The sequence below is a fragment of the Bufo gargarizans genome, unplaced genomic scaffold (assembly GCF_014858855.1).
Source record: "Bufo gargarizans isolate SCDJY-AF-19 unplaced genomic scaffold, ASM1485885v1 original_scaffold_1637_pilon, whole genome shotgun sequence".
Classification (NCBI taxonomy): Eukaryota; Metazoa; Chordata; class Amphibia; order Anura; family Bufonidae; genus Bufo; species Bufo gargarizans.
The window spans coordinates 131,295-203,383 of record NW_025334448.1 but is presented as its reverse complement, the minus strand read 5'-3'; the positions used below and the strand labels follow the sequence as shown (position 1 = coordinate 203,383).

Here is a 72,089-nt window from a genome sequence, read left to right as displayed (position 1 = left end):
ACAGCTTAAATCTGTCTGTAGAATTGTATTTTATGTTATTATGCGTTCGGTTAAATTGTATGTTATGTGAGGGCACCCAGATAGCTAATATTATTGTATTCATGTGGTCTGAGTGCCATTCACCTAATGATATGCACTCAGACTTGAGCTATCTGGGGATATGTTAAATGTCTGTGTTTGCTGTGGGGGTGTGCCATTGTGTGTTTAAATGGTGATGTCTGTCCTGTTGTCTCCACATGTGTATTGGTAACCTCCCTTTGTCCTGAGAGATAATTGGATTGCCTTCGGTTGTCTCTGGGACAGAGAGGAGGAAACCATGATGCATTGTGGGGATGTGTTGTATCTGTTCTGTGTCGCAGTCTCCCTTCTGGTCCTCTAGGGGGCGTGAACGATTGGTTGCTGTACTTGCATTGTGTGTGTTGTAAGATATTGATTGGTTGGATTTCAAAACCCTGTGGGCAGTACTATGTTTGTTTTTATGAATAAAAGGGGCTGTACCTGAAGTACAGTCAGACCACTGCTGACCCTCAAGACGGAGCCTTGTCTCGTTATTGGGGGGATTCCCTGTATGCTGTTAGAGACTGATTGCCAGGAGTGTAAGCTGACTGTACGCTTTTCCTGTTCGTCTGCCGGCAGCTATTTGCGAGGTTCCAGTTTGGAGTGCTATTTTGTATCCAGTTCGGGAGGTTGGTGTTCTGCAGTAGCTGTGCCTGTCTCTCAGAAAGGGGCATATCGCCTAAACGGATTTTAACCCCTTGTCAGCTTAAACGGTCCGTTACAATTATACTGTGTGAAGGGCACATAAGGGGCATTATACTGTGTGGGGGGCACATAAGGGGTCATTATACTGTGTGAAGGGCACATAAGGGGTCATTATACTGTGTGAGGGGAACATAAGGGGGCATTATACTGTGTAGGGGCACATAAGGGGGCATTATACTGTGTGAGGGGCACATAAGGGGGCATTATACTGTGTGAGGGGCACATAATGGGCATTATACTGTGTGGGGGCACATAAGGGGGGCATTACACTGTGTTGAGGCACATAATGGGGCATTATACTGTGTGGGGGCAGATAAGGTGGCATTATACTGTGTGAGGGGCACATAAGGGGGCATTATAATGTGTGAGGGGCACATAAGTGGGCATTATACTGTTTGGGGGACACATAACGGGGCATTATACTGTGTGAGAGGCACATAAGGGGGCATTATACTGTGTGAGGGGCACATAAGGGGGCATTATACTGTGTAAGGGGCACATAAGGGGGCATTATACTGTGTGAGGGGCACATAAGGGGGCATTATACTGTGTGAGGGGCACATAATGGGGCATTATACTGTGTAGGGGGCACATAACGGGGCATTATACTGTGTAGGGGGCACATAAGGGGGCATTATACTGTGTGAGGGGCACATAAAGGGTCATTATACTGTGTGGGGGCACATAAGGGGGAATTATACTGTGTGGGGGCACATAAGGGGCATTATACTGTGTGGGGGCACATAAGGGGTCATTATACTGTGTGGGGGCACATAAGGGGGAATTATACTGTGTGGGGGCACAAAAGGGGGCATTATAAAGTGTGGGGGCTCATGAGGGGTCATTATACTGTGTGCGGGGCACATAAGGGGGCATTATACTGTGTGAGGGGCACATAAGGGGGCATTATACTGTGTGGGGGGCAGATAAGGTGGCATTATACTGTGTGGGGGGCACATAAGGGGTCATTATACTGTGTGAAGGGCACATAAGGGGGCATTATACTGTGTGGGGGGCACATAAGGGGCATTATACTGTGTGGGGGGCACATAAGGGGGCATTATACTGTGTGGGGGCACATAAGGGGGCATTATACTGTGTGCTGGGCACATAAGGGGGCATTATACTGTGTGGGGCACATAAGGGGCATTATACTGTGTGGGGGCACATAAGGGGGCATTATACTGTGTGGGGGCACATAAGGGGGCATTATACTGTGTGCGGGGCACATAAGGGGCATTATACTGTGTGAGGGGCACATAAGGGGGCATTATACTGTGTGGGGGGCAGATAAGGTGGCATTATACTGTGTGGGGGCACATAAGGGGTCATTATACTGTGTGAAGGGCACATAAGGGGGCATTATACTGTGTGGGGCACATAAGGGGTCATTATACTGTGTGGGGGCACATAAGGGGTCATTATACTGTGTGCGGGGCACATAAGGGGGCATTATACTGTGCGGGGCACATAAGGGGTCATTATACTGTGTGGGGGCACATAAGGGGTCATTATACTGTGTGCGGGGCACATAAGGGGGCATTATACTGTGTGGGGGCACATAAGGGGCATTATACTGTGTGACGGGCACATAAGGGGGCATTATACTGTGTGCGGGGCACATAAGGGGCATTATACTGTGTGGGGGCACATAAGGGGCATTATACTGTGTGGGGGCACATAAGGGGGCATTATACTGTGTGGGGGCACATAAGGGGGCATTATACTGTGTGCGGGGCACATAAGGGGGCATTATACTGTGTGAGGGGCACATAAGGGGTCATTATACTGTGTGGGGGCAGATAAGGTGGCATTATACTGTGTGGGGGCACATAAGGGGTCATTATACTGTGTGAAGGGCACATAATGGGGCATTATACTGTGTGAGGGGCACATAAGGGGGCATTATACTGTGTAGGGGGCACATAGGGCATTATACTGTGTGGGGGCACATAAGGGGGCATTATACTGTGTGCGGGGCACATAAGGGGGCATTATACTGTGAGGGGGCACATAAGGGGGCATTCTACTGTGTAAGGGCACATAAGGGGGCATTATACTGTGCAAGGGCACATATGGGGCATTATACTGTGTGCGGGGCACATAAGGGGGCATTATACTGTGTGAGGGCACATATAAGGGCATTATACTGTGTAAGGGCACATAAGGGGGCATTATACTGTGTGCGGGGCACATAAGGGGGCATTATACTGTGTAAGGGGCACATAAGGGGGCATTATACTGTGTAAGGGGCACATAAGGGTGCATTATACTGTGTGAGGGGCACATAAGGGGGCATTATACTGTGTGAGGGGCACATAATGGGGCATTATACTGTGTAGGGGGCACATAAGGGGGCATTATACTGTGTAGGGGGCACATACGGGGGCATTATACTGTTTGGGGCACATAAGGGGTCATTATACTGTGTGCGGGGCACATAAGGGGGCATTATACTGTGTGGGGGCACATAAGGGAGCATTATACTGTGTGGGGGCACATAAGGGGGCATTATACTGTGTGAGGGCACATAAGGGGGCATTATACTGTGTGAGGGCACATAAGGGGGCATTATACTGTGTGAGGGGCACATAAGGGGGCATTATAATGTGTGAGGGGCACATAAGGGGGCATTATACTGTTTGGGGGACACATAACGGGGCATTATAATGTGTGAGGGGCACATAAGGGGGCATTATACTGTTTGGGGGACACATAAGGGGGCATTATACTGTGTGGGGGCACATAATTGTAACGGACCGTTTAAGCTGACAAGGGGTTAAAATCCGTTTAGGCGATATGCCCCTTTCTGAGAGACAGGCACAGCTACTGCAGAACACCAACCTCCCGAACTGGATACAAAATAGCACTCCAAACTGGAACCTCGCAAATAGCTGCCGGCAGACGAACAGGAAAAGCGTACAGTCAGCTTACACTCCTGGCAATCAGTCTCTAACAGCATACAGGGAATCCCCCAATAACGAGACAAGGCTCCGTCTTGAGGGTCAGCAGTGGTCTGACTGTACTTCAGGTACAGCCCCTTTTATTCATAAAAACAAACATAGTACTGCCCACAGGGTTTTGAAATCCAACCAATCAATATCTTACAACACACACAATGCAAGTACAGCAACCAATCGTTCACGCCCCCTAGAGGACCAGAAGGGAGACTGCGACACAGAACAGATACAACACATCCCCACAATGCATCATGGTTTCCTCCTCTCTGTCCCAGAGACAACCGAAGGCAATCCAATTATCTCTCAGGACAAAGGGAGGTTACCAATACACACGTGGAGACAACAGAACAGGAATCACCACCCAAACACACAATGGCACACCCCCACAGCAAACACAGACATGTAACATATCCCCAGATAGCTCAAGTCTGAGTGCATATCATTAGGTGAATGGCACTCAGACCACATGAATACAATAATATTAGCTATCTGGGTGCCCTCACATAACATACAATTTAACCGAACGCATAATAACATAAAATACAATTCTACAGACAGATTTAAGCTGTGCGGCCGGTCTGTTTTCTCCTTTAAAGTTACTATGGGCCATAATCCTGAGGCAAGAGGCTGGCAACCAGCCCCCTCCAAAACCCAGTGGCGAGGTTGGTTTCGCCACACATCCCCCCCCCCCCCAGGGAAGACTAACCAGATACCTGACCTCACGCCGGTCGGTACCTGAGTTAGTCTGGCAGCCCACCCACAACCCAATATTGGACCTGTTGAATCTTAGGGCCTGGCTCTGTTCTGTATGTCCCCAGCTGTTGAGTGGGCATCTGCGACTCCTTGCTTTGTGGTTCTCCAGCTTGGAGCTGTAGGTACTTGGTGGGCAGAGGCCGACTGCGCTCTGCCCAGATGCCAGCTCTTCCGCTGGGGATGCCTGTGTGAAGTCAGTCTCTGGACAAGAGGATAGGGGAGGGCAGAGGCCAACTGCGCTCTGCCCTGATGCCAGCTCTTCTGCTGGCATGAGGGGGGTACAAGCCAGTTCTGTAACAAGGGGGTCCGTGGAGCAGAGGCTAGCGGCTCTCTGCCCTGATGCCAGCTCTTCCGCTGGGAAGGGATCAGTGGTTATTGCAGGCTCATCCACTGCCCCCAGAACTCGGTTGGGAAGTAGCTGGGAAGGGGAGGGCTCGCTTACCTCCTCCTCCTGGTATCCCTGCGGAGATGGCTGGAGATCTGGTTGTTGGAGGGGGAAACCGACTGTCTCCTCTTTGGCTAAACAGTCGTAAAGTCCCATTATGTGCCCCTCACCTACTGTGTCCTTCTCCCACACAAAGTAGATTGTAAGCCCTCGCGGGCAGGGCGCCCTGTCCTTCTGTACCAGTCTGTAACTCATCTTGTTTATGATTAGTGCAATTGTCTTTATTATGTATGTGCACCGCTTATCATCTGTACAGCGCTATGGAATGTATGGCGCTTTAATAATAAATAATTATAATTATACTGTGTAGGGCACATAAGGGGGTATTTTCCTGTGTAGGGGGCATTAGACTCTGTGAGATGGGGGGGCACATAAAGGGGCATCATACCGTGTGGACGCACATACGGCGCATTATACTCTGTGGAGGCATTATACTGTTTGAGGAAACATAAAGGGGAATTATAGTGTGTGAAGGCACATAAGGGGGCATTATACTGTGTGTGGAGGTCCCTGTAGAGATGTCTGTATAATCTGTATGTAGTGAGCTCCCTCTAGTGGTGGCTGTATACTCTGTATGTAGTGAGCTCCCTCTAGTGGTGACTGTATAATCTGTATGTAGTGAGCTCCCTCTAGTGGTGGCTGTATAATCAGGTGATTTTCCTATTTCATGACGTAAAGTCATGATTTTATTAAAGACACGGAGGCGAGTATTGCTATTCTCCTTCTTTACTCTGACCAATAGCAGCAAAGATAAAAAATAAATATTGAACATTTGAACAGCCCCTCCCCATAGTCCCAGTATAACAGGCCACTCCGCCTGCAAATCCTCCTCTTTCTTTGTAACTCAAGTCCGAACATCCAACAGAACCGGAAAAAACCAAGAGTCCCAGAACATCATGGAACAACAACCGCCTTCCATCCGGAAGCGAAACGGGAAGAGCCGGAAACAGCGCCGAAGGATGCACCTCGTCCTGTCCACATCAACCTAACGGCCGGAACCAAACTGCCGACGACGTAGACCAACAGACACCGCACACCGGACCGGTCTCAACCTGAAAAGGTGAAAAACAGAAAATGACAGTAACAAAATTGGGACATGGCATCCAAAATCAACTGGTTGCGAACAAACCTACTCAGGAAAAACTCATAGAGTTAAGATCAACATGCGCATGACAACAAATCAATAATATCTGCCGAATAAACATCATTCAGAATAATAAACATACAGATAGGGAGGGAACTCAGGGTGGGCAATACTCGCCTCCGTGTCTTTAATAAAATCATGACTTTACGTCATGAAATAGGAAAATCACCTGATTTTATTACAAGACCCGGAGGCTCATATTGCAAGTTCAAAGTTAAGACAAATTCTCAATGATTGATGAGAAAACGTGAGGACCTGGCCGAAAGTAAAATTCTCTGAACGTAGATACTCTGGACCAGTCCGCCAATTTCAAAATGTCCTCCAACCTGGCGCCAGACACCGCCAAAGAGGTAGCGGATGCCCCCCTAGCGGAATGCGCCGAAAAAATGGAAGTGTCCACGCCCGCCAATTCCATGATCCACTTCATCCACCTAGCCAGCGTGGGAGTGGTCACCGGGGCAAAAGGACGAATGGTAGAGAGGAAAAGATGAGAAAATTCCCGTGATCGATGAATGGAAGTGCGAGCTTCATACTCCTTGAGGCATTCCACCGGACAGAGAGAAGGCGAGGCCGGGAAAGCCGGATAAGCGACAGAGCGTATGTGAGACTTGGTTCTCCTAGAGATGTCAAAGGAAACCCCCTCCGGAGTATACGAGCGGGCATCATAATCCAAAGGCCGGACGTCGGACACCCGCTTGCAGGAAATTAGACAGAAAAGAGTGACCAGCTTCGCCGACAGTTGCCTTAAGGACAGGTCTGAATTCAGAGGCCAAGAAGATAGAAACGAAAGGACACAAGACACGTCCCAAGTAGCCGAAAATCTAGGTCTAGGAGGCCGAGACATCCGAGAGCCACGCAATAGACGGCATACCAAAGGATGTTGCCCCGCAGGAGTACCGTCAAACCCCTGGTGGGACGCAGAAATGGCCGACCTGAAAAGGCTGATCGTGCGATAGGCCTTGCCCTGGTCGAAAAGAGAAGATAGGAAGTGCAAGATCTCCGTCACAGGTGCCGAAACGGGATCCAAGTCCCTAGCCACGCACCAGCGATCCCAAGATCCCCAGGCAGATCTGTAAGATCTTCTGGTTCCTGGGGCCCAAGCGTTCTCCAACAGGACTCTAGCTGTTCCCGAAACTCCCGGGACCTCCCAGGGTCCCCTGAAATTCGACACGCCAACAGGCGCAGAGATCCGTCCAGGAGGAGAGGATGTAGCTGGTGATTCGGACCTCGGAGGAGAGTCTGAGATGTCGGGAGCAGGTACGGGGTCTCTATCATCATCTCCAGAAGGTGAGGAAACCACGACTGGGAAGTCCAAAACGGGACCAGCAGAACCAGATCCGCTGAATGACGGCGTACGTGAATCAGGGCCCTGGGGATCAGCTGGAAGGGGGGGAATGCGTAAAGCAGACCCCGCGACCAATCCTGTAGGAATGCGTCCACAGCTTCGGCCTCCGGGTCCGGGCGCCAACTGTAGAAACGTGGCAGCTGCGTGTTCAGACGGGAGGCAAACAGGTCGATACAGCAAGGCCCCCAAAGAGACGCTAAGGAACGGAACACCGCTGGATCTAACTGCCAGTCGCTGGAGTCGGAGAGATATCGAGAGCTCCAATCCGCCCGAATGTTCTGGACGCCCGGAAGATATTCCGCCAAGACAATCAACTCCTTGTCCAGACAGTAGTCCCAGAAATCCTTCGCCAACCGAGATAGGATGGTGGAACGTGTACCGCCCATGCCGTTGATGTAACGCACTGCCGACACGTTGTCCATGCGAAGTTGAATGCAGGCCTTGGCCGTGTCCCTCGTGAAACTCTTGATTGCGAACGAACCTGCCAACAGTTCCAGCGCATTGATATGGAATCCCGCTTCGTCCGCTGACCAGCCGCCTCCGGTTGAGATCCCCTCGCAGTGAGCTCCCCAGCCCGACAGGCTGGCATCCGAATCCACCACGAAGTCCGGGCGATGACCGAAAATAGCCTTGCCGTTCCAAGCCTGTAAATTGTGGATCCACCAGGATAGCTCCTCCTTGGTTTCCTCGTCCAGGGAAATCCAGTCCGCATAGGAAGCCCCCCTCCGGAGGTGGAAAATCTTCAGTCGCTGGAGGGCCCGGTAGTGTAGTGGGGCTGGGAAGACCGCCTGGATAGAAGAAGCCAGAAGGCCTATGATCCTGGCTAGTTGACGCAACGGGATCTGGGAGGACGACCTGGCTCTGCACAACTCCTTCCGAATGGACCGAACCTTGGTCGGTGGTAGGCTGAGAGTCCCCGCCGTGGAATCCACCCGAAACCCCAGGAACTCCATCTCGCGAGCCGGGGCGAGACAGGACTTCTCCTGATTGAGAAGGAAACCCAGATCCAACAGGAGATCCATCGTCCAGCGAAGGTGATTCAGTAACACCGCATGATCCTGTGCCATGATCAGGATGTCGTCCAGATAGACGATGAGGCGAACTCCCCGACTGCGCAGCCAGGCCATAGCAGGGCGCATCAGCTTGGTGAAGCACCACGGAGCAGAAGAGAGGCCGAAAGGGAGGCATGTAAACCGCCAAATCCTGTCCTTCCAAAGGAAACATAGAAGGTTCCTGGACGCGTCCTCGACAGGGACGGTAAGATACGCGTCCATCAGGTCCAACTTGACCATCCAATCGCCCACCTGAAGTAGGTCCCGCAGGAGATGGATGCCCTCCATCTTGAAATGGCGGTACCTGACGAACGCGTTGAGAGCGCGTAAATTGATGACGGGCCGAAGCTGGCCCCCTTTTTTCGCCACCAAGAAAATGTTGCTGATTATCGCACCAGTGGATGCCGGAGCCGGCTCTATGGCCCCTTTGCGGAAGAGATCTGATAGCTCTGAGTCCACAAGTATGCGGCTCTCTACCGACAGCACTGCCGGGTGTGGGGGCGGTATGGATAGGTGAGAAGATGTCAGCTCTATGTGGAAACCCCTGACCGTGGAGAGAATCCATTGGTCCGAGGTGATGCGCGACCAAGCTCGAGAAAAGAGCTGGAGTCTGCCCCCTACACAAACAGTTGAAGAATTGAAATGAGGCATCGGTCTTACCATAGGGTCGTCTGGAACCAGAGTGTCCTCTGTATCCTCTAGGCCTCCAGGATCCTCCCCGGGAAGGGAAGAAGGATGATGTCTCTCGCCTCTGCTCCTGGAATGCAGGTCTCTGGGAGAAGGAGCCTCTGCCCGTAGCACGGGATTGGAAGTGGGCACGGCCGGACAGACGGCCCCTGAAACTGCCGGCCCTGGTAGAGACCCTACCGTGAAACACCCGTTTCATTGAACTCTGGGCCTTATCGAGTGCTGTAAAAGCACCGACAAAACGTCCTAAGTCCTTAATAAAGGACTCGCCAAACAGTAGGCCCTGGGCCTCCTTACCGGCTTCAGTGAGCGCCAAGTTGGAGAGTTTAGGCTCAATCTTGAAAAGTATGGCCTTGCGCCGTTCAATGGCCAGGGACGTGTTGACGTTTCCTGCCACACAAATCGCGCGCCGCACCCATTCGCGCAGCTCTAGAGGGTCTACCTGCTTACCCTCGGCCTTGGCAGCCTCGGCCAGGTCAAAAATCTTTGCCAGGGGGCCAAATATGTCCAGGAGCTTGTCCTGACAGGCACGCAGGGCCGACTCCAGACCCTTCCTCGGATTCCACCCAGATTTGGTGAGGAATTGGGTCATTTTAGGGTCTACCGCTGGAGTCTCGCACACCCTGTTGGGAATTACGGGTCTGGGGCATTCCGCCCTAAGCTTGTTGCGCGCCTCTTTGGAGAGGGGGCAACGCACGCGGGCCTCCAAATACTTGGAGACATGCTCCAACGGCAACCACTCCGCAGACCGAGGGTGGTGTAGGGAATCCGGGTCAAAGAGAGGTTGCCCTGATGGGTCCGTCAAGGACACGTCTGCTGCCGAAAGCATGGAGCTGCACCCGGGTAAGGGATTAGAATCTAAGACCCCAGAAGGGTCGTCCTCTGCCTCCTCAAAGGCGTCATCTATCGCCTCCTCATCAGAACCGACCTCAGAGCCGGAAGCTGTATCCTGCAGTGCTCTAGCACTTTTCCAACTGCGCGTATGTTCTGCCTGACGCGTACAGGCTCTCTTGCGCGAACCCAGCGCGCCAACATTGGTGGAGACAACGTCACCAGTCAAGCGTGTTCTGGAGGCAGGCCCTGGCCCGGTAGGTTTAGAAACCGTAGCGGGCTGTGGGGTGGGAGAGGCAGCTGGATGGGTTGCAAGGGCCTGGGCAATAGACTGGGAAATGACCGAAGTCATTGATCCCATGGCCGCAGCAATCACATTAGATAAGGTAGTTTGAAAAACCAGGGAAGGATCCGCAGAGGGCGTTCCAGTATCACAATCATCCCCAGAAGGGGTTAAATCAGCTAGAGGCATATCCTCTTCCATAGGGCCCTGCCCACTGAGATTTGTATTAGGCATAATCACAGCCTGCCTCAAGATAGGTAGTGATAGGGTTAATCTGAAAAAACACAAATCCTACACTATGCACTCCGCTGGTGAGGATTTTCCCCAGCCAGGGAGAGGAGCTAGAGTGGGGACAGAAACAACCTGACAGAGGTAGGAGCCGGAGAGCAGAGGGGCCGCCGAGCACAGGAGCCGGAGAGCAGAGCAGAGCAGGGTGCGCCGAGACTCCGGAGCGCCGCACTGAAACCGGAAGCGGAAGCGCCCGAGATCTCGCGAGATCTCGGGCGGAGCGAAGCGCGGCAAGCAGGAGCGCCGGCGGCAAGATCAGAGGTGAGCCGCGGCGCGAAAAGGGAAGCCGATGGGGGAGGGAGCCCGAGGGATAATGCGCAGGTGAAAAGGACTGAGGGAAAAAACTCAGCAGAAGCAAAAATCAAAACCCCGATCAGGGGAGGGACAGACAGAAGGGGGATGATAACCCCAAAGGATATAATCGGAACACAGGGTACTCCTGAAATAGCAGGGTCACCAGAGTTGTGCTAAAGGAAAAACACAGCACCAGACAATGGGAGATCCCACAAACAACCTGCAAACAATAGAATACCCCATAAACCCAACAAGGGGAAAAACCACAATAAGAGAAAACAGTAATAGTAATCAGACAAATATCACAGGTACTTATCTCTGCGGTCAGCAGCAAAGAAAGAGGAGGATTTGCAGGCGGAGTGGCCTGTTATACTGGGACTATGGGGAGGGGCTGTTCAAATGTTCAATATTTATTTTTTATCTTTGCTGCTATTGGTCAGAGTAAAGAAGGAGAATAGCAATATGAGCCTCCGGGTCTTGTAATAAAATCTGTATGTAGTGAGCTCCCTCTAGTGGTGGCTGTATAGTCTGTATGTAGTGAGCTCCCTCTAGTGGTGGCTGTATAATCTGTATGTAGTGAGCTGCCTCTAGTGGTGGCTGTATAATCTGTATGTAGTGAGCTCCCCCTAGTGGTGACTGTATATTCTGTATGTAGTGAGCTCCCCCTAGTGGTGACTGTATATCTGTATGTAGTGGGCTCCCTCTAGTGGGGACTGTATATTCTGTATGTAGTGAGCTTCCACTAGTTGGGACTGTATATTCTGTATGTAGTGAGCTCCCTCTAGTGGTGACTGTATAATCTGTATGTAGTTGAGCTCCCTCTATGTGGTGGCTGTATAATCGTATGAAGTGAGCTCCCTCTAGGTGGTGACTGTATAATCTGTATGTAATGATCTCCCTCTAGTGGTGGACGTATGATCTGTATGAAGTGAGCCTCCCTCTAGTGGTGACTGTATAATCTGTATGTAGTGAGCTCCCTCTAGTGGTGGCTGTATAATCTGTATGTAAGTGAGCTCCCTCTAGTGGTGACTGTATAATCTGTATGTAATGATCTCCCTCTAGTGGTGACTGTATGATCTGTATGTAGTGAGCTCCCTCTAGTGGTGACTGTATAATCTGTATGTAGTGATCTCCCTCTAGTGGTGGACTGTATAGATCTGTATGTAGTGAGCCTCCCTCTAGTGGTGGCTGTATGAATCTGTATGTAGTGAGCTCCCTCTAGTGGTGGCTGTATAATCTGTATGTAGTGAGCTCCCTTCTAGTGGTGGACTGTATAATCTGTATGTAGTGAGCTCCCCTCTAGTGGTGGCCTGTATAATCTGTATGTAGTGAGCTCCCTCTAGTGGTGGCTGTATAATCTGTATGTAGTGAGCTCCCTCTAGTGGTGACTGTATAATCTGTATGTAATGATCTCCCTCTAGTGGTGGCTGTATAATCTGTATGTAGTGAGCTCCCTCTAGTGGTGGCTGTATAATCTGTATGTAGTGACCTCCCTCTAGTGGTGGCTGTATAATCTGTATGTAGTGAGCTCCCTCTAGTGTGCTGTATATCTGTATGTAGTGAGCCTCCCTCTAGTGGTGACTGTATAATCTGTATGTAATTATCTCCCTCTAGTGGTGGCTGTATAATCTGTATGTAGTGAGCTCCCTCTAGTGGTGGCTGTATAATCTGTATGTAGTGACCTCCCTCTAGTGGTGGCTGTATAATCTGTATGTAGTGAGCTCCCTCTAGTGGTGGCTGTATAATCTGTATGTAGTGACCTCCCTCTAGTGGTGGCTGTATGATCTGTATGTAGTGAGCTCCCTCTATTGGTGGCTGTATACTCTGTATGTAGTGAGCCCCCTCTAGTGGTGGCTGTATGATCTGTATGTAGTGAGCTCCCCTCTAGTGGTGGCTGTATAATCTGTATGTAGTGAGCTCCCTCTAGTGGTGACTGTATAATCTGTATGTAGTGAGCTCCCTCTAGTGGTGGCTGTATAATCTGTATGTAGTGAGCTCCCTCTAGTGGTGGCCGTATAATCTGTATGTAGTGAGCTCCCTCTAGTGGTGACTGTATAATCTGTATGTAGTGAGCTCCCCCTAGTGGTGACTGTATAATCTGTATGTAGTGAGCTCCCTCTAGTGGTGACTGTATAATCTGTATGTAGTGAGCTCCCCCTAGTGGTGACTGTATAATCTGTATGTAGTGAGCTCCCTCTAGTGGTGGCCGTATAATCTGTATGTAGTGAGCTCCCTCTAGTGGTGGCTGTATAATCTGTATGTAGTGAGCTCCCTCTAGTGGTGGCTGTATAATCTGTGTGTAGTGAGCTTCCTGTAGTGGTGGCTGTATAATCTGTATGTAGTGAGCTCCCTCTAGTGGTGGCTGTATGATCTGTATGTACTGAGCTCCCTCTAGTGGTGGCTGTATAATCTGTATGTAGTGAGCTCCCTCTAGTGGTGACTGTATAATCTGTATGTAGTGAGCTCCCCCTAGTGGTGACTGTATAATCTGTATGTAGTGAGCTCCCTCTAGTGGTGGCCGTATAATCTGTATGTAGTGAGCTCCCTCTAGTGGTGGCTGTATAATCTGTATGTAGTGAGCTCCCTCTAGTGGTGGCTGTATAATCTGTATGTAGTGAGCTCCCTCTAGTGGTGGCTGTATACTCTGTATGTAGTGAGCTCCCTCTAGTGGTGAGTGTATGTATGGATTTCTCCATAACTGGCAGCAGGAAATAGATGAGGACACAATATGCCGTGAGATATTCCGCCATCACTTCAGTCCTGGAGGTTTCGCTGACGTGGCGCCTTCCGCTCTTTGTGCAGATCCTTAGCAAAGCTTTCCTTTTCCACGGGGTAAGTGTCAGATTTCTGCATTGTATCTAAATACTCTGACCAAAACAAAGTGTCTTCTTGGTGCCCCCGCAGACCCCAGGTCTCCTCAGTGCCTCTAGAGGAGAACATCTTCATAACATAGCATCCAATGGAGCAGGCCCGCTGAAGGTGCAGTATTAGGGCCCCATTGTTTTCGGTCCACCCCCAGCGGGGCGGCTGCTCATTCGCTCTCTCGTTAGATGGGCGATATGGAGAGCGGGCGCCAGTCTGCTCTCTAACCCTGTGCATTCCAGTACAGACCAGAGTCCTCATAAAACACCTATGGGAGACGCCTCAAGGTTCTCAGCCGATCGCACCGCAGCGCAGCCACTTATTAATGTCGCCATATTGAATATATGTATTCAGTGTGTGCACAATTGTTAGGCAGGTGAGTATTTTGACCACATCATCATTTTTCTGCATATTTCCAACTCCAAACTGTATAAATTTGAATGCGTATTGGATAATTAGGAGGACATGACCCCATATTAAGGAGAGCATAATTATTAGGCAGCTTGTGCCTCTTTGTGTCTTTCAGTGGGAGGCAGCAGTCTTGGTGTTGGGGCGTGACCACAGAACCATCAAACGTGTTGCAGATAGTCAGCAGCAGTGATGGTCAGTTCGCAGTGTTCGCCAGCTGCCATCTTTATTAAGGTTAGACCCGTCCGGCGATGCACAGGTGAGCCCTTACCTGTGCCGGTCTGAAATCAAATGCAGGCAGTTCAGAGAAGAGCTCGATGGAGGCCCCCGGCGGCTGCTCCCGGAACTGCATTTGATTTCAGACCGGCTCCCGGCACAGGTAAGGGCTCACCTGTGCATAGCCGGACAGGTGAGTCTACCTTACTAAAGATGGCAGCTAGCGAACACTGCGAACTGACCAGTGACGTGAAGCGACCTGGAAGCCATTCTCCTCCAGAGCTGCAACCTCCCGGGGCGCCAGAGTACAAGGGGCCCATTTACTATGGAGTCTGCGCCTGTTTTCAGGAGTAAATAATCTGTTTCCGACCGTCTTCGTTTTTAAGTCTCATTTACGATTTTGCGCCTGTTTAGCGCTTTGTTCATCTCATTCTTATTTTGAGACTAGTTTTGGCGTTGTCTTTGTTTTGCGCCTTATTTCAGGTGTATTTATATTGGTGCGCCGTATATTGCGCCTGAATTTGGAGCAGAAGCAGTTTTCTTTCTACACGGCTCTGGAGGAGGCTTATTTTCACCATCTGGTTTTAGTTGGAACTTGTGCAATTTTTGGCAATAAAGAGATGGAATTGCGACTTTTTTTCTGGTCATTTGTGCAAACCAATGAGACAAGTGTGAAGCCTTTATTACACGGCCCAGTGTGGCAGACGATTGTCGGGTAGGAAGCGTTCGCTCCCAGCAATCACCTGCTATTACATGCAGCGATCTCCTATTCTTGTCCACTTTGTGGAAAAGTACAGACATTGTTACAATGGGTCCGCAGAAAAAAGGATGCAACATAGATGTCACACAGATGTCATCCGTTTTTTAGTTTTTTTTGCAGATCAGTGTTTTGCGGACAATGAAATACATCCGGTCGTGTGCAAGGGCCTTTATTCCTCTTAAACAAATTATGAATAAACTGACAACCGGATGTTACCATTCTCCGCGCCAAAGTCTGTCGGCCCAGATTGGACAATGTCGGAACAAGTGGACAAATGTCCTCAACCTGGTGACCCCCAAACGTTAATTTATACATTTCTAAGAGGAATAACAAAGGAACAGCACAACGCAGTTAGTCCTCTTTCACACAGGCGTGTGCGCCCCGTGGTCGTGCTGCGGGCCGCAATGCACAAGCATAGTCCGTGGGGCAGCCACATAGGAGCGCGGACCCATTCACTTGAATGGGTCCGCGATCTGGCCGTTCCGCAAAAAGATAGGACATGTTCTATCTTTTTGCGGAACGGAAGCACTCCATAGTTCCGTTTTTTTTTTGCGGATAGGATACAGACCCATTCATTTCAATTTGCTGTCCGCCTCAGTATGTCCGTTCCGTAGCCCCGAAAAAAAAAATAGAGCCTGTCCTATTCTTGTCCGTTTTAGGCATTGCTACAATGGATCCGCAAAAAAAAAATGGATGGCATATGGACGTCATCAGTTTTTTTGCGGATTCGGACCGCAAAACACATACAGTCGTGTGCATGTAGCCTTAGGACTCATGCACACAACCATTGTTTTTTGCGGTCCGCAAACCGCGGATCTGCAAAAAACGGAAGCCGTCCGTGTGCCTTCCGCAATTTGCGGCCCATTGTAGACATGCCTATTGTCCGCAAAACGGACAAGAATAGGACGTTATATTTTTTTTACGGGGCCACGGAACGGGGCAATGGATGCGGACAGCACACGGAGTGCTGTCCGCATCTTTTGCAGCCCCATTGAAGTGAATTGGTCCGCATGCACTACGGTCGCGTGCATGAGGCCTTGACGATCCGTTTTTTACGGATCTGTTATTTTTGCAGATCGATTGTAATAATGCCTATCCTTGTCCGCAAACTAGAAAAAAATAAGACATGCACAATTTTTTTTGCGGGGCTACGGAACGGACATACTGATGTGGACAGCACACGTGTGCTGTCCGCATTTTTTGCGGACCTATTGAAATGAATGGGTATGCATCCTATCAGCAAAAAAACGGAACGGACAAGGAAACAAAATACAGTCTTTTGCATGAGGCCTTACGACCGTAGTTCGGGTCCGCATCCGAGCCGCAGTTTTTGCAGCTCGGGTGCGGACCCATTCACTTCCGTTGCTCCGTTCCGTGGCCCCGCAAAAAAAAATAACATGTCCTATTCGTCTGTTTTGCGGACAAGAATAGGCATGTCTACAATGGGCAGCCCGTTCCGTTCTGCAGGTAGCCTAAAGAACCAGTAAAAGCTCTCACACAAAGCAGTGATTTCTGCTGCTTTTCTCTTCGCTTATTTGGTGACCAAGTGATATAAACCGTCATAGCGGCGACACCTTTAGTATCTGCAGACTGTCGCACCACGGAGGCCCCTTCTTCAGGTGTGCTCAGAAATGGGGGGAGTGGATTCCCCTGATGGAGTGGCCTCTGCGCCCTGAGAACCTGCGGACAGTGACCGTGCGGTGCAGTGTGATATCATGTCCGAGAACCTGCAGACAGTGACCGTACGGTGCAGTGTGATATCATGTCTGAGAACCTGCAGACAGTGACCGTATGGTGCAGTGTGATATCATGTCCGAGAACCTGCAGACAGTGACCTCACGGTGCAGTGTGATATCATGTCCGAGAACCTGCAGACAGTGACCGTGCGGTGCAGTGATATCATGTCCGAGAACCTGCAAACAGTGACCGTACAGTGCAGTGTGATATCATGTCCGAGAACCTGCAGACAGTGACCGTACGGTGCAGTGTGATATCATGTCCGAGAACCTGCAGACAGTGACCGTACGGTGCAGTGTGATATCATGTCCGAGAACCTGCAGACAGTGACCGTACGGTGCAGTGTGATATCATGTCCGAGAACCTGCAGACAGTGACCGTGCGGTGCAGTGTGATATCATGTCCGAGAACCTGCAGACAGTGACCGTACGGTGCAGTGTGATATCATGTCCGAGAACCTGCAGACAGTGACCGTACGGTGCAGTGTGATATCATGTCCGAGAACCTGCAGACAGTGACCGTACGGTGCAGTGTGATATCATGTCCGAGAACCTGCAGACAGTGACCGTACGGTGCAGTGTGATATCATGTCCGAGAACCTGCAGACAGTGACCGTGCGGTGCAGTGTGATATCATGTCCGAGAACCTGCAGACAGTGACCGTACGGTGCAGTGTGATATCATGTCCGAGAACCTGCAGACAGTGACCGTGCGGTGCAGTGTGATATCATGTCCGAGAACCTGCAGACAGTGACCGTGCGGTGCAGTGTGATATCATGTCCGAGAACCTGCAGACAGTGACCGTACGGTGCAGTGTGATATCATGTCCGAGAACCTGCAGACAGTGACCGTGCGGTGGCAGTGTGATATCATGTCCGAGAACCTGCAGACAGTGACCGTACGGTGCAGTGTGATATCATGTCCGAGAACCTGCAGACAGTGACCGTACGGTGCAGTGTGATATCATGTCCGAGAACCTGCAGACAGTGACCGTGCGGTGCAGTGTGATATCATGTCCGAGAACCTGCAAACAGTGACCGTGCGGTGCAGTGTGATATCATGTCCGAGAACCTGCAGACAGTGACCGTACGGTGCAGTGTGATATCATGTCCGAGAACCTGCAGACAATGACCGTATGGTGCAGTGTGATATCATGTCCGAGAACCTGCAGACAGTGACCGTGCGGTGCAGTGTGATATCATGTCCGAGAACCTGCAGACAGTGACCGTACGGTGCAGTGTGATATCATGTCCGAGAACCTGCAGACAGTGACCGTGCGGTGCAGTGTGATATCATGTCCGAGAACCTGCAGACAGTGACCGTACGGTGCATGGTGATATCGTGTCCGAGAACCTGCAGACAGTGACCGTACGGTGCAGTGTGATATCATGTCCGAGAACCTGCAGACAGTGACCTTACGGTGCAGTGTGATATCATGTCCGAGAACCTGCAGACAGTGACCGTACAGTGCAGCGTGATATCATGTCCGAGAACCTGCGGACAGTGACCGTACGGTGCAGTGTGATATCGTGTCCGAGAACCTGGGTACAGTGACCGTACGGGGGAGCGTGATATCATGTCCGAGGACCTGCGGACAGTGACCGTACGGTGCAGGGTGATATCATGTCCGGGAACCTGGGTACAGTGACCGTACGGTGCAGTGTGATATCATGTCCGAGAACCTGCGGACAGTGACCGTACGGTGCAGCGTGATATCATGTCCGAGAACCTGCGGACAGTGACCGTACGGTGCAGTGTGATATCATGTCCGAGAACCTGCGGACAGTGACCGTACGGTGCAGTGTGATATCATGTCCGAGAACCTGCAGACAGTGACCGTGTGGTGCAGTGTGATATCGTGTCTGAGAACCTGCGGACAGTGACCGTACAGTGCAGCGTGATATCATGTCCGAGAACCTGGGAACAGTGACCGTACAGTGCAGCGTGATATCATGTCCGAGGACCTGCGGACAGTGACCGTACGGTGCAGTGTGATATCGTGTCCGAGAACCTGGGAACAGTGACCGTACGGTGCAGCGTGATATCATGTCCGAGAACCTGGGAACAGTGACCGTACGGTGCAGTGTGATATCATGTCCGAGAACCTGGGAAAAGTGACCGTACGGTGCAGCGTGATATCATGTCCGAGAACCTGGGAACAGTGACCGGACAGTGCAGGGTGATATCGTGTCCGAGGACCTGCGGACAGTGACCGGACAGTGCAGTGTGATATCAGGTCCGAGGACCTGCGGACAGTGACCGTACGGTGCAGCGTGATATCATGTCCGAGGACCTGCGGACAGTGACCGTACGGTGCAGCGTGATATCATGTCCGAGGACCTGCGGACAGTGACCGTACGGTGCAGCGTGATATCGTGTCCGAGGACCTGCGGACAGTGACCGTACGGTGCAGTGTGATATCGTGTCTGAGAACCTGCGGACAGTGACCGTACGGTGCAGTGTGATATCATGTCCGAGAACCTGCAGACAGTGACCGTACGGTGCAGTGTGATATCATGTCCGAGAACCTGCGGACAGTGACCGTACGGTGCAGTGTGATATCGTGTCCGAGAACCTGCGGACAGTGACCGTACGGTGCAGTGTGATATCGTGTCTGAGAACCTGCGGACAGTGACCGTACGGTGCAGTGTGATATCGTGTCCGAGAACCTGCGGACAGTGACCGTACAGTGCAGCGTGATATCGTGTCCGAGGACCTGCGGACAGTGACCGTACGGTGCAGTGTGATATCATGTCCGAGGACCTGCGGACAGTGACCGTACGGTGCAGCGTGATATCGTGTCCGAGGACCTGCGGACAGTGACCGTACGGTGCAGCGTGATATCGTGTCCGAGGACCTGCGGACAGTGACCGTACGGTGCAGTGTGATATCGTGTCCGAGGACCTGCGGACAGTGACCGTACGGTGCAGTGTGATATCGTGTCCGAGGACCTGCGGACAGTGACCGGACAGTGCAGCGTGATATCATGTCCGAGGACCTGCGGACAGTGACCGTGCGGTGCAGTGTGATATCGTGTCCGAGGACCTGCGGACAGTGACCGTACGGTGCAGCGTGATATCGTGTCCGAGGACCTGCGGACAGTGACCGTACGGTGCAGTGTGATATCGTGTCCGAGGACCTGCGGACAGTGACCGGACAGTGCAGCGTGATATCATGTCCGAGGACCTGCGGACAGTGACCGTGCGGTGCAGTGTGATATCGTGTCCGAGGACCTGCGGACAGTGACCGTACGGTGGAGAATGATATCATGTCCGGGAACCTGGGTACAGTGACCGTACGGTGGAGAATGATATCATGTCCGAGGACCTGCGGACAGTGACCGTACGGTGCAGCGTGATATCATGTCCGAGGACCTGCGGACAGTGACCGTACGGTGCAGTGTGATATCATGTCCGAGGACCTGCGGACAGTGACCGTACGGTGCAGTGTGATATCGTGTCCGAGAACCTGCGGACAGTGACCGTACGGTGCAGCGTGATATCATGTCCGAGGACCTGCAGACAGTGACCGTACGGTGCAGGGTGATATCATGTCCGAGAACCTGCGGACAGTGACCGTACGGTGCAGCGTGATATCGTGTCCGAGAACCTGCGGACAGTGACCGTACGGTGCAGCGTGATATCGTGTCCGAGGACCTGCGGACAGTGACCGTGCGGTGCAGTGTGATATCGTGTCCGAGGACCTGCGGACAGTGACCGTACGGTGCAGTGTGATATCATGTCCGAGAACCTGCGGACAGTGACCGTACAGTGCAGTGTGATATCGTGTCCGAGAACCTGCGGACAGTGACCGTACGGTGCAGCGTGATATCATGTCCGAGGACCTGCAGACAGTGACCGTACGGTGCAGTGTGATATCATGTCCGAGGACCTGCGGACAGTGACCGTTGCGGTGCAGTGTGATATCGTGTCCGAGGACCTGCGGACAGTGACCGTACGGTGCAGCGTGATATCGTGTCCGAGGACCTGCGGACAGTGACCGTATGGTCGAGCGTGATATCATGTCCGAGGACCTGCGGACAGTGACCGTGCGGTGCAGTGTGATATCATGTCCGAGGACCTGCGGACAGTGACCGTGCGGTGCAGTGTGATATCGTGTCCGAGGACCTGCGGACAGTGACCGTACGGTGCAGCGTGATATCATGTCCGAGGACCTGCAGACAGTGACCGTACGGTGGAGCGTGATATCATGTCCGAGAACCTGCGGACAGTGACCGTACGGTGCAGTGTGATATCATGTCCGAGGACCTGCGGACAGTGACCGTGCGGTGCAGTGTGATATCGTGTCCGAGGACCTGCGGACAGTGACCGTACGGTGCAGCGTGATATCATGTCCGAGGACCTGCGGACAGTGACCGTGCGGTGCAGTGTGATATTATGTCCGAGGACCTGCGGACAGTGACCGTACGGTGCAGGGTGATTTCACGTCTCCAGACCATATAGATCTTCACCTTTGCCGTACATTGTGACAGAGACAAGTAAAGAGTCGAGCGGCTGCGGAGCGCCCCTATTCATGATTTAAGATATGTTTAATAGCTTTTTTTTTGTCTTGAATGTAGACCCCGAGGGGCCCAACTCATAACAGAACAACGACAAATACCACAGAATATACAATACACATCGCTTTCTTTAGGGGCTAGAACATTTACTGAGGAGCGAGTTCAGTGTGATGACCGGGACCGAGATGTCAGGCGGCTGTCAAAGTAACGCAAAACCAATGGCCAAAAATAAAACATAAAAAAGCGACATTTCATCAAGAGACATAATGAGCACGGCGGTCCGACGGTGCCAGTCTCCTCCTCTCTGCTGCCGAGGCTGGACAGTGCAATGTGCTGCAGCCTCAGTAGCAGAGGAAGAAGGGTTAATCTGGCATCCACATAGAGACATGTTCACACCTCAGTTCTAGTGGAGCGATGCGTGCGCCCTGCGGTCATTCCCTCCGGTTTCCTCTCTCAATTGCTTTGTATCTGGATCCACATTTACATTAAGTGATCGGTACGACGGTGCAACGGGGACGCCGAGCGCTACTGCGACATACAGAGACTGCGAGGAGAAGAGACATACTATGTATATTTAAAAATGGTGCAAGACCAAGATGGTTAGAGGAAAACGCCCTGCTATTCTCCGGTGGCCGAGATTCAGACCGTCCCAACATTTCAACGGTACATGGCGTCCTCTGGTCACACGCAAGTCTCGGTACATGTGCTGGTGCGGCGCTTCCCTATGGAATCGTAGCTGCGGATGAACTTGACATATCTGCAAAAGTTCAACCAAGCCAGATTTTTTGGGGGGTGATTTCACCAAAATCAAATGTTGTCCTGTTCCTCGAACCCACGCCTCTTCCAGCGCCTGATTCCTGGTGATGCATTTACGTATATAAAAATATCAGTGTAACTTCACTTCAATTGAGCTGAGCGCGATACCAAGCAGAGGCGCCATACAATGTACGGGAGAGGGCCGCAGTGCTCACAGGAGCGCCGGTGCCTTCCCGAGCAGCTGATTGGCGGAGGTCCTGGGTGTAGGACTCCCACCGATCAGACACTGATGACCTATCCTCAGGATCCTAGAAATCCTGGAAAAGCTCCTGGCCCCCAATAGAAACTCTGTAACCCCCACACACACATACCATGTTCCATTTATAATACTACCTCCTCATGTGGAAGGGCGGCCTTTGTGGTGGGGGCATAGCCACAGGGGAGCAGCGGTGTCAGGGGCACCCAGGCCCTGGAGCCCGAGGCGTCTTAAAGTCCATCTGCCACATAAGAGGCACCAGCATTATAAATGGCCCATGGCATATACGTGGGACCCTGTTAAAGATTTTGGGATGGCACCAGGGCCTGGGGAGAACTGTCACTTTTGCCCCCCATAGCTGTTGGGTCTGTATATGGATAACGTAAGGGAAGCTAAAACTATTGGGGGACGTGACCCCTGCTCTCTTCTGAAGGGATCTGCTCCATCAGCGTCACAGTGTACACAACAGGTTGTCTGGACAGAGACATGACGTATAGCCAGAGGAGACATTCAGGGGCACCTTAGTGATCAACCTATCTACAACTGGGGCCACAAGTGTCCCCATGACAGAGGGGCCCCGGATACATCTACTGTGTCGGATAATGGGCAGACGCCACTTCACCTGGTTACACGGACTACACGGCTACTCTTGTGTATACAGTCAGGTATATCAGATGTACAGAGACTGCGGTGCTGCGCATACATTCAGAGGACTCATAGGGGCACATGGCCGACTCCTGGGGCAGAATTAAAGGGCCGGCATCCTAAAACAAACGCTGCTGCACCGCTGAAAAAACTATGGGGGTGAGGGGCGGACTGCTGAGACCACCTCTCAGGGCTCCTGACGCTAGTGCTCATTCGCCTCCATAAAATCTTTGAGGGGGAAATTTACTAAGGCTGGCGCGCGAGGTCAGCGACACTCCAGCATGTTTAATTCACTTCTATGGGAGTTTCGAGAGAGGCCAAGCAAGCATGCATGCTGGGAGTTGTAGAAGTTTTGTGCAGTCGGGTGACACTGACTTTCAATGAGGTGGCGGCTGCAATCTGCCGGCGTGCACAAGGCCTTGTGGACGGGAGGGAATCCCATCATCCACCTAACAGAGAATAAAATGCGTCATCAGTCCGTACATTTCTGTGCATATAATGAGAAGACAAATCTTCCGGACGACGCGCTCCGCCTATGGCTAACCTTCTTTCTATTGTACACAAGGAATAACACTGTCTGCCCACTATGACTTGGATTTAACCCTTAACTCTCTGTGCATAGTGAATGTCTAGTTTGCAATTCTCTCAGAGATGGTGGGGGAAACTAGCTGACAGAAAGTAGAGGAGAATCTGCTTCCTAACCTTCTCTTACTCATTCAGAAACAGCCCCAGGATCACGGGGGACATAACAGAGAAGTACTGACTTGTGTGGTTGTGCAATTAGCACTTGTGCTGAGATAGAAACTTCCTATGTAGCTCTGTGGTCTCTGGTGTCTCTCCTGGAGTTCTGCCTCACCAATGCTGCTGCTGCTCACTCCTCCCCCTCCCCTCTCCTTAGGCTTGTTTTCACATGTGGAATAAGATACTTCAGCAGAGCTGGAGATGGATTAAAAGCATTTTTCTAAGTGAAAAGAAATGAGCAAGAAAAGGAGGGCAGGAGGAGAACTGGACATGTATCTCTGATGAGACATATTTGTGGTCACTACTGATTTATGCAAAGTTGTGTGAAAAGTTAGTGACCATTTATGATCATGCAGATAAAACTTTCTGAAAACTGTCAACAAGCTGCTGTTGATGGATCTGGTATGGTTAATGGCTTCTGAGTCTGATTTACCAACCTATGTAATATTTGCCTCTCCGTCAAACACTCTGTCAGCAGTATCCGCCCTACTTGTGGACTGTTTCCAGATCACCTAACTCTGCTCTGAATAAGGACTGCCAGCTTTCATATACTCATTGTGAGCGAGGAAATAAAAGGGAGATGGCAGCCCTCTACCTCCGCAGGCGTCATCGTTCCGTCAGTACTCGGAGCAGAGACCTCCCACAAAACCAGCAGCCCCCCCCCCCCCCACGCCGGTTTACTTGCTGCTTATTTACTGGGATCCATGTGAATATTACGTCTCATTTATGGCTCATTTTAGGTTCTCTGATCAGGGATGTGTATGGCCATGAATTTGAGAAGGTCTGGATGCCCTGGAGAACTTAGCATGCATGTGAATGGGGCTTCTGCAGCCATGTCACTAGGAGAACCCTTTCCATATGTCCTGCCTGAGCTGAGAGTTGTTGAAGCCCCTTATACACGGGCGGAGGATTATCGAGGACTAGCGTTTGTACAGATTCTTGTTCTCGCTCCTGTTAACCGCACTATGTAAAGGTGTCGACCATCACCTGACATAGGAGCAGACACTCAGTCGCTGGGTGATCGCATGGGGCACATAAAATCTTCACCCGTTGGCAGCAGATCGTCCGGTGTCAACATGTGCTGCCGGCAAACAATGAATCCGTATGGGGAGGAGCGATCGTACATCGCCGATCATCGCTGCGCGTACATGCTGCTAGTGCATCAGCAGCTCTCGCTCTGCTCTACATTCGGGATGAGCATCGTTCACAATGGATAATTTTTAGATGAGCAGCATAAGACCACGGTACAGCCGATGTGGCGGGTCCATGAACAAGTGACATTTCTATAAAATCTACGGCCAGCTTAATGGAACATTCTAGGCAAAACTTGCCCACTGCCTAGTGCTGGACCTGAGGGGGCGGAGCATGACAGAGGAAGCCCTGTGTCATGCCCTGCCCCCTTTGGACCTCCACTAGGAAGAACACACCTCTGATATGTGTAAATCGGTGAAGGCGGTAAAGTTTTGCTCAGCCATGTCCCACCACACGATCCTGACATCATCCGTCACGCAGATGGTATAATGCAGGGATGGCCAACATGCAGCTTTCCAGCTGTTGCAAAACTACAACTCCCAGCATGCTGAGACTGCCTACAGATATCAGCCGACAGCAGGGAATGGTGGGAGTTGAAGTTTTACAACAGCTGGAGAGCCGCAGGTTGGCCATCCCTGTTCTAATGGCTCCCATGAAATCACTTTGCAGCCACTAAAGCTTATCTGAGCGCCAAAGTCCAAACACAAGGCAGAAGTTTCTAATGGACTAAAGCGTGATAGCTGGAAACCGCATCACAGTGGCAAATAAGCTGCACGTGACATACGCATCCGCCATCCCCAACAGTGCATTATCTGATGTAAGCGCCATGACGGAGGCCGCGTAACAGATATATAACCCACTGACACCGTATGGCAGCTGGAAGGTGTTATACCTCTATATACCGCTTCAATCAGAGGAAGCGAAGCCGTGACCCCGATGCTGCTGAAATTAAGGGGGCGCAGTCCACTGCTCTTGGAAAGGCCAAGTGATTGCTACCTCTCTCCATAGAGATGGATGGGATTATAGGTACATCTAAACGATCCCCCACAATCTCTATGGAGAGGTGAAGCGCTCGTTCACCCTACACTGCAGCAAAGGGGATTTGGGGCAATGGTTTATCAAGCTGTAAACGTGTCTGACAACCCTTTGTGGGGCAGCATCTTGAGTTTAACCCCAAAAACTGCACAGCTGATTGTAATGGCTGCATGGTTTTGTGTGTGAAACAGCTTGGGCGCCCTTACCGCCAGTATCGTGGTTTTAAGTGTCCACGTGGTAGGCGCTCTCTTTACGTGTGACTCTTCCCACCACCAGGGTTGTCAGGACATAGAAGCATCCCATACATCTGCACATAAAGCAACTTCAAAGGGATTTTTTTTTACTCAATTGGTAAATGTAGACATATTGGGCCTCATATCTAAGGCTACTGGAGGCAAAACCAGATCTGCCGCAGGCGACCAGATTCCAGTCGATGCTGGGATCTCTGCATTTTGTCGGCATTAGTGGCATGGGGCCCAATATTCTAGCAATTCCGCCTATTTCTAGCACAATGTCAGTAGTACAGGTTCACATAATAAGAGGTACCAGGTTACTCAGCGTTATCCGGGCCCTTGTTACCACAGGGTTCGCCAATTCTTGCAATTGCAAATGTAATGGGGAGCGGCGTTAGGAATCAGAGCGGCAAGCCATCGTCAGTCTGTCCTCTCGGTCCCCCTTGGAGCACCCCGTTCTCACTACATAGTCGTACCACGCGGGGCACAGAAAAGGCGGTTAACCCCTTCACTGCAAGAGAGTCTGCAACAAACGTCAAACTTCACCAGCAGGTAACAGGCTAAGCGACCTCAGGCCGCGTTTTGTAACGCCTCCCTTTTTTCACAGTATCATCTTTCTTTAACCCCTGATTATGTTTTTGATGTTTTTTTTGTTTTTTCATTTTTTTTCCATCACATCTAAAGCTAAAGCTATAATGAGGCCCATGTCCCTTTAAGAAAGTTCAAAGTTCACATTTCCAAAAAAGAAGGACAGCTAAAAAAAAAAGGTAGAAAAAAAACAAAACGAAAGTAAAAGAAAAGGAAGAAGAAGAGAGAGGGAGAGGGTCATTTTTGGTCTTGTTTGTGTCTCTCTTTTCCTTTCATTCACGTTTCAGGTCATGTCCTCCACCAAATGTGGAAATTTTTGGTATGCGATTTGTTCCCCCTCATTTCCATGGCGCTTTCTCTGAAGTTTTAAAGTTTATAACTATTTTTTATACTTTGGCACAGAGAACAAAAAAAATTGTTCGTAAAACCCACAAATAAAATGGGAAAATAAAATGAGAAGTTTTCAAAGAGGCCGTTAAAGCTTTTTGGACGGGGATGCGGAGGGACCGTCGGAGCTCCTCGCACCTCACCGGAGTCTGAGTTTTTGGTTTCGGTAACATTCCCTCCTTGAGTTTCCTTTTTTTTTTTTTATAATATCGGCTTCTTCAGATGAGGTATATAAGACAGAGAAAGACGCACCCTGCAGCCCGCACCTTTGCGACTCTTGTATCGCGGTCCGTGGGGTGTTCGGGCTCAGAAGGAGGGGGAACATGAGATTTTTGGTAACTCTATTTCTTGGTATAGATCTTCCCTCTGCCAACACTCAGAGTCTGTACTTTGGCACAGCGTCAGCAAAGAATAAGTTTTTGTGTTTTTTTTGGTTTCTCTTTTGTGTCTGTTTTGGTTTCATTTTTGGTTTGCTTGTTTTTTTTTTTGTCCATCCACGGAAATGTGTGATCCTGGAAATGTATCCCATGAGAAAAAGGCAAAAATAAAGCTTGGCAGCATCATAAATAAATAAATAGGCATGAAAGCAAAAAAAGGGAAAAAATATCTGAAAAAGCTATTGTGCAGAGTAAAGGGGGGGGGGGGGGGGAGTAAAATCTATAAATATCTGGTGAGTCGGGGGGAAGAGTAAAACTACCGGTAAGTAATACATAAAAATATTACTAACTTCTTTATGAAAGATCTTAGAAAAAAACATCCGGGGAAAGGGGAACATTTTTTGATTTTTTTCCGTCAGCTCGGCAAAAACTAAGTTTTCTAACCACATCTAGAGCTGGAACGGGAAATACAGACTGAGTTTTCTGTAAACAGGATTGCGATCAGTTCTTATGCACGGTACGGGGGTGTCAGGCATCTTCTAAATAAATACAGGGTAAATAATGGGGGTTCAGTGCTGGCGAAACATTAAAAAAAGCTATAAATGGATGTACTGGTGTTTTTGGCATGGACGTCACACGTATACACAGAGTTGCTCTGAGGTTCTATGTTAGGCTTTGGATAAAGCTGTTATTTTGGTATTTGGTGTAGAAGGGGGGGGAGCCATGGGCATCATCTCAGAAGGTCTCCCATGTTTCACCCATGCACCCCACCCTATGAGCGGACTCTCTCCTGCCTCCGCCTCCTACCCTTCCTCCTAAAATCTGTGACATTCATTCTCACTCATAAGAGTACGTAAAGCGTCAGGAGGAAGGAGTTTGGAGGGTCTCCCTGCCCCCTCCTAAATTCACCTTCAGTAACTAAAAATGGCACCTAGCTCAACATGACTAACAAGAGGGAGCAGGGGGGCTTCAGTCTTTGGGAATGCCTTTGGTTGGGGAGCTCTGTACACCCCAGTAGGGTGCAGCATATTTTTGGTTTCTCTGAAGTATTTCCGAGGTTTGGGTTTTTGGTTATTTGGTTTAGGAATTCTTTTTTGGTTCTTCATTTTGGTTCCAATCCCCCCCTCCACACATTTCACGTCTTCGCTTGGAGGGTTGAGGGGGAAAGAGGCAAAACCATCTGAAAAGTACTCACACCTCTACCCCCCTGAAGTATCCAGGAGCCTCCATGTATATGGAGACTCAACTTGGGTGCTGGTGGAGGTTGAAGGGGGGGAGAGATGGTTTCCTCTTTCAATCGCTCTCCCCACTGTGCTGGGAGCCTCCTGGGCTGTGCTGTAGGGTAGACATGGCAGCCTCGCTAGAAGACGTGGTGGAGGCTGGAGACAGACTGGGGGTACCGCCAGCAGATGCCATGCGTCCCAGGCCAGAGCCGAGAAAAGGGAGACCTCCAGGGTTCAGGAAGAGCGAAGAGCCCACAAGACTGGGAGCATTGGAGATGTTGGATCCACTGGCAAGGATGAGGTTACCGCTGGCATCAAGACCGGAGAGTGGCAGAGAGCCACCACTGGTCAGAGCTAGAAGACAAGAGGACAGGAGAATGACTGCACATCAGCGATACGAGAAATGTGAGACAACCAGAATCACGAGAGATGAAAACATGAAAACATTGAATAAAACAGAAACCACACTTTACACAGAGGTAATAACCGCACTCAGCGACTGTAAGTCTCCAGGAGACTCGCCAACCTGCTCCAATAATCCCCAGCAAAGCTTCTCTGGTGCTCGACAACAATGGTGTCCCCTCCACAGGAGAAGTTTTATAGTTAAAGGGAATGTGTCACCTATAGTTTTTTTTACAAAATCTTTTTTTCTAATTATTACGTTTTGATTTTTTGATTGCAGAATTTTTTTATTCTATTTCCTGAACATGATTTTGGTGGCGGGCATCTTGCTGGAGCTGTTGTTGACAGTACTTCTAACGATGTTTAGTGGCTAATGAAGCTAATCAGGAAGGCGGAGAGTGTGATTGGCCACCATCTAGAAAACTTTGACAGGGTAGTGGAGAGAGGCTGGAAAAGGCTGGACATGCTAACCACCTTTACACCAACTGGTAATTGGTCCAAATAAAACAAAACACTGCAAAAATTTGGAGCACTACAATGGTAAATGCATTGACAATATATGTCTAAACCCTCACTCTGATATTAAAAATGAGACTTCCACCAATTTATTCTTAGATCAAGAACATACTAGAGCCCGCGCACCTCGTCAAGGTCTCTCATAGTGGCACAGGACCCAACGCTAACCTACCTGCGCCGTATGGGCCATTACAGGGGCCATATGGGCTATGACAGGAACATAAGGTCCGACACACAGCAATCGACTCCCAGTTACCTTCAGCGTGAAATCACACATTGCAATTCCTGCAATTGCAGATACGGCGCAGGTAGGTTAGCGTTAGGTCCCGTGCCACTATGAGAGACCTTGACGAGGTGTGCGGGCTCCGGTATGTTCTTGATCTAAGAATATATTGGCGAAAGTCTCATTTTTAATAACAGAGTGAGGGTTTAGCCATATATTGTCAATTGCATTTACCATTGTAGTGCATCAAATTTTTGCAGTGTTTTGTTTTGTTTTACATAATGGATCACATCCACACATTTAGCTATCCTGGGTAGGATGTCCTTGTGGCACATGTGGTCCGTTGCAGGCATCCTCCATTGTATGCATTTTTGCTGGGGATCACATGGGCAGGATCTGCTCCCCCAGTTATAAATGCGCAACAGCATTTGGGGTTTTGAGCAAGTAACTTATTCAGTGTCCGATATGTACCTCTCCAGTGCAACACTGACAGGTACAGGAAATCATTCAGGACATTATCTAGTAAGGTTAAGTGGGCGGGAAGTGAAGATAGGATGGAAACGTGCAACGTCTTGTAATTATAACGGTAATTGTATATCATGTGTACACTGTATCTGCTGAATACATCAACTGCTGTATTTCACAATGCAATTTCCCCTAAGGATCAATAAAGTTGTATTGTATCAAATTATTTACAGCAGACACAGTAGTGTAGTGAGCATGCTTTGTGACCTGTGCAGAGGTCATTGTGCAAGGAGGAGAGGAGAGCTGTGACCACCAAATACTGACTTCTATGGGAGAGTGTAGTGAGCATGCTCTGTGACCTGTGCAGAGGTCATTGTGCAAGGAGGAGAGGAGCTGTGACCACCAAATACTGACTTCTATGGGAGAGTGTAGTGAGCATGCTCTGTGACCTGTGCAGAGGTCATTGTGCAAGGAGGAGCTGAGCTGTGACCACCAAATACTGACGTCCATGGAAGAGTATAGTGAGCATGCTCTGTGACCTGTGCAGAGATCATTGTGCAAGGAGGAGGAGAGCTGTGACCACCAAATACTGACTTCTATGGAAGAGTGTAGTGAGCATGCTCTGTGACCTGTGCAGAGATCATTGTGCAAGGAGGAGAGGAGCTGTGACCACCAAATACTGACTTCTATGAAAGAGTATAGTGAGCATGCTCTGTGACCTGTGCAGAGGTCATTGTGCAAGGAGGAGGGGAGCTGTGGCCACCAAATACTGACTTCTATGAAAGACTATAGTGAGCATGCTCTGTGACCTGTGCAGAGATCATTGTGCAAGATGGAGGAGAGGAGGACACCAAATACTGACTTCTATGGGAGAGTATAGTGAGCATGCTCTGTGACCTGTGCAGAGGTCATTGTGCAAGGAGGAGAGGAGCTGTGGCCACCAAATACTGACTTCTATGAAAGACTATAGTGAGCATGCTCTGTGACCTGTGCAGAGATCATTGTGCAAGATGGAGGAGAGGAGGACACCAAATACTGACTTCTATGGAAGAGTATAGTGAGCATGCTCTGTGACCTGTGCAGAGATCCTTGTGGAGGGAGGAGCTGAGCTGTGACCACCAAATACTGACTTCTATGGAAGAGTATAGTGAGCATGCTCTGTGACCTGTGCAGAGATCATTGTGCAAGGAGGAGGAGAGCTGTGACCACCAAATACTGACTTCTATGGAAGACTATAGTGAGCATGCTCTGTGACCTGTGAAGCGGTCATTGTGCAAGGAGGAGAGGAGCTGTGACCACCAAATACTGACTTCTATTGAAGACTATAGTGACCATGCTCTGTGACCTGTGCAGAGATCATTGTGGAGGGAGGAGCTGGGCTGTGACCACCAAATACTGACTTCTATGGGAGACTATAGTGAGCATGCTCTGTGACCTGTGCAGAGATCATTGTGGAGGGAGGAGCTGAGCTGTGACCACCAAATACTGACTTCTATGGAAGAGTATAGTGAGCATGCTCTGTGACCTGTGCAGAGGTCATTGTGCAAGGAGGAGGGGAGCTGTGACCATTAAACATTGACTTCTATGGGAGAGTGTAGTGAGCATGCTCTGTGACCTGTGCAGAGGTCATTGTGCAAGGAGGAGAGGAGCTGTGACCACCAAATACTGACTTCTATGGAAAAGTATAGTGAGCATGCTCTGTGACCTGTGCAGAGGTCATTGTGCAAGGAGGAGAGGAGCTGTGACCACCAAATACTGACTTCTATGGGAGACTATAGTGAGCATGCTCTGTGACCTGTGCAGAGATCATTGTGCAAGGAGGAGGGGAGCTGTGGACACCAAATACTGACTTCTATGGAAGAGTATAGTGAGCATGCTCTGTGACCTGTGCAGAGGTCATTGTGCAAGGAGGAGGGGAGCTGTGGACACCAAATACTGACTTCTATGGAAGAGTATAGTGAGCATGCTCTGTGACCTGTGCAGAGATCATTGTGCAAGGAGGAGCTGAGCTGTGACCACCAAATACTGACTTCTATGGAAGACTATAGTGAGCATGCTCTGTGACCTGTGCAGAGGTCATTGTGCAAGGAGGAGAGGAGCTGTGGACACCAAATACTGACTTCTATGGGAGTGTATAGTGAGCATGCTCTGTGACCTGTGCAGAGATCATTGTGCAAGGAGGAGCTGAGCTGTGACCACCAAATACTGACTTCTATGGGAGACTATAGTGAGCATGCTCTGTGACCTGTGCTCTGTGACCTGTGCAAGGAGGAAAGGAGCTGTGGACACCAAATACTGACTTCTATGGAAGAGTATAGTGAGCATGCTCTGTGACCTGTGCAGAGATCATTGTGCAAGGAGGAGAGGAGCTGTGACAACCAAATACTGACTTCTATGGGAGAGTATAGTGAGCATGCTCTGTGACCTGTGCAGAGATCATTGTGCAAGGAGGAGGGGAGCTGTGACCACCAAATACTGACTTCTATGGGAGAGTATAGTGAGCATGCTCTGTGACCTGTGCAGAGATCATTGTGCAAGGAGGAGGGGAGCTGTGACCACCAAATACTGACTTCTATGGAAGAGTATAGTGAGCATGCTCTGTGACCTGTGCAGAGATCATTGTGCAAGGAGGAGAGGAGCTGTGGACACCAAATACTGACTTCTATTGAAGAGTATAGTGAGCATGCTCTGTGACCTGTGCAGAGATCATTGTGCAAGGAGGAGGGGAGCTGTGACCACCAAATACTGACTTCTATGGAAGAGTATAGTGAGCATGCTCTGTGACCTGTGCAGAGATCATTGTGCAAGGAGGAGGGGAGCTGTGGACACTAAATACTGACTTCTATGGAAGAGTATAGTGAGCAAGCTCTGTGACCAGTGCAGAGGTCATTGTGCAAGGAAGAGATGAGCTGTGGACACCAAATACTGACTTCTATGGAAGACTATAGTGAGTATGCTCTGTGACCTGTGCAGAGGTCATTGTGCAAGGAGGAGAGGAGCTGTGACCACCAAATACTGACTTCCATGGAAGAGTATAGTGAGCATGCTCTGTGACCTGTGCAGAGATCATTGTGGAGGGAGGAGCTGAGCTGTGACCACCAAATACTGACTTCTATGGAAGAGTATAGTGAGCATGCTCTGTGACCTGTGCAGAGGTCATTGTGCAAGGAGGAGAGGAGCTGTGGACACCAAATACTGACTTCTATGGGAGAGTGTAGTGAGCATGCTCTGTGACCTGTGCAGAGGTCATTGTGCAAGGAGGAGAGGAGCTGTGGACACCAAATACTGACTTCTATGGGAGAGTATAGTGACCATGCTCTGTGACCTGTGCAGAGGTCATTGTGCAAGGAGGAGAGGAGCTGTGGACACCAAATACTGACTTCTATGGAAGAGTATAGTGAGCATGCTGTGTGACCTGTGCAGAGGTCATTGTGGAAGGAGGAGAGGAGCTGAGCTGTGACCACCAAATACTGACTTCTATGGGAGAGTGTAGTGAGCATGCTCTGTGACCTGCGCAGAAGTCATTGTGCAAGGAGGAGAGGCGCTGTGACCACCAAATACTGACTTCTATGGAAGACTATAGTGAGCATGCTCTGTGACCTGTGCAGAGATCATTGTGGAGGGAGGAGCTGAGCTGTGACCACCAAATACTGACTTCTATGGAAGAGTATAGTGAGCATGCTCTGTGACCTGTGCAGAGATCATTGTGGAGGGAGGAGCTGAGCTGTGACCACCAAATACTGACTTCCATGGAAGACTATAGTGAGCATGCTCTGTGACCTGTGCAGAGGTCATTGTGCAAGGAGGAGAGGAGCTGTGGACACCAAATACTGACTTCTATGGAAGACTATAGTGAGCATGCTCTGTGACCTGTGCAAGGAGGAGAGGAGCTGTGGACACCAAATACTGACTTCTATGGAAGACTATAGTGAGCATGCTCTGTGACCTGTGCAGAGGTCATTGTGCAAGGAGGAGAGGAGCTGTGGACACCAAATACTGATTTCTATGGAAGAGTATAGTGAGCATGCTCTGTGACCTGTGCAGAGGTCATTGTGCAAGGAGGAGCTGAGCTGTGACCACCAAATATTGACTTCTATGGAAGAGTATAGTGAGCATGCTCTGTGACCTGTGCAGAGATCATTGTGCAAGGAGGAGAGGAGCTGTGGACACCAAATACTGACTTCTATGGGAGAGTATAGTGAGCATGCTCTGTGACCTGTGCAGAGATCATTGTGGAGGGAGGAGCTGAGCTGTGACCACCAAATACTGACTTCTATGGAAGAGTATAGTGAGCATGCTCTGTGACCTGTGCAGAGATCATTGTGGATGGAGGAGCTGAGCTGTGGACACCAAATACTGACTTCTATGGAAGAGTATAGTGAGCATGCTCTGTGACCTGTGTAGAGATCATTGTGCAAGGAGGAAGAGAGCTGTGACCACCAAATACTGACTTCTATGGGAGAGTATAGTGAGCATGCTCTGTGACCTGTGCAGAGATCATTGTGCAAGGAGGAGGGGAGCTGTGACCACCAAATACTGACTTCTATGGAAGAGTATAGTGAGCATGCTCTGTGACCTGTGCAATGGTCATTGTGCAAGGAGGAGCTGAGCTGTGGACACCAAATACTGACTTCTATGGAAGAGTATAGTGAGCATGCTCTGTGACCTGTGCAGAGGTCATTGTGCAAGGAGGAGCTGAGCTGTGGACACCAAATACTGACTTCTATGGAAGAGTATAGTGAGCATGCTCTGTGACCTGTGCAGAGGTCATTGTGGAGGGAGAAGCTGAGCTGTGACCACCAAATACTGACTTCTATGGAAGAGTATAGTGAGCATGCTCTGTGACCTGTGCAGAGATCATTGTGGAGGGAGGAGCTGAGCTGTGACCACCAAATACTGACTTCTATGGAAGAGTATAGTGAGCATGCTCTGTGACCTGTGCAGAGGTCATTGTGCAAGGAGGAGAGGAGCTGTGGACACCAAATACTGACTTCTATGGGAGAGTGTAGTGAGCATGCTCTGTGACCTGTGCAGAGGTCATTGTGCAAGGAGGAGAGGAGCTGTGGACACCAAATACTGACTTCTATGGGAGAGTATAGTGACCATGCTCTGTGACCTGTGCAGAGGTCATTGTGCAAGGAGGAGAGGAGCTGTGGACACCAAATACTGACTTCTATGGAAGAGTATAGTGAGCATGCTGTGTGACCTGTGCAGAGGTCATTGTGGAAGGAGGAGAGGAGCTGAGCTGTGACCACCAAATACTGACTTCTATGGGAGAGTGTAGTGAGCATGCTCTGTGACCTGCGCAGAAGTCATTGTGCAAGGAGGAGAGGCGCTGTGACCACCAAATACTGACTTCTATGGAAGACTATAGTGAGCATGCTCTGTGACCTGTGCAGAGATCATTGTGGAGGGAGGAGCTGAGCTGTGACCACCAAATACTGACTTCCATGGAAGACTATAGTGAGCATGCTCTGTGACCTGTGCAGAGGTCATTGTGCAAGGAGGAGAGGAGCTGTGGACACCAAATACTGACTTCTATGGAAGACTATAGTGAGCATGCTCTGTGACCTGTGCAAGGAGGAGAGGAGCTGTGGACACCAAATACTGACTTCTATGGAAGACTATAGTGAGCATGCTCTGTGACCTGTGCAGAGGTCATTGTGCAAGGAGGAGAGGAGCTGTGGACACCAAATACTGATTTCTATGGAAGAGTATAGTGAGCATGCTCTGTGACCTGTGCAGAGGTCATTGTGCAAGGAGGAGCTGAGCTGTGACCACCAAATATTGACTTCTATGGAAGAGTATAGTGAGCATGCTCTGTGACCTGTGCAGAGATCATTGTGCAAGGAGGAGAGGAGCTGTGACCACCAAATACTGACTTCTATGGAAGAGTATAGTGAGCATGCTCTGTGACCTGTGCAGAGATCATTGTGCAAGGAGGAGAGGAGCTGTGGACACCAAATACTGACTTCTATGGGAGAGTATAGTGAGCATGCTCTGTGACCTGTGCAGAGATCATTGTGGAGGGAGGAGCTGAGCTGTGACCACCAAATACTGACTTCTATGGAAGAGTATAGTGAGCATGCTCTGTGACCTGTGCAGAGATCATTGTGCAAGGAGGAGAGGAGCTGTGACCACCAAATACTGACTTCTATGGAAGAGTATAGTGAGCATGCTCTGTGACCTGTGCAGAGGTCATTCTGCAAGGAGGAGAGGAGCTGTGACCACCAAATACTGACTTCTATGGAAGAGTATAGTGAGCATGCTCTGTGACCTGTGCAGAGGTCATTGTGCAAGGAGGAGAGGAGCTGTGACCACCAAATACTGACTTCTATGGAAGAGTATAGTGAGCATGCTCTGTGACCTGTGCAGAGATCATTGTGGATGGAGGAGCTGAGCTGTGGACACCAAATACTGACTTCTATGGAAGAGTATAGTGAGCATGCTCTGTGACCTGTGTAGAGATCATTGTGCAAGGAGGAAGAGAGCTGTGACCACCAAATACTGACTTCTATGGGAGAGTATAGTGAGCATGCTCTGTGACCTGTGCAGAGATCATTGTGCAAGGAGGAGGGGAGCTGTGACCACCAAATACTGACTTCTATGGAAGAGTATAGTGAGCATGCTCTGTGACCTGTGCAATGGTCATTGTGCAAGGAGGAGCTGAGCTGTGGACACCAAATACTGACTTCTATGGAAGAGTATAGTGAGCATGCTCTGTGACCTGTGCAGAGGTCATTGTGCAAGGAGGAGCTGAGCTGTGGACACCAAATACTGACTTCTATGGAAGAGTATAGTGAGCATGCTCTGTGACCTGTGCAGAGGTCATTGTGGAGGGAGAAGCTGAGCTGTGACCACCAAATACTGACTTCTATGGAAGAGTATAGTGAGCATGCTCTGTGACCTGTGCAGAGATCATTGTGGAGGGAGGAGCTGAGCTGTGACCACCAAATACTGACTTCCATGGAAGAGTATAGTGAGCATGCTCTGTGACCTGTGCAGAGATCATTGTGGAGGGAGGAGGAGAGCTGTGACCACCAAATACTGACTTCTATGGAAGAGTATAGTGAGCATGCTCTGTGACCTGTGCAGAGATCATTGTGCAAGGAGGAGAGGAGCTGTGACCACCAAATACTGACTTCTATGGGAGAGTATAGTGAGCATGCTCTGTGACCTGTGCAGAGGTCATTGTGGAGGGAGGAGGGGAGCTGTGACCACCAAATACTGACTTCTATGGGAGAGTATAGTGAGCATGCTCTGTGACCTGTGCAGAGGTCATTGTGCAAGGAGGAGGGGAGCTGTGACCATTAAACATTGACTTCTATGGAAGAGTGTAGTGAGCATGCTCTGTGACCTGTGCAGAGATCATTGTGGATGGAGGAGCTGAGCTGTGACCACCAAATACTGACTTCTATGGGAGACTATAGTGAGCATGCTCTGTGACCTGTGCAGAGGTCATTGTGCAAGGAGGAGAGGAGCTGTGGACACCAAATACTGACTTCTATGGAAGACTATAGTGAGCATGCTCAGTGACCTGTGCAGAGGTCATTGTGCAAGGAGGAGCTGAGCTGTGACCACCAAATACTGACTTCTATGGAAGAGTGTAGTGAGCATGCTCTGTGACCTGTGCAGAGATCATTGTGCAAGGTGGAGGGGAGCTGTGACCATTAAACATTGACTTCTATGGGAGAGTGTAGTGAGCATGCTCTGTGACCTGTGCAGAGGTCATTGTGCAAGGAGGAGCTGAGCTGTGACCACCAAATACTGACTTCTATGGGAGACTATAGTGAGCATGCTCTGTGACCTGTGCAGAGGTCATTGTGCAAGGAGGAGAGGAGCTGTGACCACCAAATACTGACTTCTATGGGAGAGTATAGTGAGCATGCTCTGTGACCTGTGCAGAGGTCATTGTGGATGGAGGAGCTGAGCTGTGACCACCAAATACTGACTTCTATGGAAGAGTATAGTGAGCATGCTCTGTGACCTGTGCAGAGGTCATTGTGCAAGGAGGAGAGGAGCTGTGACCACCAAATACTGACTTCTATGGGAGAGTATAGTGAGCATGCTCTGTGACCTGTGCAGAGATCATTGTGGATGGAGGAGCTGAGCTGTGACCACCAAATACTGACTTCTATGGAAGAGTATAGTGAGCATGCTCAGTGACCTGTGCAGAGGTCATTGTGCAAGGAGGAGAGGAGCTGTGGACACCAAATACTGACTTCTATGGGAGAGTATAGTGAGCATGCTCTGTGACCTGTGCAGAGGTCATTGTGCAAGGAGGAGAGGAGCTGTGACCACCAAATACTGACTTCTATGGAAGAGTATAGTGAGCATGCTCTGTGACCTGTGCAGAGGTCATTGTGCAAGGAGGAGGGGAGCTGTGACCACCAAATACTGACTTCTATGGGAGACTATAGTGAGCATGCTCTGTGACCTGTGCAGAGATCATTGTGCAAGGAGGAGAGGAGCTGTGACCATTAAACATTGACTTCTATGGGAGAGTATAGTGAGCATGCTCTGTGACCTGTGCAGAGGTCATTGTGCAAGGAGGAGGGGAGCTGTGACCACCAAATACTGACTTCTATGGGAGACTATAGTGAGCATGCTCTGTGACCTGTGCAGAGATCATTGTGCAAGGAGGAGAGGAGCTGTGACCACCAAATACTGACTTCTATGGGAGAGTGTAGTGAGCATGCTCTGTGACCTGTGCAGAGGTCATTGTGCAAGGAGGAGAGGAGCTGTGACCATTAAACATTGACTTCTATGGGAGAGTGTAGTGAGCATGCTCTGTGACCTGTGCAGAGGTCATTGTGCAAGGAGGAGGGGAGCTGTGACCATTAAACATTGACTTCTATGGGAGAGTGTAGTGAGCATGCTCTGTGACCTGTGGGGATGGGCAAGCAGTCTCATTTATGATTTTCTACGCCTGTTTTCTTTCTTTAATGGAAGGGGCAGACAATTATACAGTATATAGGTGATATCTGTCATTCTAATCCTGCCTGTGATGATCATGGGATGACTGCTGAGAAGGGATATCTAAGGAACAGGGGTCAGAGTAAAAACTGCAGAATGTCAGGATTTTTGGGGCCACGTTCTGAGGGCACATTCCCTTTAATTCCTTCAGGGTGCTGAGGATTATGGGATTCCCAGCTAGTTCCCTCTTTCAGTCCAGCAGGTGCACATGTGAGGCGGCCGCCATGTTCACAGATGTGATGGAAACGTCACAGTCCATCAATACGAATGTGATGACGCATGCTATGAATGGGAGAGGCCATGCGACTCCTCCTGTCCTACAAACCTTGGATGGTGGCCAGTGGGTTTCCAGCCATGAGGGCTGGGTTCAACCCCGGGCTGACCCCGAGCACTGTGCCCCTGCAAGACCAAGAATATGGATAAGATGGGAAAGACAATCTGCAATAACTATTCAGTGCTGTCCATAATACATAACCAGCCAGAAACTCCCACCCGCTCGTCACATGGGACGGGTCTGACATACATGTAATGCCATGCTGTACACAGGGCGGCCATCTTTACTGCTCCGGTGCTACCTTCCCAGTTCACTACTTACCCTGCGCTGGGGCTGAGTCCGGTCAGACTGAGCCCAGAATGGGTGCTGCTCTGGGGACTTGCACTTGTGCTGTTGCTTGGAGGGGGGGTGGCAGATGGGGGCGCTGTGTTGGAGGGTGGACGAGGATGTAGGAGAGACCCCACTGCGGAAGGTAAGGTAGTCACTACATGGAAGAGATTACAGAGGCCGAATGGTTAGGTAATCACCAGGTACACTCGGTGAGGTCATACCAGTACATACCAGTGAGGTCATACCAGTACATACCAGTGCGGTCATACCAGTACATACCAGTGAGGTCATACCAGTACATACCAGTGAGGTCATACCAGAACATACCAGTGAGGTCATACCAGTATATACCAGTGAGGTCATACCAGTACATACCAGTGAGGTCATACCAGTACATACCAGTGAGGTCATACCAGTACATACCAGTGAGGTCATACCAGTACATACCAGTGAGGTCATACCAGAACATACCAGTGAGGTCATACCAGTATATACCAGTGAGGTCATACCAGTACATACCAGTGAGGTCATACCAGTACATACCAGTGAGGTCATACCAGAACATACCAGTGAGGTCATACCAGTACATACCAGTGAGGTCATACCAGTACATACCAGTGAGGTCATACCAGTACATACCAGTGAGGTCATACCAGTACATACCAGTGAGGTCATACCAGAACATACCAGTGAGGTCATACCAGTACATACCAATGAAGTCATACCAAAACATACCAGTGAGGTCATACCAGTACATACCAGTGAGGTCATACCAGAACATACCAGTGAGGTCATACCAGAACATACCAGTGAGGTCATACCAGTACATACCAATGAAGTCATACCAAAACATACCAGTGAGGTCATACCAGTACATACCAGTGAGGTCATACCAGAACATACCAGTGAGGTCATACCAGTGAGGTCATACCAGTACATACCAATGAAGTCATACCAAAACATACCAGTGAGGTCATACCAGTATATACCAGTGAGGTCATACCAGTATATACCAGTGAGGTCATACCAGTACATACCAGTGAGGTCATACCAGTATATACCAGTGAGGTCATACCAGTACATACCAGTGAGGTCATACCAGTATATACCAGTGAGGTCATACCAGAACATACCAGTGAGGTCATACCAGTACATACCAATGAAGTCATAACAGAACATACCAGTGAGGTCATACCAGTACATACCAGTGAGGTCATACCAGAACATACCAGTGAGGTCATACCAGTACATACCAATGAAGTCATAACAGTACATACCAGTGAGGTCATGCCAGTATATACCAGTGAGGTCATACCAGTATATACCAGTGAGGTCATACCAGTACATACCAATGAAGTCATACCAGAATATACCAGTGAGGTCATAACAGTACATACCAGTGAGGTCACACCAGTACATACCAGTACATACCAATGAAGTCATACCAGTATATACCAGTGAGGTCATACCAGAACATACCAATGAAGTCATACCAGAACATACCAGTGGGGTCATACCAGTGAGGTCATAACAGTACATACCAGTGAGGTCATACCAGTATATACCAGTGAGGTCATACCAGTACATACCAGTTAAGGCATACCAGTACATATCTATGACTCGTACCATACATACCAGGACTTCACACGACAGCACACCAGCACATAGCAGTGAGATCACACCAGTGCATACCAGTACATACCATGACATGACACCAGCACATAGCAGTGAGATCACACCAGTGCATACCAGTACATACCATGACATGACACCAGCACATTCCAGTGAGATCACAGCAGTACATACCATGACATGACACCAGCACATAGCAGTGAGATCACACCAGTACATACCATGACATGACACCAGCACATAGCAGTGAGATCACACCAGTGCATACCAGTACATACCATGACATGACACCAGTACATTCCAGTGAGGTCATACCAGTATATACCAGTGAGGTCATACCAGTACATACCAGTTAAGGCATACCAGTACATACCTATGACTCGTACCATACATACCAGGACTTCACACGCAGCACACCAGCACATAGCAGTGAGATCACACCAGTACATAACACCAGCACATAGCAGTGAGATCACAGCAGTGCATACCAGTACATACCATGACATGACACCAGCACATAGCAGTGAGATCACACCAGTGCATACCAGTACATACCATGACATGACACCAGTACATTCCAGTGAGATCACAGCAGTGCAGCATTTCATGCGTTACTATAACAATGGTCACACCAATGATGGAGGAAGGCAGCAGATATATATATATATATACACGTGAGATGCGTCCGTTTACCTGTTGTGCTGAGGATACTGGAAGCCTGGGAGGTGATCGTGGGGGCAGACACCGGGGGGGACACCTGGAGTGGACCAAGGAAAGGAGGCAATATGAGAGAGTGCAGGGTGGGTGAGGACAGAAACAGGAGGGAGAACAAGGGCATGTGCAGGGCGGCGGGCACTACAGGCCGTACAGATCTACCAGGGGTAAAATGATGGAGATCCCGCCATATAACGACTACATTACAGGCTGAACCATTGACAGCCAACTACAAGCGTACTGGGCCACAATGGTCGGATCTGTATGACGGTGTCACACGTGAAATCACAAAGATCTGGGAAAACGTCACATATAAAGTGAAATGTCTGCAGCAGAAAGTGAGAGGAAAACGAATGTGGTCGGATGCCCACACCCTAGTGTGCCATGCATTTAGTGTAGAGGTCCCTCACAGAGTGGGGGAGGGGGTCTAGGCATTTTTACCATATGGCTCCCATACAGTTGTCCCTTGCCCTGGCAGGGAATGAGTGGCATACTGCTACAGGGATTGATGCGCTTCTCCTTCTGCCGGCGGTTACAGAACCACACGCGGATCACCTCCTTCTCCATGTTCAGCTGCTCAGCAATCACCAGGATCTCCTCAGAGGTAGGTTTCTGGTTCTGTACGACACAGGGATGAAGAGATGAGACACAGAAGAACAGGAGCGTGAGCAGCCGCCGGCCGTGTGCTGAGAATCCCCGAGCCTGACGCGCGTGCGCTCATATCTCACCGCAATGAAGCTTTTCTCCAGTGCATAGCGCACATTGGTCTCGATGCTGGTGCGTTTCTTTCGTCTACGACCAGGAAGCCCTTCATAGCCTCCCCCAGGACTGCTCAGAGGGTTGGGGCTCGGCAGTGTGCTGTCCACGGACATTGTTTCTGGGGGGAAGAAGTCAGGGTTACCCACAGTGACCGGTAAGTGCGCTCCTCGCACCGCGCCTTCGCCGTCTTACCTGCATCGCTCAGCCACTTCTGCAGTAACGGCTTCAGCTTGCACATGTTCTTGAAGCTCAGGTTAAGTGCCTCGAATCGGGAGATGGTTGTCTGAGAGAAATCATTGCCATACAGCTTTCCCATGGCCAGGCCGACGTCCCCCTGTGAAACATCAAGACCCTCATTACAGCCAGCCAACCACCTCCTGGTCAAAAAGAGGGACATGGGTCCGAAAGAGGGACATGGGTCCGAAAGAGGGACATGGGTCCGAAAGAGGGACATGGGTCCGAAAGAGGGACATGGGTCCGAAAGAGGGACATGGGTCTGAAAGAGGGACAGCCATCATCCCCACACAACCTGCCATATACATCATACTGCCGTACATTAGGGCGTACTCACCTGTTACCATACACGCCATGATCTACCCCGCAGTGCGACGCGAGCCTGCCTTATCTACGAGCCTGCCATCTTATTAAGTGATACTATATCAGCTTATGGGCAGTGGGGGGCCAACCTTGTGAACCCCCACCAGGAGTAAGAATGAAGGGTTAAGCACTCCGTCCTGGCCCCCTGTCCTGTGCTGGAAGTTGATACCGACCCCATTCACTTTAATGGAAATGTACCGCAGTTCCCTACAAAGCCAGGTGGTCCTGGGGGGCGCTGTGCAGACGAACAACAGTGAAGGGAGTGTTCGCTACACCAGCGCAACGTATATCTTCATGGAGCAGAAATACAGAAAACAAATACTGTGCGGTACATGTGGTTTTTCATGGAGCATATGGGGGACAGATGGCATTATATGGCCGTGGAGCGACATACATCAGCGGTATCTGTCGGGCGTAGACGGACACTGCTAAAATCACTGTATGAAAGTCGCCTCACCGAAACAATGAGCAGTGCAGCCGTGACACGTTATACTCCAAAGCTACCTGAGTGAATCCGAGTTTAATCCGACGCTGCTTGAAGGTTCTGGCAAACTGCTCCAACTCCTCCAAGTCGCTGGGCTCCTCAGGGTGGGACGCTGCATCTGTGTGTGACAATATCGGTGGCTCCTGGTGTCCAGGACGGGACACAGCCTAAAAGAGACAGCAGACGTCTTAGTGACTCCAGCCTTGTACGTACTGCACATACGGGGTGCAATGCTTTACTATGGCGGACGGCGAGATCTAATCACACAGAAGCCGCGCTCTCGTACACTCACCTGAGAGGGAAGGCCAGGCCTGGGCTGACCCGGGAGGAGATTCCCCGGGCTTTGTTGAGGTAGCTGGAAGAGATTTGATGCAGAAAGGAGGCCTGGAGAAGACGGAGGCAATCAGACTATGAACACGTAGGACACAATAACGCAGCGGCTCATGACCCCCCTGCTGTGTGGCTCACCCTGAGTTATGACCCCATGGGCTGGCCACAATAGGACATTAGGAATACTACCGACATATCGTACCGAGAGCAGTGCCAATGTGTGCGCTATGTAATACCAGTGTCAACGCTCCAACCAAATGCTTCTCTACAAATCGTCACGTGGGGCTGAGGACCAGACGCCGTGTTCGCTGTGCACACCCTGCTCACGAGGCGCATGCGCAGTGAAGCGAGGTGTACCATCCTCAGGTTCCTAGGTGTAACGTAGCTGGGCTCATTCATCTCCCGGTAGGCTAGGTCTTCACTTACTATACTTACAGACGGTTTTGCTATGGGCAGCTGTATAACGGTATACTAGTGCTTTTTTTGGTTCTCTTCAAAGGGGTTGTAACCTCTGGACATTTATGGCGTGTCATTAGGGGATGCTATAAATGTCTCAGAACGGCTCCCAGCTGAGGAATGGGGCCCACTGTGAATGCGGAGAACCCGCGCATGCGCGCCTTCCTCTGTCCGCTCCTATGTGCGAGCGCTAGGTTTTCAATATCTCCAAGACTGAATCTTCAGCACAATCTAAATGTATTCCGTGAGGATTTCTCACACTTTTGCTGTGCGTTCATCACAGATTCCACCTCATATCGGAAATCCATGGTGTAGAATCGGCGGATTCTCCATCGCTGTAATACCCCCTGGCTTTCAGACACAAACCGCTATAGAGGCCCTCACCTTGTTGGCCTTGCCCCGCTTGGGGCAGCAGGAACTGTGTTGGGGACTGGAGATGATGCCCGGGGACGAGGACCAGTTGCTGGAGCTGCAGCAGTTGCTGGATATCCTGCGGAATCGGGAGAACAGGAAGTACAGATTAGCAGATGCAAACCACACGCAGATCGGTATGTCTGCCGAGAACATGGAAACCACCGGGATTAGAACTAAAATGCCCAAGTCACCTCAATGCTGGACGGATTGTCGCATAAATTGAATATTTTTTTAAGTCAAGAAATAAAATTCCCATCAGCTGGAGAGCGGACAGGACATTTACCTGGTGCCCTCCTGTTCATCTTCCATCATCCAAGATGGCCGCACCGCTTCTCAGACCACCTGATGCACACTGTGTATTGTAGTCTAAATCACTTCCTGTTGTCCAGCGCTGATCTCGGATTGGTCAACACTGTTCAGGTGAGCAGCGCTGGCCAATCGGAGATCAGGGCCGGACAAGCAGGAAGTGTCTTAGACTACAATACACAGTGTGCATCAGGTAGTCTGAGAAGCGGTGCGGCCATCTTGGATGATGGAAGATGAACAGGAGGGCACCAGGTAAATGTCCTGTCCGTTCCCTAGCTATTGTGAGGTTCCCTTAAAGGGGTCGTCTCTACTTCAGTAGAGTCAGTGAATACAAGGCACTTACTAATGTATTGTGATTCTCCATGTTGCTTCCTTTGCTGGCATTTTCCCATCACAGCTCATATCCAGGGATTACGACCACCCTATGATCCAGCAGTGGTGGCCGTGCCATCCTCTCTGGTGGCCAGGAAGCGGGACCGTGCACAGCAGCTCCCATCCCGGCCACCTCAGGTCTGGGCTGCAGCGGTGGCCGTGCCATCCTCTCTGGTGGCCAGGACGCGGGACCGTGCACAGCAGCTCCCATCCCGGCCACCTCAGGTCTGGGCTGCAGCGGTGGCCGTGCCATCCTCTCTGGTGGCCAGGACGCGGGACCGTGCACAGCAGCTCCCATCCGGCCACCTCAGGTCTGGGCTGCAGCGGTGGCCGTCCCATCCTCTCTGGTGGCCAGGACCGTGCACAGCAGGTCTGGGCTGCAGTGGTGGCCATGACCCTGGATACGAGCCGTGCATGATGTGATGTGAAAATGAATGAAGCAGCAAATGAGACAATATGGAGAATGACAATACATTAGTAAGTGCCTTGTATTCCGGGGTGTAACTACCCTAGCGCCAGACCAATGCGACTGCTATGGGGCGCAGCCTTAGTTGGGATCACTCCGAGGTGAACACTTGGTCAGGACTCTTCCCTCTATGAAGCAGTGGAACAATGGGACAAGGGTCACTGAAAGGGTTAAGCCCTCAGTCCCGTCTGGGGGGCCTGGTCTGATCCTTGCTATGGGGCCCTTTCTTCTCTGCTTGCATTAACTCTGTCTACATGATAGAGGCCATTTGCTGGAGTCAGACTGCCCCTTTAAGTTTATGGATCTCCTCTCTGGGGCTGAGGGCGTTAAGATAATCGGATGTACTGCTGCAAACCGCCATGTTAGGAGCAGCAGAGGCTTTATGTTTGCTATACTGAGTAACTGGGGTCCGGTCTCATGCTCCACTGATCTTATATTTGAGGAACCCTGGGGATCCGCTGAGATAAATACGTGTGGCGGACCCGTCAGCCATGTGTCAGGGGGTTTTACAAGGGGAGGAATAGTAATAAGTGCACCGGGCTCAGGCGCTGGTGGGGGGACCGTTCCTGCACGCGGCGGCGGCGGCTTCCTGTCACCTGCCGGGTAGACACAGACGACTGATAACAGCGAGCAGTGCCCTGCACTAACATGAAATGTCAGAAGCCGGGTATGAACCCACAGCTGTTATGTCATGCTAGTCAATATGGAGGACACGGGCACATTGCTCTTCCATTCCTTCTCCCTCCATAGTGCCCCGAGCACCCTGGACTCCACCTCGGACCCTACAGAGCCCATTAGCTCAGTCTTCACCGGTGTACGCGATTCCGCTACCATATACAATCACATCACGATGGCCGTGCTCACCTGTGCAGTGAGGTGGATGGGCTGGGACAAAGCAAGTTGGTGGGGTTGCTGTTGGCTGTTGGGGGTAGGATGGGTGTCGGACCCTGACTGGGAGGCGGCGGCGGCGGCAGCATTGGATTGCTGGACAGCGGCTGCGAGAAGCTGAGCTTGCTGGAGAAGCAGCTGTTGCTGTGCGGGGAGGAGTGCAGTGAGCTGCAGCGGGAGGAGAGAAGGGGCACCAGAAACAAAAGAGAAGGGGGTGAGATAAAGCAAAAAAGTGAGACCAGGTCATCTGAATGGAGCAAAGCAGCAAACACGTAGTCATACAACACACATGCAGGAGACGTGAAGAAGCCGGGTCACCATACTGCATTCAGGGGCAGACTCTGAGCATTAGGCCATAAGAGCCTGCAGGTTCCCCAATAGCTGCCCATCCATGTCCATTCTGGGAGCAGGACAACCAGAATAGGAGTCAGAACACAGCCCACGTAGAGCACAACCGCCTGCTCTTGACTATAATGGGTTTTGTTCAGGGGTACGGGCCGGCATCATGTCCAACTGAAGGTCCTGAATGAGTCCCACATTCAAGACCTTCTTCTCCACTACTGTAAATGGAATCTCCGATGGAGGTCCTGAACGCAGCCGGTGACACCCATCATCACGCAGGGCATAATAAAGGCTTATTCCACATCTGCAACCAACACGAAGCATGAAGCAAAATATCCTATCGCTTTGTCTCTGAAGTTCCTATGCCGACCTGTGTGTCTCCATGGTAACAGACAACAAACAATCCCTTTGTAGTCTGACCCTGCCGTCACAGGGGTAACTCATTAATCTATTTGTTTTCAGTCATATAAAAGTTATAACATTTTTCCACAAGTCACATTTTGCGGGGAAAAAAACATCAACCTTTTCCCCATCATTTTTTTTAAAGTGAAATGAAAAGTGGGTGGGGCATAGTGGGAGAGGCGTGGCCTCAATCAGCCCAAAAGACTAAAATTTCCACCAAACACTGGGGTCATTTGTAATGCAAACTGTCACGTCTCATAGCCAGAAGAGGTGCCATATTTATTGGCAGGGCTGCGCCTCTTCATAAATTTGATGCCTCTTACTCCTGAGACTCAAACACCAGTCTTAATAAATTCCTTCCATGCTCTCCTCATTTTCTCCCACCTTTAAGTAGTGTTGATCAAGCATGCTCGGCTGAACACCAGTTTGGCAACTCGATGCTCGGCACATGGCGGTATTCAGCCGAATCAGTCTTGGCCCCGCACACTTGTTGGATGCTACGCAGGTAAGTACTGCCCTCACTGTAATGCCGTAGCCATGTTGGTTACTGGCATTACAGTGATTGGCTGGCCGGAACGCGTCATCGGGTGCGATATAGCAGCCGATGACACGTGTTCAGCTCAGTGTTAGTCAGGGAGAGCTGGGCTGTAGAAGGGAAAGATAGTGTAGGGAGTGAAATTATTTTTTTTAAGTTGAAAAACTTGTCAAGAGACCCAAAAGTCATTTTAAGGACTATTGTTGTGGGTGGCAGCAGCAATATATATTTTTAGCGCTAAATTGCTAAAACTTTACAGACCCAAAAGTCCTAAATAGCGTGCAATAGTTACCTCCTGTGTAACATGTGTGCATCCCAAAAATATCTGTCACATCCAGTGTACTTTTTCCGTAGACGGTGTCCGCTGCTGACAGTGACATTATCTGCGGTATTTCTCCTGTGTAACGTTTCCACATCCCAAATACCTGTGACATTCCCTGTAATTTCATATTAGCCACTGGTGACATCAGTGACATTACCTGCGGGATATCTCCTGTGTGACGTTTCCACATCCCAAATACCTGTGACATTCCCTGTAATTTCATATTAGCCACTGGTGACATCAGTGACAGTATCTGCGGTATATCTCCTGTGTGACGTTTCCACATCCCAAATACCTGTGACATTCCCTGTAATTTCATATTAGCCACTGGTGACATCAGCGACATTATCTGCGGTATATCTCCTGTGTGACGTTTCCACATCCCAAATACCTGTGACATTCCCTGTAATTTTTTATTAGCCGCTGCTGACATCAGCGACATTATCTGCGGTATATTTCCTGTGTGACGTTTCCACATCCCAAATACCTTTTTTCATTTTTTTGAGCATACACTTTCATTTTTTTGAGCATACACTTACAAATCCTACGCTACTGTACGTGTGACATTCTTTCAAGCATATATAACATTTAATATGAAGAAGGCGAGCAGTAAGGGACAGGGAAGTGGCTGTGATGCTGATGGTGCACGCAGAGGCCGTGGCCCTAGGCGCGTTGAAACTGAGCCTGCTGCCAGAGCACAAGAAAAACAATAATCTACGATACCGAGCTTCATGTCCCAGTTTGCAGGGCGGCACAATACAACGTTCTTGAAGTCAGACAAGTGCGACCAGGTGGTTGGTTGGATTGCAGCAGATAATGCTTCCAGTCGGTTAAGCACCACAGTCCTCACCCTGATCCTCCTTCCTCCCACCATGGAGAGTCCTAGCAAACAAGTGATCCCACAGTCGGATATTTCAAAGAGCTTTTTCAGCGCCATTCCTTCATTTGGGCCCTGTCGACAAGCACGCTTGAAGAGGGACATGAGATCTTGTGCCCCGATTCCCAAACTCTTGAGCATCCACAGTCACAAGAAGGTGATGGTGGGGAACGGCAATTAGTGTTTCTCGAGGTGGATGATGATGATGATGATGAGACACAGTTGCCAATAAGTCAATGGCAATTAATGTCTCAAGAGGTTGATGATGAGGATGAGATACAGTTGTCAATAACTGAGGTTGTTGTTAGGTCAACAAGTCAGGAGTGGAAGAGGAGGTGGTGGATGATGAAATCACCCAACCTGGTAAGGTGGCAAGCCGAGCGAGGACAGCAGTACAGAGGGGGAGGGATCCGCAGCACCACAACAGGCTGGAAAAGGCAGTGGGGTGGCAAAAGGGAGAAGGCGGGCCACACCAAAAAGGCCCGCAACTGTTCCCCGGAGCACACCCTTGCGGAAATCTCCCTTGCCAAGGGGTAGGTGTTCCGCAGTCTGGGGCTTTTTTGAGGAAAGTGCGAACGACAAAAGAATTGTAATTTGCAACCTGTGCCATACAAAAATGAGCAGGGGCGTAAACACTAGCAACCTCACCACCACCAGCATGATCCGCCACATGGCATCAAAGCACCGTAATAGGTGGGCCGAACGCCTGGGTCCACAATCTGTGTCTGCGGGTCACACCACCGCCTCCTCTTCCCCTGTGTTACGTGCTGGCCAATCCGCTGTCAAAAGCGCAGGCCCTGATGCCTCCCGCCCTGCACCTGGACCTTCGCAAGAACCATCAGCGACCACATCCACTTCCGTGTCCCAGCGCAGCGTACAATTGTCCTTACTCCAGGCATTTGAACGCAAGCGCAAATACCCACCCACAGGCCATAGCACTAAATGCACAACTTTCAAAATTACTGGCCCTGAAAATGTTGCCATTTAGGCTTGTGGACACTGAGGCCTTCCGGAGCCTGATGTCGGCGGCCGTCCCTCGTTACGCAGTCCCCAGCCACCACTATTTTTCACAGTGTGTGGTGCCAGCCTTACACCAGCATGTGTCCCGTAACATCACCCGTGCCCTGACCAACGCAGTTACTGGGAAGGTCCACTTAACCACTGACACATGGACAAGTGCTTTCGGCCAGGGACGCTACATTTCCCTGATGGCACACTGGGTGAACGTTGGGGAGGCCGGGAGATAGTCGTACCCTGGGATGGCACAGGTGCTACCATCAGGGTTTCCGCCACCACCTACGTTAGTGGCTCCAACCCCACTTCTCCTCCTCCACTTCCACCTCAGAATTATCCGCGTGCAGCACCAGTCAGACATCAGTCGGTAGATGGAAGCAGTGTAGCACTGCAGTCGGGAAGCATCAACAGGCCGTGCCGAAGCTGATCTGCTTAGGGGACAAACAGCACACCGCCGCAGAGCTGTGGCAGGGGATAAGAGACCAGACTGAGCTGTGGCTCTCGCCACTCAACCTAGAACCAGACATGGTTGTGTCTGATAATGGCCGTATTTTGGTGGTGGCTTTGGAGCTCGGCAAGCTCACACACATCCCATGCCTAGCCCATGTCTTCAACTTAGTGGTTTAGCAGTTTCTCAAAACCTACCCCAATGGCCTAAGCTACTGGTGAAGGTGCGCCGCGTGTGTGCCCATTTCCGCAAGTCATCGACAGCTTCCGCCGGTCCGTCAACGCTGCAGCAGCGCTTACAATTGCCAGCTCAACGACTGTTGTGCGACGTGAGCACGGGCTGGAACTCCACGTTCCACATGTTGGCCAGGCTTTGTGAGCAGCAGAGGGCAGTAGTGGAATACCAGCTGCAACATGGTCATCGCCTTTCCAGTCAGCTTCCGCTATTCACAAGCGACGAGTGGGCATGGATGTCTGACCTCTGTGAGGTTTTAAAAACTCTGAGGAATCAAAGATGGCGAGCGGCAATAACGCTATTATTAGCGTCACCATCCCACTTCTGTGTCTACTCAAACGCTCGCTGCTCACTAGTGATGAGTGGCAGGTCCCATATTCGAATTCGTAATATTTCGTGAATATGTGGAAGAATATTCGTCACATATTTGTATTCAAGATTATTTAGCGATAGTGAAAAATCTGCAATGTAAACGTCGCGTAATGCGAAGTGGGACAAAAACAAATATATAACACTATAGAATATAGTGCTATATATTAGTTTTTAGAATATTCGTCCTTTTTTTACATCTGAAAACATGAATTCTCCCTGCTTAAGTTGCTTGTGGGACAATGACTCATTGGCCCACAAGCAAGAAGCAGGGAGGAATCATGGTTTCAAATGTTAAAAATATACAAATATTCGATATAGCGAATATATAGCACTATATTAGAAATATTCGCGAATTCTCGAAGTTGTGATATTTGCGATAAATATTCGTAATTTGAAGTTTCGCACTCAACACTACTGCTCACAATTAAAGGGAACCTGTCACCTCCAAAAACCATCCCAAGCCGCCAGCAGTACCTGAGAGTTTTTTGTTCAGCAGTTCTTTTATCCCGTGCCCGCGTTGTTTTTTTAGTCATGCTTCAAGTCAAGGTAACCACGCCCCCTTCCCTGCCCCTTTGCTGTGACTGACAGCGGCAGTTCGGCTGTGTGGCAGGCGCTGCACTATGAAGTGCCCTTTGTGCTGTGGCATTAGAAGAATTCTGATATCTCTGACTATTACTCTAACCAGACTGTCTGTTACTCTGTAATTCCTCTAGCGCCGTTCTATGGAAGCAGTAGGTTTAAAGAGCACAACAAATGCTTGAAATAACTTCTTTATTAACTTCAACTTTTCTTCATATATAACACGGCCGCCTCCGCAGCAGATAGTCCATGTACAAAACACGTGTTGAAAATATATCACAAAATGGCGGTATGCATAAGATGGTGGTTCAACTGTTCGATCTTGTCATTCAACATAAAATGGTGGATATATTTCTCTCTTCAGTATCTGTACTCTCACTTTAAGTTATTTAAGCACTTTATGATCTCTCTGAGAGGTATATCTGAGGTTAACTAATAGTTTTACTTGCTCAACTTGGTTTGCAGTTTGCAGTATGCAGTTTCTTATGATCTGGTATGAGCAGTTTGTATGCAATTTGGTGGAACTGTAAGTAAACACATATATAACTGGTTCGGTATACAGTTCTAATCACTATACTAACAATAGAAACATTATATAACTGTTCTAAATACCTATTTTGGCCTGTTGTTCCCATAAAACACAGCTCTCAGTGGAGTGAATGTCTCTTCAGCTCCTGTCTCTGGTGAATAATGATTCCAGCAGCTCCTGCTAGGGGAATTCCCAGACAGGCTGTGTGTGAGGCTGACTGTGATTGGTGAAAACTCTTGTTGTGTGAGAAGCTGGCTGTGATTGGTCTAGACTTCTGCCCAGCAACAACAGATTAACACTATGCTTTCTGTTGTTTCTGCTGTGTCACTGAGCTTACCTTACATTACAAAAATAATCTTAAAGGCATATTATCTTTTTCTGAACACAATATATAACAGTTATATGACATCCAAAACATGATGTCACAGTAAATAACTCTGCTTTTGTCTTTAACACATAAACATAGGAACTGTATTAAGGTTATTAGCAGGTTTAGCTGTATACACATATAAGCCACACCAGCAACCCAGGACAGGTCCCAGCTGGCCAGCTACAGGCTGGCTTTGCCGAACTCTCTGCATAAGCGCTGTCAGTCACAGCGAAGGGGCAGGGAAGGGGGCATAGCTACCTTGACTTGAAGCAAGGAGGCCGCTGCCCCCTTGACTTCAAGCATGACTAGAAAATAGCGCGGTCAGGGAATAAAATAACGTTTTCAGAGCTTTTAACACATCTGACTGCTAAACGAAAAACTCTCAGGTACTGCTGGCGGCTTGGGATGGTTTTTGGAAGTGACAGGTTCCCTTTAAGGCCGACGCTTTGTATGTGGAAGAGGTGGAAATGGGGGAAGACATTACACAGGGTGAAAGCCAGACCACCCTCAGTTCGTCTTCTTAGCGCAAAATGGATGATGAAGAGGAGGAGGAGGAGCAGGAGGTTGCCTCCGCTACAGAGGGTAGTACCCATGGAAGTTTAATTCCATCTGTTCAGCGTGGGTGGGCAGAAGAGAAGGAAGAGGATGAGGAGATTGAGAGTCATCCTACTGATGACGACAGCGAAGTCTTGCCTGTTGGGACTCTGGCACACATGACTGACTTCATGTTAGGCTGCCTTTCCCGTGACCCTCGTGTTATGCACATTTTGGCCAACACCAATTACTGGTTGTTCACCCTTCTCGACCCACGCTACAAAGAAAACTTCTCATCTCTCATTCCTGTGGTGGAGAGGACGAGCAAAATGGTGCAATACCAGAAGGTCCCTGTGGAAAAATTGCTCCAAAAATTTCCAGCTGACAACGTTGGCGCAGAGTCCGTAGTTCCTTGGGTAACAGAGGAGGGGAGGCGAACACACAGTAGTACCAACAGAGGCAGGGCAACACTCTCCATGGCCTGGGACAGTTTCATGACACCCCGCCAGCACCCTCACCCTGATGCGCGGCCTAGTGTCACAAGGAGGAAGATGGTGAAGGAGTACGTAGCAGACCGTGTCAGCGTCCTCAATGATCCCTCTGTGCCTTACAACTACTGGGTGTCCAAGCTGGACACGTGGCACAAGCTGGACACGTGGCACGAACTGGCGCTCTACGCCTTGGAGGTGCTGGCCTGCCCTGCCGCCAGCATTTTGTCTGAGCGGGTATTTAGTGCTGCTGGGGGCATCCGCCTATCAACTGAAAATGCTAACAGGTTGACTCTTACCAAAATGACCAAGGCCTGGATTGCCCCTGACTTCTCTACTCCACCAGAGGAAAGCGGCTGAACATAAAGGCACTTTACATGTGCTGTTTATAATGTACTGAATACACTGTATTCCCATCCACCCCTTCCACCACAAAAAAGGGTATATGGTTCAATCTTCTTTTTCTCGTCCTCCTTCTCCTCTTCCATCATATCAACATGCTTATTAGTCTGCCCTCGCTCCTAATGTTGTAGAGGGTCAGCTCACCTGTAGACCCTTGCATGTAATGTTGTAGAGGGTCAGCTCACCAGCAGGCCCTCACCTAAAATCTTTTAGAGGGTCAGCTTACCTGCAGGCCCTCGGATATAATGTTTTTGAGGGTCAGCTCACCAGCAGGCCCTCAACCATAAAGTTTTAGAGGGTCAGCTCACCAGCAGGCCCTCGCCCATAATTTTTTCAATGGTTAGCTAAGCAGCAGGCCCTCAACCATAAAGTTTTACAGGGTCAGCTCACCAGCAGGCCCTCGCCCATAATTTTTTCAATGGTTAGCTAAGCAGCAGGCACTCTCCCATAATTTTTTCGATGCTCAGATCAGCAGCAGGCACTCGTCCCTAATGTTTTAGAGAGGAGGAAGCATAGGCAAAACGCGCGTTGGGGTTGGTTGTTCCGCTGCACTACCGGTCTGTATGACACTCCAGCAGTATGTAATATTAATATATGATTACGGTATTTGGTTGCGGTTATGACATCAGACATTAGATTATTGTATGTTAAAGATGTGGTCTGTTTGTGGACTCTGATCCACTTGGGCACCTATACTATTACTGTGCAATAGCTAGGTCAGGACATAGTGTCGCTTACTGGATAGTGTACTTTGTACCAGTAATTTGTGACTTCATATGTCCCTTTTCTTGAGTCATTTCTGACCCGGTGGGTTCAGGGGGAACATCCAGTGTAATAACACCTCTAACATTGCTGCTATCTTTTATATTTATTTGATGTGTATTGTGAAATTTTTGTAATAAAATATATCATTATATTATATGTGTGTCTTGTTTTTGGTATTTATTAATTTAGTGTCACACATATTCATTTATCATTGGTGGTTCATTTGTATTGGTTCTGCTAACAATTTTTCCTCTAAAATCGATTTGATCTTCGGTTTTGTGTGTATTATTGTCAGTCTGTAAAAGTGGCGCACTACTCGGACAACATAGTTCCCAGCAGCAACCTGGGAGTCCAAGATGCATCCAGAATCCTCCCCATGCTGTTCCCGAACCATTTCGGTTGTGTTTCCATCAATCTCTGACCTTTTCCTATGAACCAGACGCCCTCCCCTCTTCAGAGCAGGCGGTGCCTAGTTTAATGCTCGGGTTCTCCCATTGACTTCCATTGAGCATCCCGAGGTGTTCGACCTGAGCACCCGAACACCCGAGCACTTTGGTGCTCGATCAACACTACCTTTAAGCTAACATACTTTTCACAGACTCGGAAGAAGCAGAAGACAGGTGGAAGAGCATATTACTGCAGGGTCAGACTACACAGGGTTTGTTTGTAGTCTGTTACCATGGAGACACAGGTATGCATAGGAGCTGTGTTAGCAAAACAATAGGACATTTTTAATGACAGATTATCGCTTCAAGGTTAATTTGAGCTGCATTGGGAAACATTATGGTTGTGAAGGCAGACATGGAACTCATGGGGGTCCACAGCTCTCAGCACCAAAGGACCACAATTTCCCCCAATAAATACAGGAATGACGCAACACAAACAATACTCTGACGGGAGGTGGAACTTACCCCAGCCAGCTGGCTGCCAGCAAGGAGGAGCTGTGTTTGGGGAAGGGAGGTAGGTGGTTGCTGAGGGGCAGAAGAGGCCTGTGGGGTTGGAGGAGCAGAAGGCATTGGGGGAACTGGTGTGCCAGGAAGGGATGGGGACCGCTCCCCACATTCTTCATCTGTAATCTACATAGAAAAGGCAGAATGACATGTGCACAGTAAGTAAAGGTAAGTTATATATTCACACGGATGTAGACTTATAATATGACTGTCAAAGGCCGTAAGAAGGGAACCATTAGTAAAGCACTGACTGATTGTAAGTGTAGATTGTACTTCTTCTTTAAATCAGTTCAGATTCAGCACTTTATGGAGGTTCGGGGAAATACTTGATGAACAGAATATACAGAACTGTGGTCTGTAGGGAAATACGGTAACGGGGGAAATGGGGAAGTTAGAAAATGAAGAGAGAAGTCAGGAAGCGGGTGCAAGGCTGCAACGGGTGGGGGGATTCCCCTGCCGTGTCCCTGACGTACGTGCAATGTCAGTCAAGCACACACAGGCCTCCCAGACCGCATCATACTGAATCTATGCTTACACCTGTGCTGAAATTACAACTCCAGGTGTGGTCTGCCAGGGCAAAATGGGAGTGGTAGTCATGGAAGAGCTGGAGAGCCAAAGCGCTGGAGAGACTAATCTATAGAGATGTGAGTGACTGTGGCACATGCTTATCTGGAGCCACCCCCCAAAGGAGACCATACTATTCAGAAAGCTGTCAGCCAAAAGGCCATCAGACGGACAGCCCTTCCTTCACATCCCCCATACACATGACCCTCCCGACTACTCTGGCCTTGGCTTTTCACTCTTGAGAACAGAAGAACCGGGCAAGCTTACTGCTTCCTTCACCCAACTTCTGCCCTCAGGGGAGACTCGGAACACCCTCGTAGAAATTAGATGCTTGGTCGGTCCTGCCAAAATTCATCTAACATTGGTCGAATGTGTCTGGTCACCTTACAGAGCCGTCGGTAACAGGCTACATACCTTTGGAGACATTGAGAAGGGAGATCCCTTACTTTGCTGCACCTGGAAGAACAAAAACAGGGACTGAGCATCGAAAGTCTCATGAGACGTGTAACGAAGGTGGAGCGGAGAACGAGCCTTACCTCATGTAGAGAATCTGCGCCGTTCCTTTCACCATCTGAAAAACAATGAATAATCAGGTTATCAGCAGCAGTAATATCTACGATCCCCAGAGCTGCCAAATCCCCCCTATAGGAGGCAAGCCACAACAACATAATCTGATAGATGCCACGTTTATGGGCATTCTCCCCGATTCCGCTGAACATGACCTATTCATCCAGCGTTAATATAGACAGGCTGAGATCTCACCAAAGATGGCCAAGACATCTACCTGGAGCAATGAACACCATCCTCAACTCTTGTAGAAGAAAATGGGAGGATACCTGTGACAGACTGAAACGTCACTGGGGCTGCTGGAAAGGCCTGAGGGCTAGCCTCTTTCCTATGGACCCAGAACTATGGAGACCACCCCCCAACCCGGCTCATTATTCTAGAAAGGGAAAACTTGTGCTTTCTGCCTGTGAGTGATTACGTTATCCCATTGTGTTGGTTAATTGTATTACAGGTGGGTGTTGTCTGCCTGTGAGTGATTATGTTATCCCATTGTGTTGGTTAATTGCATCACATGTGTGTGTTTTCTGCCTGTAACTGCATGTGATTGCTTTATGTAAAAACTGTCTCAGTCTTCCACAAGGTCCCCATGGGGAGTGTCCCTTGCTGGAAGACCTGCATAAAAGGCTGGCATGTAGCCTCATTAAAGTGTCCTGTTCTACCCGTCTAGGCTCATGTTTGGGGAATTGGAGAACTTTTTGAAATGCTATAATCATTATACTCTCCAGAGTATAATCCCTAGCTCTTGTAAGAGCTTGTTCCTGCATCGCTCTCTGAAAGAAGAGAGGTTCCCCCACTGGAACCTGGAAGCCTTGTTGTAGGTCCAGGGTGCGTAGAAGACGACGAGATCCCAACCAAGCTACAGCGGTTCGTGGGGTCGGCAGTGCTTACGGCATCGAGTGGAGTGCTTGGAGCCCTCGGGAAGCACTAGGAGCATCCATCAAAGGAGGTACCCAGTCGGGGTGCTAGGAGATCCGTTACAGAGGTGGCAACAGTGGGATGGCATTCTAGTGTGAGGAGAAGCAGCTCGGAGACACCGTTTGTGGATTTATAACTAGGGCAACGCTAGTACTCGTACAGCGCCCCTGGCGACAGCAGCAAGGCATCAGCTAGTTCTTGGACAGCGTTCCATGAGGAAGAGGAGGGTCCGGTGTCATGCAAATGCGTCGGGGCCGGTGCGGTCACTGTACTCCGGCCCCACCGCTCACTCACTTCCTTATTGCCTAAACCTTTTATAATAATAGCTTTCATTGAAGTTCCGATCCCCAGCCCCATCTGTACTACTTACTAAATGTCCTGTAGCAGGCAGAGCCGGGCGGGCAGCCGTAACTCACTGACGTCACGTGCCTGCGCCGCCTACTTTATGAATGAAGTAGGCGGCGCAGGCACGTGACGTCAGTGAGTTACGGCCGGCCGCCCGGCTCTGCCTCCTACAGGACATTTAGTAGGTAGTACAGATGGGGCTGGGGATCGGAACTTCAATGAAAGCTATTATTATAAAAGGTTTAGGCAATAAGGAAGTGAGTGAGAGGTGGGGCCGGAGTACAGTGACCGCACCGGCCCCGCCGCATTTGCATGCCACCGGACCCTCCTCCCCCCTCCAGCTGATACATCGCAGTCTGTGATGTAAAATGGCAGCATTCGCCCCATAAGACGCAGGGGCATTTCCCCCCCACACTTTTGGGGGGTAAAAGGTGCGTCTTATGGGGCGAAAAATACAGTACGTTATGCCATTGTGTTGGTTAATTGCATCACATGTGTGTGTTTTCTGCCTGTAACTGCATGTGATTGGTTTATGTAAAAACTGTCTCAGTCTTCCACAAGGTCCCCATGGGGAGTGTCCCTTGCTGGAAGACCTGCATAAAAAGATGGCATGTAGCCTCATATAGTGTCCTGTTCTACCCTTCATGAAGTCGGGGCTTATGTTTGGGGGATTGGAGAACTACACTCTGGGAAGTGCTATAATCATTATACTCTCCAGAGTATAATCCCTAGCTCTTGTAAGAGCTTGTTCCTGCATCGCTCTCTGGAACTTGGGAAACCTTGTCTTAGGACCAGGGTGGGTAGAAGACGACGAGATCCCAACCAAGCTGCGGCGGTTAGTTGGGATCGGCAGTGCTTATGGTGTAGAGTGGAGTGCTTGGAGTCCTCCGGAAGCACTAGGAGCATCCATCAATGGAGGTACCCAGTCATGGTGCTAGGAGATCCGTTACAATACCATTCATCACAACAGAACAAAACTTCTCCAACATGAGCACCCCCAGCCATTACCGGAAGTCCTGAACCCGTTTTACCCCCTTCATATCCAGACACATTTCTTTCTTTACTATATGAGAGTTCACACACAATGCTACCACCAAGCCGCTCATGCACTTACCCGGGACCTAGCAATCACATGATCGCAAGGACTGGGGCAGAAGGCATCATGGCTCCGTGAGGGCTGTGTAGGTAAGGACCATAATAAATCATCTTTGCCTTCTCTGCTCAGTTGTCACTGACAACCACCTCCCAGCATCTGCACAACCTCCATGCAGCTACAGACTCAGTATGGATGTTCACAATGAGCTCGCAGAGTCATATGCGGGTGTCCAGAGATTAGACGTCTGCAGCCCCCAATTATTCTATCCACCCACTGATCTGTACGGCGGGACGGCGATGAGGATAGATGAGATACGGCCAGTCAGCAATAGTGCCACAAAAAGCCCCAGAAGATAAACTTCCTAATTACACAATGTAAGCCCCGGCAGAAGAGCTTCCCATCACACATCTCATCACACTCTGCGGGAACTGCATGCAGCACTCGGACAAGATACAGGAAAGGATTCCCTCAATGTGTCATACCGGTGAGAGACTCCCACGGTCTATAAAAACCTGGACACCCCTTACTTCACCCGAGAGGGGCGCAGGTCACAGATCTGCACAGAAAAAGGTCAGAGAGGGACTGGAGCCGTCAGACAAGCAATCATATGGATTTATCACATAGTGCCTTCTGCAGGATGCTATGAACTGTATAAGACAGAGGCTGCAGAAATAAAAGGGTCAACATTTTACAAAAATGTTATTATCCCAAAATACATATAAATAAATTAAAACGCTGTAAAGGTGTCCGCAGCCTTAACAGGGAAACCCCATTACAAACTGCTGCTCCAATGAGTCCTCATCAGCTGCCGCTCAGTGGCCAGCACTGAATGCCCAGACCACGGCAGACTGGCGCACTGGCGACTACACGGCACCAATATTCCTTCCTGATCGCCAACTGTCTGAGCGGGCATCCTCCACAGTCTGACATGCAGGAATGATCTCCAAGATGGTGACACACACATGAGGCAGCACCCACTATCTGTCATCATATACACACGCCGCCATTACCTGAGACCGCCCCTTCTGCGTGCAATTTGCCGAGATGTCCCGGTTTAGACATTCTTATTTCTGTAGAGAGAAAGTGAGAAGGTTGATCAGAAGCGGACATACAGACATACTATATACAGACGAGCAGATACACATAGGAAACGGTCAGCTGACGTCCGCCATCCCCCTGCGCAGGAACATACGTGATTATAAGCGCTGGCCTTGCTCCCCATATGGGATGTAAACCCCTCACAGCAATGCCGCAGTATACATGTTTCTACCGCTGCGCCACTTACAGAACATGTGGTCTCCGCGTGCCACCCTTTTATGTCAGCCTGTGCTCCTCCTCTACAGACAGCCCCCGGCTGCGTCACCCTTTTCTATTACAGATAGCCCCCAATAATAAAGCGGACGGAAGGGCCGAAGGCAGTGAGAGGAGCGCGACTTTCCTGCGTTTTATTCCTAATTCTTCTTTACTTCCAGTTTTCAAAGTCTCCCTAAATTTCTGCACCGTGTACGATGCACAAAAAACTGCGCCAAAACATCAAAAGCTCGGAAAATGGGGAATAAAAGGTAGATCCTGTAATAAGAATCCCAGCGCGCCCGTTACCACAAGCGCGCTGCGGGAATCGGTGAATTCATGAATACAGACTGATGACATAGGGAACACAAACGGAGGCAATGTCCACAAGACTGGCGGCCATGATGCCAACCGCTCTGCGGTAGCCCTGAGGAAGCGGCACCGTTATATCTACTCGTCCCCAGGTTCACACCGCTCGAGCAGAGGCTGAGGTCGGCTCTCACTTCTGCTTCTGGTTTCCCTGCTAGCAGTCAATTTACTGAAAGATAACCTAAAAATACACACTGTGCTGAAGAAACAGCACAGCGTCCCATGCCGCGCACACACGTACCGTACACGCTTACATAACATACAGCCGCCACATCTTATTTACTATGGTGCAGAGTTAGGAGATCCTTGGATGACGAGCGCCGCTTCGTACAGTTCTCCATTTATCCTCAACTACAAGATTATTCCTGTGTCATCCGCCCATCGACATTACACTGACGGTCTGCAACCCAGGCTCTCAGCTCTGCAGATAAGGGACTGTTCCCTGCACACACTGCATCAAACTGCTGCGGACTGCACTGTACTTCAGAGCTGCATTCACAATTCTGCAAGCTTCACAGCATTTCTTTGCTGGATTCATGTCCCCACAAAAGATGCTTTAGTGATATGCATCTTGTGACATTATGTATGTACACTGACTCCACCAGCAGAATAGTGAGTGCAGCTCTGGAGTATAATGCAGGATGTAACTGAGGATCAGTACAGGATAAGTAATGTATGTACACAGTGACTGCTGCAGAATAGTGAGTGCAGCTCTGGAGTATAATACAGGATGTAACTCAGGATCAGTACAGGATAAGTAATGTATGTACACAGTGACTGCACCAGCAGAATAGTGAGTGCAGCTCTGGAGTATAATACAGGATGTAACTCAGGATCAGTACAGGATAAGTAATGTATGTACACAGTGACTGCACCAGCAGAATAGTGAGTGCAGCTCTGGAGTATAATACAGGATGTAACTCAGTACAGGATAAGTAATGTATGTGCACAGTGACTGCACCAGCAGAATAGTGAGTGCAGCTCTGGAGTATAATACAGGATGTAATTCAGGATCAGTAATGTATGTACACAGTGACTGCACCAGCAGAATAGTGAGTACAGCTCTGGAGTATAATACAGGATGTAACTCAGGATCAGTACAGGATAAGTAATGTATGTACACAGTGACTGCACCAGCAGAATAGTGAGTGCAGCTCTGGAGTATAATACAGGATGTAACTCAGGATCAGTACAGGATAAGTAATGTATGTAAACAGTGACTGCACCAGCAGAATAGTGAGTGCAGCTCTGGAGTATAATACAGGATGTAACTCAGGATCAGTACAGGATAAGTAATGTATATACACAGTGACTGCACCAGCAGAATAGTGAGTGCAGCTCTGGAGTATAATACAGGATGTAACTCAGGATCAGTACAGGATAAGTAATGTATGTACACAGTCACTGCACCAGCAGAATAATGAGTGCAGCTCGGAAGTATGATACAGGATGTAACTCAGGATCAGTACAGGATAAGTAATGTATGTACACAGTGACTGCACCAGCAGAATAGTGAGCGCAGCTGTGGAGTATAATACAGGATGTAACTCAGGATCAGTACAGGATAAGTAATGTATGTACACAGTGACTGCACCAGCAGAATAGTGAGTGCAGCTCTGGAGTATAATACAGGATGTGACTCAGGATCAGTACAGGATAAATAATGTATGTACACAGTGACTGCACCGGCAGAATAGTGAGTGCAGCTCTGGAGTATAATACAGGATGTAACTCAGGATCAGTACAGGATAAGTAATGTATGTACACAGTGACTGCACCAGCAGAACAGTGAGTGCAGCTCTGGAGTATAATACAGGATGTAACTCAGGATCAGTACAGGATAAGTAATGTATGTACACAGTGACTGCACCAGCAGAATAGTGAGTGCAGCTCTGGAGTATAATACAGGATGTGACTCAGGATCAGTACAGGATAAATAATGTATGTACACAGTGACTGCACCGGCAGAATAGTGAGTGCAGCTCTGGAGTATAATACAGGATGTAACTCAGGATCAGTACAGGATAAGTAATGTATGTACACAGTGACTGCACCAGCAGAATAGTGAGTGCAGCTCTGGGGTATAATACAGGATGTAACTCAGGATCAGTACAGGATAAGTAATGTATGTACACAGTGACTGCAGCAGCAGAACAGTGAGTGCAGCTCTGGAGTATAATACAGGATGTAACTCAGGATCAGTACAGGATAAGTAATGTATGTACACAGTGTCTGCACCAGCAGAATAGTGAGTGCAGCTCTGGAGTATAATACAGGATGGTAACTCAGGATCAGTACAGGATAAGTAATGTATGTACACAGTGACTGCACCAGCAGAATAGTGAGTGCAGCTCTGGAGTATAATACAGGATGTAACTCAGGATCAGTGCAGGATAAGTAATGTATGTACACAGTGACTGCACCAGCAGAATAGTGAGTGCAGCTCTGGAGTATAATACAGGATGTAACTCAGGATCAGTACAGGATAAGTAATGTATGTACACAGTGACTGCACCAGCAGAATAGTGAGTGCAGCTTTGGAGTATAATACAGGATGTAACTCAGGATCAGTACAGGATAAGTAATGTATGTACACAGTGACTGCACCAGCAGAATAGTGAGTGCAGCTCTGGAGTATAATACAGGATGTAACTCAGGATCAGTACAGGATAAGTAATGTATGTACACAGTGACTGCACCAGCAGAATAGTGAGTGCAGCTCTGGAGTATAATACAGGATGTAACTCAGGATCAGTACAGGATAAGTAATGTATGTACACAGTGACTGTACCAGCAGAATAGTGAGTGCAGCTCTGGGGTATAATACAGGATGTAACTCAGGATCAGTACAGGATAAGTAATGTATGTAAACAGTGACTGCACCAGCAGAATAGTGAGTGCAGCTCTGGAGTATAATACAGGATGTAACTCAGGATCAGTACAGGATAAGTAATGTATGTACACAGTGACTGCACCAGCAGAATAGTGAGCGCAGCTCTGGAGTATAATACAGGATGTAACTCAGGATCAGTACAGGATAAGTAATGTATGTACACAGTGACTGCACCAGCAGAATAGTGAGTGCAGCTCTGGAGTATAATACAGGATGTAACTCGGGGTCAGTACAGGATAAGTAATGTATGTACACAGTGACTCCACCAGCAGAATAGTGAGTGCAGCTCTGGAGTATAATACAGGATGTAACTCAGGATCAGTACAGGATAAGTAATGTATGTACACAGTGACTGCACCAGCAGAATAGTGAGTGCAGCTCTGGAGTATAATACAGGATGTAACTCAGGATCAGTACAGGATAAGTAATGTATGTACACAGTGACTGCACCAGCAGAATAGTGAGTGCAGCTCTGGAGTATAATACAGGATGTAACTCAGGATCAGTACAGGATAAGTAATGTATGTACACAGTGACTGCACCAGCAGAATAGTGAGTGCAGCTCTGGGGTATAATACAGGATGTAACTCAGGATCAGTACAGGATAAGTAATGTATGTACACAGTGACTGCACCAGCAGAATAGTGAGTGCAGCTCTGGAGTATAATACAGGATGTAACTCAGGATCAGTACAGGATAAGTAATGTAACGCATCTACAACTCCAGGAACATTTTTTATGATTACATTTTACTTCTTTTTAGCTAAAATCATTTCTTCAATTGGTCTTTATTAAAATGTTCAGCCATTTCTGAGGTTCAAGGGTTAAAAATCAGTGTGTTTACAAGTTGTCACAGTCTGTTTTATTTGAATGCCATCACCTGATGGTTCATGTGTAGCTCTTATCTCTGATCTCCTCCCCTCATAAACCCTCATTATAGCTCACTTTAAAATTCTATATGAGCCGTCAGCTGACAGGATAAAAAAATAAAAAAAAGTCACAGCCTGCAAACAGAATGATTTTTAACCCTTGTATCTCAGAAACAGCTGAATATTTTTAATAAAGACCAAATAAAAAAAATGAGTAAAATTCAGTCATAAAAAAATGTCCCAAAGATGTGCATAGCCTTTAACTCTTAACAATAATTAGATTTATACAGATGAAGGTGTGCATGTCTTTAGGCATTATTCAGGCTACGTTCACCTTAGCATTTAGAAATAAAGGGCGGGAACTGCCGGATCCCATTGTAGTGGCGGAACTTTCTGGCATAAATTATGGCTTTTGGCCGGACAAAAATATGCACGACTTTTGTCCAGTCGAAACCCTACATTTATGTTGGAAAAAGGCCAGACACCCGTCGGATCCGGCTATGCTGGATATGGTGAACTCCTGCAGGCTGGTCCTAAAATAGACCCAGAGCGCCCCTTTAACTATGTATAAAGCATTTTGAATAGAAACTGCATTCACGTGTGCACCGCACTCCCTTCAGTGTTGGTGGAGCTGGTCTCAGGACCACAGCTGCTTATACACAACGTCTGCAGGTGGTGGAGACTGTAGTGCCACAGTCTCACACATCAGCACAACATACACACAGTCCTGACACCTCCCATCGAGCTGGCGTTGCACAGTTGTCATGCTATCAGCATGCTGCCAGTATTGTCATGCCCACTCACTTACACTCTGCCCTGCTCGCTGCAGCACTCTCACCCTCATCATCCTCAGTAAGGATATCAGAAAGTAACCTGCAGAGTCATCCCAGCCCAGGCCAGAGAAGAGTCCTGGCTGCCGGAGAGGAGTCCTGGCTGCCGGAGAGGAGTCCTGGCTGCCGGAGAGGAGTCCTGGCTGCCGGAGAAGAGTCCTGGCTGCCGGAGAAGAGTCCTGGCTGCCGGAGAAGAGTCCTGGCTGCCGGAGAAGAGTCCTGGCTGCCGGAGAAGAGTCCTGGCTGCCGGAGAAGAGTCCTGGCTGCCGGAGAAGAGTCCTGGCTGCCGGAGAAGAGTCCTGGCTGCCGGACAAGAGTCCTGCCTGCCGGAGAAGAGTCCTGGCTGCCGGAGAAGAGTCCTGGCTGCCGGAGAAGAGTCCTGGCTGCCGGAGAAGAGTCCTGGCTGCCGGAGAAGAGTCCTGGCTGCCGGAGAAGAGACCTGGCTGCCGGAGAAGAGTCCTGGCTGCCGGAGAAGAGTCCTGGATGTTATAGAAGAGTCCTGGCTACCTGACAAGAGTCCTGGCTGCCGAAGAACAGTCCTGGCTGCCGAAGAACAGTCCTGGCTGCCGGAGAAGAGTCCTGGCTGCCGGAAACTAGTCCTGGCTGCCGGAAACTAGTCCTGGCTGCCGGAAACTAGTCCTGGCTGCCGGAAACTAGTCCTGGCTGCCGGAAACTAGTCCTGGCTGCCGTAGAAGAGTCCTTGCTATTCATGAGCTCATGGATCCCGGTGACTCTTCTTCAGGTTGTCAGGACACTGAGGTGCCATCACGTGAAGAGGGCAGGAGATGATAGGAGGCCAGTAACTTGCTGCACAGAGAGTGATGATGTATAGATGCTACAAGCCACCTAATCCTGACCCATCCAACACATGATGTTTTTTTTCTTTTGCCCACACTTTCCTCCAGTGTGCCCACATTAACCCCTTCAGTGCCGTATACCAGTGCCCACATTAACCCCTCCAGTGCCAAATACCTGTTCCCCCATTACCCCTCCAGTATTGTAAACCTGTGCCCCATTAACTCCTCCAGTACTGTATAGCTGTGCCCACGTAAACCCCTGCAATACCGTATACCTGTGCCCACATTAACCCCTCCAGTACTCATCTCACCTGTTGCCCACATTAACCCCTCCAGTACTCGTCTCACCTGTTGCCCAGTGATTAGAGATCACCATGATGAGAAGTGGGAGCTGAAGACGAGTGGAGGTCACAGGAGATAGAAGAAAGTAGTGAAGCAGAGACACATATAGGAACTAACCCTCCCACATTCGCTGTTAACCCTGAATCTGCCACACTCCCTGCATCAACCAATGAGTGGCTAGGTTCATCCTCAATGCTACTTCATCTCCCACGGCGAGATGTACATTCAGCAGACAAACCCCCGCTGTGTTTATAGGGAACTTGTGTATAGGATACTACGGAACTTAGTAAACAGCCGCTGTATGGAGGACCCCATAGTGTCCCCTCCGTACGGGCCGGGAGAGGGAACTTTAAGACTATGTCTGAAAGTACAAGTCCCAGCATCCTATGAAAGCTGCACTCTCTCACAGCAATGCTGGGACCTGTAGTATCAGAGCATTTTAAAGATTTCGTATGTTTCGAAAGACGTTTGCAATTTACGCCAGTCTTTTTTCTGGCGTGTGAAATGGCAGTTATAATAAACCTGCCCTAATATGTCATATGCCCCATACGGTAGGATAAGGAGCGCCGCTATCGCTGGCGCTGATTTACTTATATTAGATGTGGACGTCAGATCGGCATCCTGAACTCCAACACTTCCAAACTTGTGTTCTATAAGGAGATAAGCCAACATGGCCGACTCAATCTCCCCCCTGAGAACACAGGCACACTCGGCCGAGTATAACAAGCCTGATACTTTCCTCGTATCTCCTCTCCGCACTTCTTAAGACACGTGTAATAACTCGCGGATGCGGCCTCGTTATTTCCCGCTCAGACACTTGCAGTGTTACGACGACGTTCCCTGGAGCTCAGCACTAACCTGGTCACTAATAGACGCGCTGCGTAATTTACAGCTTGCCTAAACATAATATCTGTGATAGGCAAAGGATTAACCAGGAAGCTGCCTACATGCAGTAATGGCGTCGGTTCTAATAGTGCAGACGACCAGAGAACCCTTCGCCTTATATATACCGCCGCACCTTATATCACTGCATGCTTATTAAGCTACAGTTAGGGCGTTACATGGCTGCTTGGTGGATACATAGCAGAGCCGGTGTGTTCGTTGGAGCGTGGGACAGTCCCTTAAACCACATCCTGCAATAACAGAGCGACTTGGAGCAGACGCGATGACAGAGCGGCACCTGTAGCCAACTCCACAGAGCGGCCATACATGTACTATACACAGACAAGGACTGATGGGCCGGGGTGTGCAAAGGACAGCAATCACAGTGGAGCCCCCTTCTGGCGCAGACTCACACTAACACGCCCCACAGTCTGTCGACATTTGTCTGCCCCCCTCTGCAATGGCTGGTGGTGCAGATGTCAGCTCGGGGTCTCCGGGATGACATACATAGCGGTGATTGAATACTACAGATCAGTCCCTAAATTGTCCCTTATTGTGGGGACCTCCACAGGAAGTGCTGTGTCTTGACGTGTGACCCCTCAGACCGACCAATCCGTCCTGTGAATATACCGTATACATCGCTGAGGCTGGGATACACAGGTGAGACCCCTCAGACCGACCAAACCGTCCTGTGAATATACCGTATACATCGCTGAGGCTGGGATACACAGGTGAGACCCCTCAGACCGACCAAACCGTCCTGTGAATATACCGTATACATCGCTGAGGCTGGGATACACAGGTGAGACCCCTCAGACCGACCAATCCGTCCTGTGAATATACCGTATACATCGCTGAGGCTGGGATACACAGGTGTGACCCCTCAGACCGACCAATCCGTCCTGTGAATATACCGTATACATCCGCTGAGGCTGGGATACACAGGTGTGACCCCTCAGACCGACCAATCCGTCCTGTGAATGTACCGTATACATCGCTGAGGCTGGGATACACAGGTGAGACCCCTCAGACCGACCAATCTGTCCTGTGAATATACCGTATACATCCGCTGAGGCTGGGATACACCGGTGAGACCCCTCAGACCGACCAATCCGTCCTGTGAATATACCGTATACATCGCTGAGGCTGGGATACACAGGTGAGACCCCTCAGACCGACCAATCTGTCCTGTGAATATACCGTATACATCCGCTGAGGCTGGGATACACCGGTGAGACCCCTCAGACCGACTAATCCGTCCTGTGAATATACCGTATACATCGCTGAGGCTGGGATACACAGGTGTGACCCCTCAGACCGACCAATCCGTCCTGTGAATATACCGTATACATCGCTGAGGCTGGGATACACAGGTGAGACCCCTCAGACCGACCAAACCGTCCTGTGAATATACCGTATACATCGCTGAGGCTGGGATACACCGGTGAGACCCCTCAGACAGACCAATCCGTCCTGTGAATATACCGTATACATCGCTGAGGCTGGGATACACAGGTGAGACCCCTCAGACCGACCAATCCGTCCTGTGAATATACCGTATACATCGCTGAGGCTGGGATACACAGGTGAGACCCCTCAGACCGACCAATCCGTCCTGTGAATATACCGTATACATCGCTGAGGCTGGGATACACAGGTGTGACCCCTCAGACCAACCAATCCGTCCTGTGAATATACCGTATACATCGCTGAGGCTGGGATACACAGGTGAGACCCCTCAGACCGACCAATCTGTCCTGTGAATATACCGTATACATCGCTGAGACTGGGATACACAGGTGTGACCCCTCAGACCGACCAATCTGTCCTGTAAATATACCGTATACATCGCTGAGGCTGGGATACACAGGTGTGACCCCTCAGACCGACCAATCCGTCCTGTGAATATACCGTATACATCGCTGAGGCTGGGATACACAGGTGTGACCCCTCAGACCGACCAATCCGTCCTGTGAATATACCGTATACATCCGCTGAGGCTGGGATACACAGGTGTGACCCCTCAGACCGACCAATCCGTCCTGTGAATATACCGTATACATCGCTGAGGCTGGGATACACAGGTGTGACCCCCTCAGACAGACCAATCCGTCCTGTGAATATACCGTATACATCGCTGAGGCTGGGATACACAGGTGTGACCCCTCAGACCGACCAATCCGTCCTGTGAATATACCGTATACATCCGCTGAGGCTGGGATACACAGGTGTGACCCCTCAGACCGACCAATCCGTCCTGTGAATATACCGTATACATCGCTGAGGCTGGGATACACAGGTGTGACCCCTCAGACCGACCAATCCGTCCTGTGAATATACCGTATACATCGCTGAGGCTGGGATACACAGGTGTGACCCCTCAGACCGACCAATCCGTCCTGTGAATATACCGTATACATCGCTGAGGCTGGGATACACAGGTGTGACCCCTCAGACCGACCAATCCGTCCTGTGAATATACCGTATACATCGCTGAGGCTGGGATACACAGGTGTGACCCCTCAGACCGACCAATCCGTCCTGTGAATATACCGTATACATCGCTGAGGCTGGGATACACCGGTGAGACCCCTCAGACCGACCAATCCGTCCTGTGAATATACCGTATACATCGCTGAGGCTGGGATACACAGGTGAGACCCCTCAGACCGACCAATCCGTCCTGTGAATATACCGTATACATCGCTGAGGCTGGGATACACAGGTGTGACCCCTCAGACCGACCAATCCGTCCTGTGAATATACGTATACATCGCTGAGGCTGGGATACACAGGTGAGACCCCTCAGACAGACCAATCCGTCCTGTAAATATACCGTATACATCACTGAGGCTGGGATACACAGGTGTGACCCCTCAGACCGACCAATCCGTCCTGTGAATATACCGTATACATCGCTGAGGCTGGGATACACAGGTGTGACCCCTCAGACAGACCAATCTGTCCTGTGAATATACCGTATACATCGCTGAGGCTGGGATACACAGGTGTGACCCCCTCAGACCGACCAATCCGTCCTGTGAATATACCGTATACATCGCTGAGGCTGGGATACACAGGTGTGACCCCTCAGACAGACCAATCTGTCCTGTGAATATACCGTATACATCGCTGAGGCTGGGATACACAGGTGTGACCCCTCAGACCGACCAATCCGTCCTGTGAATATACCGTATACATCGCTGAGGCTGGGATACACAGGTGTGGCCCCTCAGACCGACCAATCTGTCCTGTGAATATACCGTATACATCGCTGAGGCTGGGATACACAGGTGTGACCCCTCAGACCGACCAATCCGTCCTGTAAATATACCGTATACATCCGCTGAGGCTGGGATACACAGGTGTGACCCCTCAGACTGACTAATCCATCCTGTGAATATACCGTATACATCGCTGAGGCTGGGATACACAGGTGAGACCCCTCAGACCGACCAATCCGTCCTGTGAATATACCGTATACATCGCTGAGGCTGGGATACACCGGTGAGACCCCTCAGACCGACCAATCCGTCCTGTGAATATACCGTATACATCGCTGAGGCTGGGATACACAGGTGTGACCCCCTCAGACAGACCAATCCGTCCTGTAAATATACCGTATACATCGCTGAGGCTGGGATACACAGGTGTGACCCTCAGACCGACCAATCCGTCCTGTGAATATACCGTATACATCGCTGAGGCTGGGATACACAGGTGAGACCCCTCAGACCGACCAATCCGTCCTGTGAATATACCGTATACATCGCTGAGGCTGGGATACACAGGTGTGACCCCTCAGACCGACCAATCCGTCCTGTGAATATACCGTATACATCGCTGAGGCTGGGATACACAGGTGAGACCCCTCAGACTGACCAATCCTGTCCTGTGAATATACCGTATACATCGCTGAGGCTGGGATACACAGGTGTGACCCCTC

The 72,089-nt window shown here is 49.6% G+C and overlaps 1 protein-coding gene across 4 annotated transcripts; it reads right to left on the bottom strand.

The window, feature by feature from the left end:
• Positions 1 to 21,362: 21,362 nt before the first annotated feature.
• POU2F2 (POU class 2 homeobox 2) lies at positions 21,363 to 67,349 on the bottom strand. Of its 4 annotated transcripts, XM_044274297.1 has the most exons (16): positions 67,268 to 67,349; positions 60,883 to 60,942; positions 57,486 to 57,520; positions 57,364 to 57,405; positions 56,347 to 56,511; positions 47,199 to 47,390; positions 45,161 to 45,266; positions 44,283 to 44,374; positions 44,011 to 44,157; positions 43,102 to 43,243; positions 42,879 to 43,027; positions 42,592 to 42,768; positions 42,130 to 42,193; positions 39,796 to 39,958; positions 39,526 to 39,599; positions 21,363 to 28,972 (listed from the first exon to the last, which is right to left on the bottom strand). In XM_044274297.1, exons 1-16 carry the CDS (start codon positions 67,293 to 67,295, stop codon positions 28,689 to 28,691), a joined length of 1,920 nt encoding a protein of 639 aa, XP_044130232.1. In that variant the 5' UTR covers positions 67,296 to 67,349; the 3' UTR covers positions 21,363 to 28,688. The 4 variants fall into 4 exon arrangements, with proteins under 4 accessions (XP_044130232.1, XP_044130228.1, XP_044130229.1 ...); XM_044274293.1 differs by lacking the exon at positions 39,526 to 39,599; XM_044274294.1 differs by lacking the exon at positions 39,526 to 39,599 and having other exon boundaries at positions 39,796 to 39,937.
• Between the last annotated feature and the right edge of the window lie 4,740 nt (positions 67,350 to 72,089).

Bases quoted from the DNA above. Each gene is read 5' to 3' on its own strand.
- POU2F2 (XM_044274297.1), bottom strand. From the start codon at position 67,295: ATGGTGATCTCTAATCACTGGGCAACAG. The intron at 57,406-57,485 runs GTAAGGCTCGTT...TTGTTCTTCCAG, and splicing joins GCGCAGATTCTCTACATGAG to GTGCAGCAAAGTAAGGGATC. The intron at 43,244-44,010 runs GTAGCTTTGGAG...GATGTTTCACAG, and splicing joins TTAAACTCGGATTCACTCAG to GGGGACGTCGGCCTGGCCAT.